At 34.6% G+C, this 72,089-nt stretch overlaps 5 protein-coding genes and 1 long non-coding RNA gene across 6 annotated transcripts in view; 2 read left to right on the top strand and 4 right to left on the bottom strand.

The window, feature by feature from the left end:
* The window catches only part of LOC116140130 (gibberellin 3-beta-dioxygenase 1-like), a 1,668-nt gene extending 905 nt beyond the window's left edge, over positions 1-763 (top strand). Inside the window, exon 2 of the mRNA XM_031425757.1 lies at positions 127-763. Within this exon, the coding sequence (XP_031281617.1) occupies positions 127-763 (637 nt within the window). The remainder of the gene's footprint in view (positions 1-126) is intronic.
* A 3,548-nt stretch (positions 764-4,311) lies between these two features.
* LOC116140129 (gibberellin 3-beta-dioxygenase 1-like) lies at positions 4,312-5,783 on the top strand. The gene is made up of 2 exons (XM_031425756.1): positions 4,312-4,823; positions 5,144-5,783. Exons 1-2 carry the CDS (start codon positions 4,312-4,314, stop codon positions 5,781-5,783), a joined length of 1,152 nt encoding a protein of 383 aa, XP_031281616.1.
* Positions 5,784-20,237: 14,454 nt separating this feature from the next.
* LOC116140085 (gibberellin 3-beta-dioxygenase 1-like) lies at positions 20,238-22,050 on the bottom strand. Its single transcript, XM_031425720.1, has 2 exons — positions 21,386-22,050; positions 20,238-21,033 (listed from the first exon to the last, which is right to left on the bottom strand). Exons 1-2 carry the CDS (start codon positions 21,874-21,876, stop codon positions 20,406-20,408), a joined length of 1,119 nt encoding a protein of 372 aa, XP_031281580.1. The 5' UTR covers positions 21,877-22,050; the 3' UTR covers positions 20,238-20,405.
* A 10,738-nt stretch (positions 22,051-32,788) lies between these two features.
* On the bottom strand, positions 32,789-36,007 carry LOC116140133. The gene is made up of 6 exons (XR_004129563.1): positions 35,778-36,007; positions 35,547-35,692; positions 34,388-34,448; positions 34,166-34,285; positions 33,133-33,228; positions 32,789-33,017 (listed from the first exon to the last, which is right to left on the bottom strand). It is a non-coding gene; the product is annotated as an uncharacterized LOC116140133 (long non-coding RNA).
* A 1,330-nt stretch (positions 36,008-37,337) lies between these two features.
* LOC116140110 (katanin p60 ATPase-containing subunit A1) lies at positions 37,338-41,867 on the bottom strand. The gene is made up of 7 exons (XM_031425745.1): positions 41,627-41,867; positions 40,610-41,081; positions 39,908-40,105; positions 39,193-39,437; positions 38,705-38,863; positions 38,473-38,560; positions 37,338-37,870 (listed from the first exon to the last, which is right to left on the bottom strand). Exons 1-7 carry the CDS (start codon positions 41,749-41,751, stop codon positions 37,589-37,591), a joined length of 1,569 nt encoding a protein of 522 aa, XP_031281605.1. The 5' UTR covers positions 41,752-41,867; the 3' UTR covers positions 37,338-37,588.
* Positions 41,868-45,021: 3,154 nt separating this feature from the next.
* LOC116140107 (aromatic aminotransferase ISS1-like) lies at positions 45,022-50,329 on the bottom strand. Its single transcript, XM_031425744.1, has 9 exons — positions 50,025-50,329; positions 49,666-49,713; positions 48,818-48,946; positions 48,370-48,429; positions 47,387-47,543; positions 46,829-46,935; positions 46,582-46,640; positions 46,004-46,112; positions 45,022-45,652 (listed from the first exon to the last, which is right to left on the bottom strand). Exons 1-9 carry the CDS (start codon positions 50,085-50,087, stop codon positions 45,200-45,202), a joined length of 1,185 nt encoding a protein of 394 aa, XP_031281604.1. The 5' UTR covers positions 50,088-50,329; the 3' UTR covers positions 45,022-45,199.
* Positions 50,330-72,089: the final 21,760 nt, after the last annotated feature.

Here is a 72,089-nt window from a genome sequence, read left to right as displayed (position 1 = left end):
TAGTACTAACAAAATTTTCAACTATACATAAAAAAATTAAAATAAAATAAAAAAGAAACCAATGGTAGCTACTGTTACTTTCTCTTAAATTCATGAATATAATAGCATTTGTTTCTGTTTTCTCAGTGAAGTCATTGAAGAATACGAGAAAAAGATGAAAAGGTTAGCAGAAAAACTAATGTGGCTTATGCTAGGTTCACTGGGCATAACCAAGGAAGACATTGATTGGGCTAACCTGAATAGTTATATCCCGGATGCTTCCTCAGCATCACAAATGAATCATTATCCGGCTTGTCCGGATCCAGACCGAGCCATGGGTATGGCTGCTCATACCGACTCCAGCTTCCTCACTATTGTCTATCAGAACAACGTCACTGGATTGCAAGTCTTGAAAGAAGGAACCGGGTGGGTCACTGTCCCGATGATTTCGGGTGGGCTTGTGGTTAATATAGGGGATCTGCTTCACATATTATCAAACGGGTTGTACCCAAGTGTACTCCACCGAGCAGTGGTGAACCGGTCCAAAGCTAGGTTTTCTGTTGCCTATTTTTATGGGCCACCAGCCACAGTCCAAGTCTCACCGTTTCCGAAGCTAATTGGGCCAGGTCATCCTTCTCTCTATCGGCCCATTACTTGGAGTGAATTCCTTGGCATCAAAGCTAAATGTTTCAATGAAGCACTATCATCAATCAGAGTTACAGAGACTCCTCCAATTGAATGTGTTGATGCAAATGATGATAGTAATAATGTAGAAGTTGCTTAGTTAGGTACAATGTTCAGGATGGGATCCTCATTTAGGTATATTTATGTTGTAAGTATATCAAAAAACTATCGGGTTAAGTTTTCATTTTTAGACTTAAAAATAAATAGATAATACAATAATGTTATAAATACAATATTGGGATCCCAACTTTATATTTTATTCATGTGACAGTTGGTTTAAAAACATCTCTTTGATTAAAAATAATGAGATAAGTGACTGTAGATGCAAAAAATCTACCGTTATAAAAATAGGGTTTGATCTCGTGAGGTTGAGGTCACTGACAATCCGCTAGACCTGCACACATGAAAGGGCAAGCGTGAAGCTTCCGGAAAACACCGAGGTGGTGTTTGCCGTAGGCACTCCAACGCTCAAGTCAGCAAGGCTGAAAGAGATTATTTGATAAGAATTAAGGAGATAAAGAATTACCAGGATTCTTGTCGGAAGCTAGGACTATGGCGGAGGTGTCGATTTCTTGAGAGTAAGAACTTTAGGAGCAAATAGATGGTTTTAAGTAGTGTAGATTGACTATGGGAGATTGCATGCCTAATGAGAGGGCAACCCTCTGTTTTTATAGTGAACCCAATGGGTTGGAATCCTAGTAGGACATTGAGTCCTCTTTTTTTGGGAGATAATCCCTATCAAGAAAGAAATATGATTTCTTGACCTTATCAGATTCAGTTTAATAGTTTAAATAAGATTTAGAATCTTAGTAGGACACTAAGTCCTATTTTGGGAGATAATTGCTATCATGAAAGAGATATGATTTCTTGATCTTATCAGGTTAAGTTTAATAGTTTAAATAAGATTTGAAATCTTAGTAGGACACTAAGTCCTATTTTGGGAGATAATCCCTATCATGAAATAGATATGATTTCTTGACCTTATTAGATCAAGTTTGATAGTTTGAGTATGATTTGGAATCTTAGTAGAAGAGGAAATGGAATGAGATTCCGATTTCCTATTTATAGACTATTGCAGGCTAATGAGCTGAAACTCAGTTTAGCTTAACTTATAGGATAGCCCAACTCATAGAGTGGGTAGTTCACATGGTGATTTTAAACATAGGCCCAGTCGGGATTGGGTTGAGGCCTTGGGCCGTGACATGTTTATTTCGTTATTGAGCCTCATCAAGCCCAAGACGATTTTTGGTCCTAACAGTGACTTATCAAGTTAATCGCAACATAGAATATGATACAAAATTAGGAACTCATTTTTATATGTGTAGTCCTAAGTAATAATATCAAATATCATATTTAAATTTGTTTTTATTTTATTAATGTTATTTTATAACATACAGTAAAACTTCTCTATAGTCATAATGGTGGGATTAATTAATTTTATTAGTATGAGGAGGTTATAACTTAATAGAGGTGTGGTAACAAAAATTTCTTTATAATTCATGTTTTAGTAGTACAGTATTAGGATTCCAATTGATGTCTTAATACTATTAGAATTTCAATTCAACGCTTCAATTGCCTATTTTTTAAACGGATAAAAGTTCGTGTCTTGAAATCAGCAAAGGTAAGTGTTCTTGATAGAATTATAAATGCAGTTGTTGCATGGTCAAATTGATGTGAAGCCACAAACTATTGTCAATTGTTTTAATCATTACAAAATTATGCAGCAAATTGATGTGAAGCCACATACTATTGCCAATTGTTTTAATCATTACAAAATTAGGATCCCTGATGTTGATGAATTGCAAGTTACAAATGAAGTGGATGAGGAGAATCAAAGAGTCATTGTAGAATTGAGTGATCAAATTCAACAACTTCATTGCACTAATTGAATGGATATTATTAATGTATTTCTCAATTATCCAAATGAGCAATAAGTCATATATATTTTAACTAAAGAATAAATCATTGTTACAATTAGACAAGAAGATAAAGAAAATAATCATGAGGATAATAGTATAGAAATATAAAAGTTTTGTGCCAAGAAGCTCTAAACATACTTGAGAAGCTATAAATATTTGATTTCAACAAGAAGATGTTCATGTTAGAGAGTAATCTACCCGCAAATTAAAAAATGTAGTAACAACTCTGAAGCATAAATCATTATCTCAAACAATTTTAGATAAATATTTTATTTCATCTTAAACCTTTAATGTAACATAACATATTTTTTTTACAATATACAAACAAATATTACTATGTAGAGGCAACTTTTCTTAAGACTAGAATTAGAAAAATTATAATTTATTATAATATAGAGTTTATTCTTATTTATAACTATCACAAATTGGGAATATAATTTTTTATGAATATGTAGAGTTTATTCATATATAGAGTATCACTATAGAGAGTTTTTACTGTAATTGTTAATCAACACAAATTCATAACAAAATTAAAATAAACAAGAATCCCTAAGAATTTGTTTCATCATCTTATTACTTATGAAGTATTGATATATCATTTTACACATCACCTGATGTATCTATGACCATAATCCAGTACCATTTTTTTTTTTTTTTTTTTTATGATTGAGGGTGTTCGGTGTTCGAACTAGCTTGCGCACACCTCAATTAATCTCCCTACTATGCACATAGTTATTCACCTTTGTATCTATGTCTTTTAAGAACAATACTACATACAAGTTTGTATATGTAAAAAATTTTAAGTGTCCCGGGGTACTTCATCAATTATACCATAATCTAATACTTTTTTTAATGACTGAAAGTGTTCGGGCTAGCTTGCGCGCACCTCAACTAATCCCTCGAGACCTTAAAACTACTGTCCAGATAAAAGTTCTAGCGGCCACCCTTAATAGGGGCTATGGAGACTCAAACTCGGGAAACTATGTAAAATTAGATCCTCATTTGCTTTTTTACCATCAAGTCACCCAGTGGTGGTTCATAATCTAGTACTTTTATTTTTAAATTTTTTTCTCTCATCAATTTTTTCAATTAATTTAATTAGAAATTATTTAAATTGAATATATATGTTGCGTGTATAAAATTGTTTATAGTGTTATTAGTGTAGTATGTTCTACCATGAAATTAAGCATAAACTATCTCTTGTATATATGCCAACTTTGTATTATATTTTAAGCTATTATAAGATATTAGGTCGACAGATAATGGCTTCATTTAGCAGTTATTACACAAATTAAATCATAAATAATTTATATAGTGCTACTAAATCAAAGCAATTATGAGACACTTTTTAATAAGACATTATTAATCTTCCAAATAATTTATTTTTACTTATTGTTTCATACAATTGTTTGTATTGAAAGTTAGGAAATTGAATCATATACAAGATCACACATTATTAAACGCTAAATCTGATTCATTTTCTTCATAAGATCACGTTCTTAAATACTAAATCTGATTAATTTTGTTTATAATTCTCTTTCTATATTAATTTTGTTTATAATTCTCTTTCTATATTAATTTTGTTTATAATTTTCTTTCTATATTAATTTTGTTTATGATTCTCTTTCTATAATCATCTCGATCTATATATATAGTCTTCAAATCATCATCTCTCTCATCTCATTTTCCCTAAAGCTTAGGTTCTAATTGTCATCCTAAAATTTTCATTATGCCTTCGATTCCTGAAATTTCAACTGTGCCTCCAAAACTCTCCGATGCTTTTCGAAGCCACCCTGTCCACCTCCGCCATGAATGCCCTGACTTGACTTCACTCAAAGAATTACCAGACTCGTACGATTGGACTGATCAGCACTACGTGATCCCTGCCACCAACGGTGACTCTGCCATCTCCGAACCCGTTCCGGTTATCGATCTCAATGACCCTAATGCTTTACAACTCATCGGCCATGCATGCAAAACGTGGGGAGCTTTTCAAGTCATAAATCATGGCATCCCCACTTCCCTTCTTGATCAAGCTGAGTGTACAACTAGAGATCTTTTCTCTTTACCTGTTGAACAAAAGCTCAAAGCTTCTCGTTCGCCTGATGCTCTTACAGGCTATGGCTTGTCAAGAAGTAATTCATTTTTCTCTAAGATTATGTGGTCTGAAGTATTCACCATCATTGGATCACCACTCGATCATTTTCGTCACCTTTGGCCCGAAGATTACACCAAACACTGGTAATTAATAAAAAATAAATAATGTCCATGATCATGCATACATGCACACGTTAGGTTTGCTGTTTGAATTCATTGATATATAATAGCATCTTTCTTTGTACGGAGGGGGAGGAAGGGACAAAAAGGGGCAATTGCCCCTCTTGGTTTCCAAAATCTTATCAAAAAGTACTAGAAAACTAGGCCTGGTTCTTTAAAAAAATTAAAATTTCAAACAAATTCTCATTATTTAAGTTTTTAATTTCTCTTAAAAATTCTCATCCTTTCTTTTATATGGACAAAAAATTTAGTAGAAAAACTAATGTTTCTTTATGATTTCTTAGTGAGGTCATGGAAGAATATGAAAAGGAGATGACAAAGTCAGCAGAAAAACTAATGTGGCTGATGCTGGGTTCATTGAACATTACAAGGGAAGACATTGAATGGGCTGACCCGAAAGGCAATATCCCAGACGAGTTTGCAGTCTTACATATGAATTATTACCCGGCTTGTCCGGACCCGGACCGCGCCATGGGTATGGCCGCCCATTCAGACTCCACCATTCTTACTATTCTTTACCAGAACAACACTGCTGGATTGCAAGTCCTAAAAAAAGGAACCGGGTGGGTCACTGTACCCACAAATCCAGGTGGGCTTGTGGTTGTTGTAGGGGACTTGCTTCAGATATTATCCAATGGGTCGTATATAAGTTCACTCCACCGGGCTGTGGTGAACCGGGACAAGCCCAGGTTTTCTCTTCCGTATTTTTATGGGCCACCTGCCTGGGCCCAAGTCTCACCCTTGCCCAAGCTTGTAGGCCCAAGTGATCCTCCTCTGTACCGGCCCATTACTTGGAGTGAATTCCTTGGAATCAAAGCCAAGCATTTCAACAATGCATTGTCTTCTATCAGAATTTGTACTCCTCCAAACGAAGTGGTTGGTGCGAATGGTGATAACAATACTAATAGTGCAGAAGTGGCTTGATTTTATGTTTCAACCGTGCAGAAAAATGTTATGTTAAGTTTTCATTTTGAGAGTCAAAATATGTATTTCTATATAAGGAATAATATCAAATCGTGCGACGATCTCAGTTTCTTTCCTTTCTTTTGTTGAGTCTGTATGCTCTTTTAGGTATATGTGTCTTTTCTAAGCCTTGGGTTTGAGTCTTTGGGCGTTTATGTCTGGTTGCTTTTGTTTTCGAGTGAGTCTTTGCGCTCCTTCGAGCAAATGTGCCTCGTTTGAGCCTATGTGCTCTTGTGTTTGGGTCTTTATGCCTATGTTGTCTTTGTTGTGTCTTCTAGCCTTTAGGCTAATCATGTTACTTGTAACCTTTTTCTTTTTAGAATAATATACTTATTTACCAAAATATATATATCGAATCATATTTAAACTGTCCTATTGTAAGTTTTCTTTTTATTTTCAGAATTGACTTTGTGATTCTCCTTAAGCTTTGGCCCAAGGAGCTGGTCAAAAAATTGGGCTATCATTTTACATTGTGTATTAGTATGAATTCTGTAACAATAACATCGTACGAATTCTTTAACATTATTGGAAATTTTCTTTCTGGAATAATATACTGATTTACCAAAATATATATATCGAATCGTATTTAAACTATCCTATTGTAAGTTTTCTTTTTATTTTCATAATTGACTTGGTGATTCTCCTTAAGCTTTGGCCCAATGAGCTAGTCAAAAAATTGAGCTATCATTTTACATTGTGTATTAGTATGAATTCTGTACCAATGAGCTAGTCAAAAAATTGAGCTATCATTTTGCATTGTGTATTAGTATGAATTCTGTAACAATAACATCATACGAATTCTTTAACATTACTGGAAATTTTCCTATACAGTAGATGCATTTGCAATGTGAACAGGAACGGGGCCAAGATTTATATCATTAGTTATAAATTTAAAGTGCATTAAGGAATTTCTTGAATAGAACTCTATTAATGATGGAATTAAAATCAACAATTTATGGGTATTAAAAATATCGGGGTGGCCAATTTACTACATTCATAATAATGTTGATATTAGGAACAAGTAACGAAAGTGGGGATATCTAATTGTGTAGTATCAACTTATAGGCTCCAACTAAAATTTAAGAGTATTTCAATATATATTTTTGGCATCCATATATAAAAACCTATTAAATATCATGTTCATATACATAAGCCGTCACTAAATGACATTTTATGACTCAAAGTTTGACGGATGTACATTTTCCCACCCATAAACTTTGATAAAAACAATTTCCCACCCATCAGCAATCTTCATCAATGGAATTTGTTGTCTAATAGGGCCGAAAATAAAGACAATTATTAAAATAAAAAATTTGAAAAATTTGAAAAAAATGAAAAAAAAAAAAAAACAATTGGCCGAAATCGCACCAAACTGGATGCAATTCAAGCTGAATCAGACCTAGCCAAGTGTGACTCAGGCGAATCACTCCGGGCCAATTGCAATTTAGGCTGAATCGCACATGGCTAGGTGTGAATCAACCGGAATCGCCCCTAGCTAGGTGCGATTCTTGCCAACTGATTTTTTTCAGTTTTTAAATTTATTTTTCAAATTTTCATAATTTTTTTTCAGATTTTTTCTTCTTTTTCACAATTTTCTGGTTTTTTTTTTTTTAAGAAATTTTTTTTTATATAATTTCATAAAATATATACAATTTTAATATTTTGTAGTTTTATAAATATTTAATTGACAGATATTATTATAATTTTTAAAAAAATATATACAATTTTAAATTTTTTTAGAAACACACTTACTTAAAAAGTAAAACCTCTATTGCAATTATATAAATTGAAGATATGGGGTTTATATGACTAATTCCCAATTTGGTGAAGGTAATTATTATATGTTTGTAATTTAGGGGGTGTAAGTAACATTAAACCTATAATATATATTGTGCGAACTAATGCCCTTTAATCGTTAAAACTAAGGTCTGAATTTTAACAATAGGTGAAAAAATATTTTTTTCCAAAGTTTATGGGTGGACTTTGGGTGGGAAAATGTCATTCAGCCTATTACAAAACATTCATTTCATATCTGAGAAATTTTCGTGTCGGCTCCGGATTGCTTCATTATGCGGACAAATTTATTCGTTATTGTTCTTGTTGTTAGTATTTTATGATTTCTACATGCACATTAATTAAGTGAATCAATTCTATCATCGTTTAGCTCGTATTGTCAACAATTCTTGGGAAATAAATGATATAAGAAATCGATTCTATAATTTTTAGCTTGTTTTGTGTGCCTCTTCCGATCCTTAAAAATAAATGATTGTGGATTTTGACTGGTATGCATGAATATGTTGAAAAGAGTATCAATTAGGGATAACATATAATTGCAAACTGATTATTCCTCTTTTGACTTGAAGATATCTTGCGATATAGACTCCACAATTAAAGTTGAAGGCTTCGTTATTTTCTATTTGAGTTTATTTCCAATTCAATATGATAACGGATGCTATATAAACTCAATTGTAATCCATTTTGGGGGATCCAAGAGAAAAGATAGGAGATAGAAACTAAGAAAAGAGAGGACTCAAAAAGATTAATTCATTGAGATAACTATTTGTAACTCCGAACAACTCTTTGCAACTCAACTCGTCAATACATTTAATAATATAGCAGTGGATGTAGGTTTTGCATTATAAGCAACCGAACCACTTTAAAGAGCCTTTCTTGTTCCTTGATGTTTTAAGATTATTACTACACATTCATCATCACATTGCCTTCATCGTTGATCCATCGAGATCATGCACATATCCTACGTGGTTCAAGCATTGTCAATCACGTATCTCTGGTTGTTATAGATTTTCGCATCAACATTTTCCTATGTGGTTCAAGCATTGTCAATCACGTACCTCTGGTTGTTGCAGATTTTCACCTCAACACTAATAAACTGGAAAATACTTCGAATCCTTGCATGAGCTTAAAAAGAAACACAGAATTGTATTCATAGAAGAAGATTATTATTACTGTTATACGTTAAATGTTGTTCCAATCTAATACTGAAATGATTTTAGTATCACACTATTCATTGTAATAAAAAGAATATACCCTAGATCATATGAGTTGCAATTTCACTAGTTTTGTTTGACATATGTATCAAATGCTCGTAAAGCAAGAGCCTTGTAATGGAAACATGCCATGCAATAATATATTGTTAGAGTTGGTGAACTCTAGATAGCACTTAGGTACCCATTTTAAAATGCAGTGGAAGTTTTTACCAAGTTGATTAATGATTATCAAGTTAAGCATGAATCAACATCCATAAACAATAAATGTAAAGCATACCAACATATACATGGTTCGGCTAAAACCACTCTTAGCCTACATCCATGCGACCTCGTCCAAATCAAAGCAAATCCACTAAACAATAAACATTACAAGATATAGTTCAAAGTTGATTTTAGCTACAACAATGAGAACTCTATGTTCTAGTTACACCAAATACCACCCTTTGAATCTCTAACGTCTTGTTGCTCCAAGGACTTCTTCACGCAAGGAACACACCCGAAGAAACTTGAGCTCCACCCAAGCTTCACACATCAAAGCCACGTTCCAGCATCAACAATGGAACCAAGTTCCAACAACCATTCAATCAAGAATAAGAGATGGTAACAGTTTTGTAGAGGATTCCAGTAAATCAATTCTCGATTTACGGAATCCTCCTTGATTGTAGGAGATATTGTTTAGGAGATACGGTTTCCATTTGTTTGTTATACGATTTCCATTTATAGTTATCCTTCCTATTTTATCTCTGTATTCAAACTCTACTATGTTTTGTATACGTCTATATAAATGGAAAACTCAACCCCACAGAAGCAATGGTGGTTTTACAAACATTGTTATGGTATCAGCCTTCTTTTGATTAACCTCCTCGATCCCCTCATGACCGATTCTTCCTTCTCCTTCAACACCATGATCCACATGGTTACTATTAAACTCTCCTCCACAAATTATCTTCTTTGGTAAAATCAACTTCTTCCTCTTCTTCAATGTCAGAAACTCCTTAGCCATGTTGATGGTTCCGTTGCAGCGCCTCCAATCACTATCGCCTCTGATTCTTCTTCTTCTCAACCGAATCCTAGATATGTGGAATGGCAACTTCAAGATCACCGCCTTCTCAGTCTCCTCTTCTCCTTGTTGACTGAAGAAGCCATGACCGAAGTCCTTGGTCTCACCACTGCTCGTGCTGTCTGGCTTGCCTTGGAAAATTCCTTTAGCCATATTTCCAAGACTCGTGAGCTTCGTATCAAAGATGATTTGCAACTCATCAAACGTGGCACCCGAAGTGTCACTGAATATTCTCATTCATTTAAGGCTTTATGCGATCAACTCACTGCAATGGGCCACTCGGTTGATGATACAAACAAAGTTCACTGCTATCTCAGAGGATTGGGCACTGACTTTGCTAATTTTTCTACTGCCCATATGTCTCTCACCCCATTACCTGCTTTCAAAGACTTGGTTCCCAAAGCTGAAAGCTTTGAGATTTTCCAGAAGTCACTCGGGTCTCCTCCCTTGTTTCCTTTACTACTTTTACTGCCACCAACGGGTCTTTTCCTTCATCTTAGGGTGGTAGTTCCTCCAAGTCCCGTCGTTCTCGCAGCGGCCATAATGGAGGCCATGGCCATGGATGTGGCAAACAGGGCTTCTATACCCCTCGGTGTCAAATCTGTAAGACTGAAGGTCACACTGCTAATCGTTGCAGGAACAGTTATGATCATATCGAACCTACAACACAGCTTGCTGAAGCCTTTACCTCAACTTTTTCCCTCTCAAATGGCTCAGAGTCTGATTGGTTCACTGATACCGACGCTTCCGCTCACATGACCCCTGACCCTTCTCAGTTGGACAAGGTTGAGCCCTATCATGGTAAGGACTATGTAGTAGTAGGAAATGGTGCTTCTCTTCCTATTACACACACTGGCACGCTCTCTCCCTCTTCTAATTTTCAACTTTTGGATGTTCTTGTTGTTCCTCACCAAAAACTTGTTGTCCATTAGCAAACTGACCTCTAACTTTCCTCTCTCTCTCACTTTTTCTCATGATAATTTTGTTGTATAGAATCAAGTAACAGGAACGACAGTGGCAAAAGGTAAACGAGAAGGTGGTCTGTATGTGCTGGAACGTGGCAACTCTGCATTTGTCTCTGTCCTTAGAAATAAGAATTTACATGCTTCCTTTGAATTATGGCATGCTCGCCTTGGTCATGTAAATCACTCAATTTTATCTCTTTTGAATAAAAAAGGACAATTTTTTCTTACTTCTTTGTTACCTAATCCATCTCTTTGCTCTACTTGTCAACTCGCTAAGAGTCATCGCTTGTCTTTTTCCCTGAATACTACTCGATCTAATGTTGTTTTAGGTCTCATCCATTGCGATATTTGGGGTCTCGCTCCCGTCAAATCTAATTTGGGATTTATCTATCATGTGTTATTTATCGATGATTATTTTCGATTTACTTGGCTTTATCCAATGAAATTAAAATCCGATTTTTTTGATATTTTCCTCCAATTTCAAAAATTTGTTGAAAATCAATACTCCACCAAAATCAAAATTTTTCAAAGCGATGGTGGCACCGAATTTATAAGCAATCGTTTTCAATCTCATCTTCGACAATTTGGCATCCACCACCAAATGTCTTGCCCATACACTCCTTCTCAAAATGGTAGAGTTGAGCGCAAACATCGTCATGTGACGGAAACTGGCCTTGCTCTCCTCTTTCACTCTCACGTTCCTCCTCGGCATTGGGTTGACGCTTTCAGCACAGCGACCTACATTACCAACCGGTTGCCTATGCCTGTTCTTGGTGGTCTTTCACCTTTTGAAGTTTTATTTGGTAAGTCTCCTAATTATGAGAATTTCCATCCTTTTGGCTGTAGAGTTTACCCTTGCTTACATGATTACGCCCCTCACAAATTTTCTCCTCATAGCTTACCGTGTATTTTTCTTGGTTATAGTTCCTCACATAAAGGCTTTCGTTGTTTTGACACTATAACTTCTCGCACATATATTACACGACATGCTCGCTTTGATGAGAATTTTTTCCCTTTTTCAAATACTTCCAGTGCCGCTTCTCTTGCTGACATTGGTTTTTCAAATTTTTTTTTAACCTTACACCCTTGCACCATCTCCTAGCACATCTTCTCCTACTACTACGCAGGTCCCTCCTCCTCCTTGTCATTTTTGTGCAGATGACCCTGCTGTTGAGCCCTTGCAAGTTTCTTCCTCCGCTACGGAGTCACCATCTCCTTCAGCTGCAGTCTCACCTACCCCTGCATCTGCTACGGACTTGGTTCCTCCTGCAGCTCCCATGGACCCGATTCATGCCACTACTTGATTAGCTCCTTCTGTTTCTCATCCCATGATTACACGTGCCAAATCAAGAATTTTCAAGACACGGCATCCTGCTCATCTCAGCTTTGTGCAGTCTTCTCAATTGATCCATGCACTGTTTGCCACCTCTGAACCTAAGGGATTTAAATCAGCTGCCAAAAACCCAGCTTGGCTTGCTGCCATCATGGATGACGAGATGAAGGCAATTCAAACAAATCATACTTGGGATCTTGTTCCTCGACCCTCCAATGCTAATATTGTCGGTTCCAAATGGGTTTTCGGACTGAATTTCTTTCTGATGGATCCATTGAGCGCTTCAAAGCGCGTCTCGTTACAAAGGGTTACACTCAACTTCCTGGTCTTGATTACATGGACACCTTCAGCCCTGTGGTCAAAGCCTCCACAGTTCGTGTTGTCCTCTCTCTTGCCGTGTCTCACAAGTGGCCCCTACGTCAACTTGACGTTAAAAATGCCTTTCTCAATGGCATTCTTCATGAAATTGTCTATATGGAGCAGCCCCCATGCTATGTTGATCCTCGCCATCCCCTTCATGTTTGCAAATTAAAGAAGGCCCTCTACGGCTTGAAACAAGCACCTCGTGCTTGATTTCAACGTTTTAGTTCATTTCTTCTAAAACTTGGTTTTTTTTGCAACCGCGCGGACACTTCTTTATTTGTCTTTAATAGGCAGGATGATCTTATTTATCTCCTCCTTTACGTTGACGACATCATACTTACTGGGAGTGACCCTGCTCTCATCAACCGATTTATCTCCCAGCTGCACTCTAAATTTGTTGTCAAGGACTTAGGCCCGCTGAATTATTTTCTTGGACTTGAGGCTTCTTACATCCCAGACAGTCTTTTCCCGAGCCGAGTTAAATATGCTACTGATGTATTGGCCCGTGCTCAACTGCTGGACAGCAAACCTGTTACTACTCCCATGATTGTCTCTCAATGACTCTCCTATGAAGGAACTCCATTTGCGGATCCAACTCTCTATCGCTCCTTAGTAGGTGCCTTGCAGTATTTAACAATCACGCGTCCTGATCTTGCCCATTCATTCAACTCTGTAAGTCGGTTTCTTCATGCGCCTACTGATGTTCACTTTCAGGCAATCAAGCGAATCCTTCGCTATGTTAAAGGAACACTTCATTTTGGTCTCAAGTTCACTTTATCCTCTTCAATGGGCCTAGTTGCATACTCGGATGCCGATTGGGATGGCTGCCCGGACACTAGACGCTCCACCTCTAGCTACTCAATTTTTCTTGGCAATAATCTTGTCTCTTGGAGTGCCAAGAAACAGCCAACAGTTTCTCGTTCAAGCTGCGAATCCGAGTACCACGCTCTTGCCCTAACTGCTACTGAAGTTTTATGGCTCACTCATCTCCTACAAGATCTTCGGGTTACTTTAATTCACCGGCCTCTCCTTCTTTGTGACAACAAGAGTGCAATTTTTTTGAGCTCCAATCCCATGTCCCACAAGCGCACCAAGCACATCGACCTTGATTACCATTTTCTCCGTGAGCTCGTTGTTGTTGGCACTCTTCGTCTTCAGCATGTTCCGTCTCACTTACAACTGGCTAACGTCTTCACCAAGAGTGTCTCCCGGGATCTTTATGTCTTCTTTCGATCCAAGCTATGAGTTTGTGTTAATCCCACTCTTAGCTTGCGGGGGGCTGTAGAGGATTCCAGTAAATCAGTTCTCAATTTACGGAATCCCCCTTGATTGTAGGAGATATAGTTTAGGAGATACGGTTTCCATTTGTTTGTTATACGATTTCCATTTGTAGTTATCCTTCCTATTTTATCTCTATATTCAAACTCTACTCTGTTTTGTATACGTCTATATAAATGGAAAACTCAACCGCATAGAAGCAATGGTGGTTTTACAAACATTGTTAGGTTTAGCACATAAACATAAGTTAAACCTTTGAGGAAAAACTCCTGAAAATTTCAGAGCACAAGTAAAATAAAATATCAAATGTTAGCTTTACAAATGAGCAAGAATGAAGATGATATAAACCAATTTTGTGCTCCCCAATTCTTGCCAAGTCAGCAAACAAGGGCTAACATATGTTGGTCCAAAAATGGAAAAAAATTCATCTATTTTTTGGGACTACAACCAAAAAAAGGAAAATGCTTATTTTCTGGACCACAAGAGGATGTTGGGACACTTGTAGGTGGTCCTCATGACAGCACAACAGATGCAAAGAAAATATCTCAACTGATAAAGATAAAAACACAACTTTTGCAAAGTGAGTCAAACATGCGATGTTAGCACAACAGAAAAGTGTGTGTACACACGATGTAAAATGCGAAATGAAATGCAACATGCATTTGTCTGACATAAGTGTGCAAGTACACATCCACTGTGAACACACATGAAATGAAAATGCAAAAGGCATAAAAACACAATTCTAACTTTTTGTTGAACCACAAACATATTTTTTCTCTTTCTTGCGGGATCACAGACAAAGCCTTACAACCTTTTAGGACCACATAAAGAAATTGTGACTTATGTAAATTTAGCTGTCACAAGAATGTTATGAATCAAAATAAACTTGATGGGCAAGACAATCAAAGAGAAAATACCACTTAGTAAAATATGTCTCGATAACATAAGTTTGACGAAAAAATCAACATATATATTAAATGTTGTCAAATTTATATTAAAAGCGCTCCATATATATACTCAAATTGAATGCCAAAATTTTTGTTTTCAAGGTTGACACATGATTGTTGTTATATGTGATTTGTAAAAATGTGTAATATTTTTTTATCTATACTATCATTCACAATTGAAAATGTTAATTTATTTTATATCAATCCAAACTGTTACAGATGCAAGCTGGTAGTGCAAGCTGCAGCAACTTTGTTCTAAGCTGGTAATGCAAGCTGCAGCAACTCCGTTCTCTCATGTTCTTATTCAAAGTATTTGAAAGACTACTCAACGGCTAGATTAACGGCAAAGTGTTTGTTTTTTAAAATCTGCACTGTTCAACGGCGAGATTAACGACACAAATTACATATTCCGTTAAGTGGCGTTAACTCTCATTAGTGGAACGGCACTGTTTTCTTTATAAAGTGGAAGTAGAAAAAAAATCAACAAATTTATATCAAGTTACAACGTTTTAACTCTTTCTGCTAACTCTTCTTACCTAGAAAAGCACAAATCTTACGGTCTGAAAATTGTTGTTCTGTGTTTGTTGTGTAAATGTTGAATGCTCGAGATTTCTTATTGTGGTAAAACACATGGATTACCACCTCAGATCATTTTGTAACTGTATAAGTATTCTATAAAATGGAAAACAAAAGTTCAATTCTCTCTATCTCAAATTTTCTGTTTGTTTCTTTGGAAAGTTTTACACTTTCTGGTTTTTCTTCATTCGGTCCCAGGATTCTCACACAAACATATACAATTTAGCATATCTAATATGAGGATAAATGGTATCAAGCATGACTGTGCTGAGAGACGTATTAAATGTTTGTAAGGAATACATACCATTAAACTATGATCTTTAAACAGATTCTGATCAATAAATGCAATTTTTAAGATTTTATGTATCCTTGTATCAAAAACATAAAACCTTTGTATAATAATCGAGTTTTTATGTAAGCATTATTATGCTTTTGAGATTAATTAAAGTCACATTATTCCTATCGCATCCATTATTGTAAACAAAATCATTGCAGGATATATGAGTGTATTTTCATTTGACTTCCAAAACGATAATGTTTTTGATGTAAGACAGCTATTATGATGTGAAATTTAAGGCCAGTTCAGGACAATTGATGAAATCCTTTCATAATCATATAATAACTACCATAATTTGGAAGATTTTGAGTTAGAATGTCTAGATTACTTACACATCTCTTTCCTTTTATCTGAATAAGAGTGATTAGGGCCGGGAATTATGAAAGATTAATTTAATTTAACGGAAACTGATTGAAAGAGATTAAGATCGACTGACGCATTTGGTTTGATTGATAGGAGATTGAAAGAAACTGGAGTGACTGATTTTCTTCTCCAATCGTGTGCTTGAACTTACTATCAAATAGCTTTGCAGCTGTTTTGGCATTTTGTCTCTTAATTGTCAACGAAATTGTACTCTAACTCTAAGATCGTTATCTCTATCTCCCAATTGTGGTTCCAAAGAATCACTCATAGATTTTAGGGTCCCCAATTAGATTCTATATTTAATTATTATTGAGTCAGTTGATGTGTTCTACATCTTAATCCCACTTGTCTTTTAAATAAGAGGAAACGACATATTCCCACTCAAGACTTAGCAAAATCTCAAGTTGATACATTTGGTTCTATTTATTTCAAATTTCCATGATTAAAGTAACATCATTTCCTTTTTTTTTTTTTTTTTTTTTTTGATAGATTTTTAATTTTTCACTATAGCGAGACACACATTAGCATGCTAAAATGCGTCAGTGCTTTCTTTGACCAAGAAGGGCTCACATTAGCAAAAAGAGGCTTACGTTAACAGTGTCCAAACCGACAGTTTTTAGCTTTTTCTGACCGATTCTAAAGTCTAAAATCACTTTCAAAACCACTGTTGGACTTCCCATAACATCCTCTACAAAATTGACACCTTCACTTGCCGATCTCATTCACCATTTTCGACCACCTTCGACAGTCATTAACTGTGTTAGTTCTTGAATAATTACAATTAGGGGTATCAACTTGGGATTTCGCTAAACCTCATTTTGAATATGTCGTTTACTCTTTAAATAAAATAAACAAGTTAATTAACTTTGGGTGCATGCACGGATGTGTTAGTTTAAATAGGGTTTTATCTTATTATAGTTGTTAATTATATAAAGATATATCAATATCGTGGCCAACACAATCTGACGGAAATTACATTTTTTTTTTTTTTAAATGCAAAGAAAAAGAAGTTAATCTATCTTTTTTCTGCTGTTCTACACAATCAAGGCCTTCATGAATTTAAAATTTGGTGATAATAAAGAAGGCCACATCCGTCTCATATATCTTTTGCTTAGATTGTGGTTATCAATGAAGAATATTGTCAATTAATTTCTCCATCTCTTGTTCTTGGAGATCTCTGTTCCCCAAACCCTATCATTGGTGCTCTCGTTCCCTAGTTATGGTTGAAGGCACTCGCTTGCGTCTTTTGGATGAGCAGCTTGCTAAAATTATGATCCTACAATCTGTCCAAGTAGAGACTCTCACTTCTTTAACAGAGAAATTGGAGTGAAAGTTGTCGTGGACGTCGGCTCTTGAAGGGGGGTGCAATGTTAGGATCTCACATCAGGATCTCACACCTACCAAGAGTGGTACTTAAGTCTATGGGCTCTCCCACCTATCAGTCTGATCTTTTGCGTTGGGCTTGAGTTCTAACATTGTCAGTGTCCTTGTATAGCACGTTTAATTTTGAACCAAAATTTCTTTGGTAATTTAGGCAGCAAATGAGATGTGTTGTACAAAAACCGCGAAGCAGCTAAACTTTATGTTACCTTTTCTCCAACTGTTTCTACTTTCATTTCTTTCTTTTTCTAACAGATAATCCATTTCAACTTCCTTTTTGTTTGACACTTTATAAATTAGAATATATATTAGTGGACTGTAATGAATTTTCATTCTGGTTCTTTATCTTATATATGAAAGAGATTCACTTGATTTAATTATAATAACCGGTAGCAGGCTAAACCCTCATTGTCCTTTATAGACTGATCATATATATGGTAGATGATCAAATGAATTAACGAAACATGTTACCTACCGATCAAATCATTTTCATGAATTTGATCGAGATTTCCCTTCGTTGATCTCGTTTATACCTGAAATTACTAATAATTTTATGTGTGTTCTGGAAGTTTCTCAACAAAAAAATATTATTTGTCTGTGAAAAACAAGCGGCAAAAGTCTGTAGCAGAATATAAAATTAAAGTTCTGCATGACTAAATATTAACATTGATTCATGGAGGTCAGTATCAACATGAATTATGAACTCAATTTTCTGAATAATAGTTAAGCAAAGATAAATGATAAACTATATTAAAGTCTTGGAAAAAAAAGCATTTGATTCACAAACGTAAAAAATAAAAATTAAATATAATGAAATTGCAAGAAAAAAGATTTTATATAGATTGTTTGAGAGATCTATCTAACTGAACTAGTTATTTGTATATTTTGTATTGAAAAATAAAGAAATATATAAAAAAATACAATCCAAAGAGGATTAACTAAAGCTTTCCTCAGTAATGATAGTAGAACCTTTCTAACTCCGAAGAGCCAGTACCTATTCTTTTATTAGTACTGAAAGATTCTTGTGTCAATACTAATAAAATAATTGAGAATGAAACTTTCAAAATCATAATTAAAACAAAAAAAAAGATGTCTACAAAACAGTGTTTAATCTTTGAAGTCTCCCAGGCTGCAGCTAAGTGTAGTTTCTGAAGGCGGATGGGGAACCTAATAACACTTTATTAGTACTGAAAGATTCTTGTGTCAGTACTAATAAAATAATTGAGAATGAAACTTTCAAAATCATAATTAAAAAAAAAAAAGATGTCTACAAAACAGTGTTTAATCTTTGAAGTCTCCCAGGCTGCAGCTAAGTGTAGTTTCTGAAGGGGGATGGGGAACCTAATAACACTAATCAAAAAGTTTAATTAATCCATCTTCTAATTATATATAATTAGGGTTGAATAATTGTTAGTCTCTTATGCCTAAAAGTAAGCTTTATGTGTATTTTTGTCAAGCTGACGATGATGATTGAGAGGGCGACTCAAGAGTAAATTTAGGTTTATAAAAAGTAATTAATCATTTGAAAAGACATTGAAGTTGCAAAGAAATTCAGTACAATAAGACAAAATATATATGGGATTTACTTTGTTTAACTGTGGAAGGGGATCTGATTAAATTCTTTGAAAACGAAAGAGCAACTGCATGATGTGATAATCTAAATAGAGTTACTAATTAATTAATTAATTAATTAAAAGCAGCATCAGAGACACCAAAAAAGATTCCCATTTCTAAATTAATTTACTTTCGACATCGCTTTTATTCAAGTTGGGGATTTTAGTCTCAAAGGGATTGTGAAAGCTGAAGATGATCATCATATATTCATACTGATGGTATTGCAATTCATGTAAAACATCTTATTCATTAAATCATCTCCAACCAGCTTGATTAATTAACTCCAAAGCTTGATTGCGATATTTCCCACGAACAAACCAGCTTGATTAATTAACAGTTAGCCACAATTACAAGCTTTTATATAATAAAGTCTAAATACTCAACAGTGTCCACTCTCATTATTAGATCAATCAAGTAAAACCCATGTCCAAACTTCTTCAAAATGTCAATGTCTGTTAGATCAATCAAGTAAATGACCGTGCCAGAGCAACTGATCGAGACATCATTTGCGGAAACAATTTGTTCCAGTGTCGGGTTTAGCGTTAGCTTATCTCTCTTTTCCGGTGGTGATATTGTAGTTAAAACGCAAGCTAAATTACGTATTTGTAATTAAGGGTATATGTGCTTGGGCCATAAAAGTTAATCTAGCGAAAAAATATTGAGAAAAGAAGATGACAGAGTTTGAAATGGATGCGACTTATCAACAACGTTGAAAACGCAGAAAGAAACAAATGAAGAAACGGTAGAAACTGCATCGTCCCCATTGATAAGGTAGGGCAATGAGAATGGCAAAGCAATGTGGAGGTGCACGTGGTTACAGTCGTACAGAGGCAATATCATCTTCATTTTTCAGAACATTGTCTCCACAATAATAGCAATAATAATACAAAACCCTCTTTGATTATTGATCAATCTTTTTGAGACTAATCAAAGAGAGTGTAGCAATTAGAAAGAAACAATTGGCAAACGCTATAGTCTTGTTGAAAACCTTCATATTCAATGACTCATCCAATGATTTAACAACGTTTTTATCTTGATTACTTCGACTATTCTTCCTTCATATCCGGGGCAAAGAAGATTGTTGTTTCTTGTGTCCTTATTGTTAACATTCAAAATAGGTATTTTTCATTTTTTTCTCTCTATCTCTTTCAATACAAAGACAAAAGACACAATAGAGGCTTGTTTGTCTGCATTCAAATATTCTCATCAGGATTTATTGTAACTTATTAAATCCATATGGCCCTTTTCATGGGAACTAAATAAGATTCCATTTTCTTTTTTCTTTTTTTTTTTGAGTCCCCATAACATGGCAAACCAATCAAATTATTGAAAAGACAATCAAAGAATTTGATTATCTAGCTAGCCCACTTTTACGCTATTATTATGATCATTTACATCAGCCAAACCCTTTTGAGGACTGCTAATAATCGAGAGTGCTTTGTTGAAATGTTTTGCTTTAGTGCCAAGATATTCACTCCAAGTAATTGCCCGGTAGAGAGGAGGTTGACTTGGGCTTACAAGCTTTGGCAATGGCGAGATTTGGACATTGGCGGGCGGCCCATATAGGCATGCAATGGATATCCTATTCTTGGTTCGGTTCACCATAGCCCGGTGGAGAACACTCGGATATAAGCCGTTTGATAATATGTGAAGTAAATCTCCTACATTAACCACAAGCCCGCCTGGGATGGGCGGGACAGTGACCCATCCGACACCTTCTTTCATGACCTGTAACCCACTGATGCTGTTCTGGTAGAGGATAGTGAGAATGGTGGAATCGGTATGGGCAGCAAGACCCATGGCCTTGTCCGGATCGGGACACGCCGGGTAATAATTCAATTGGGAAGCCGAAGAAGCATCTGCAAAATCACCATTAGGCCCAGCCCAATCAACGTCCTCTTTGGTTATGCCCAGTGAACCCAGCATTAGCCACGCTAATTTTGCCGCTAGCTTTTTCATCTCTTTCTCATACTCTTCTATGACATCACTGATCAAAGAAAACAAAAAGAAAGAAAAGAAAAAAAACTCAGAAAAATCAAAACACTGTATGAAATAGTGAAGATGCTATTATTATGGATTTAAAACAAAGTAAACAGTACGACACTGGATTTTTTTTTCTTGAGACAATCTCTCCAAAATCTCCATAGTGGGTCCATTGCTTTCATTATAATCTTTGCTAATTGCATTAAGGAAAGCAAATGGGTTATGTGTTTTTTTTTAGTGTTGTGATAAATATACAGTTAAACTGCCATTATCAATTCATCACCAAATCAAAATGAAAAAAAATGAAATTAAGTTTACACGTGCATGAAAAACACAAGTGTGATTAATATTTTTACCAGTGTTTGGTATAATCTCGGGGCCAAAGTTGACGAAAATGATCGAGAGGTGACCCAAAGACAGTGAACCCCTCATACCACATGAGCTTAGAGAAGAATGGAGAAATTCTCGCTAAGCCGTAGCCGGAAACGGCATCAGGAGATCGAGAAGCTTTGAGTTTTTGTTCGAGAGGTAAAGAGAACAGAGTTTTAGCAGTGGACTCAGTTTGGTGAAGAATGGAAGTGGGGATGCCGTGATTAATGACTTGAAAAACACCCCAACTTCTGCATGCATGGCCAATGAGTTGAAGAGCATTAGGGTCATTGAGATCAATAACAGGGACGGGTTCGGAGACTCTAGAGGAATCAAAAACAGGAGTAGATGGAAAGTCTTCGAACTGATGAGTCCATTTGTAGGAGTCAGGCAATTCCTGAAGAGAGGTAAAGTCAGGGTGATTGGGATGAAGGTCGACCGGGTGGGCTCGAAAAGCGTCAGAGATTCTTGAAGGCATAATGAAAGGTTCTCAGCAGAAAAGAAGGAATCTATCAAAGCTATGCAAGAGAAAGAGAGAGAGAAAAGGGAAGAAAAGAATTGAGCTTTTTTGTGGTTTAAAGGGCTTAATTGAAAGGAAATTAAAAGTGGTGGGGAGTGCTTGAAGTTGTAGTTATATTGTTAACGTATGATCGATGACAAGTAGAAAGGCAAAATGAGATGAGAGACATGATGGTTTGTAGACTATATATAATATATATAGAGAGAGAGATGTAAAAGAGACAGAGAGAAAGAGAATATGGTAAGTAATAAATTTCTATTAACATTTTAGGTATGTAACCTTCTACTCTTATATTGCTTGCCATATTTGTTTTAATAATATAATCCTCTCTATTTCACAAATAGTAAAAACATAAATTATTCTTATATTAAAGGGAATATTTCAATTAATGCTTTATTTTTATTCATAAATTATTCTTATATTGATTTTTACTTACCATTTTGATATATACTGAAAATGGTAATTTTATTTTCTACTATTTAAAATTTTAAAAATCTTTTTTTATAATTTATGTATTTAATGAAACATATAATATATGATGTGTATATTACTATTTCAATCTTATTATCATTATTGTTAGTATTATATGAAGAAAGTTTGGTTATGATTTGGGCATTGAATGGCATATAAAGAAAGTTTGAATAATAATAATAAAAATTTGTTGAAATTAGAAAGTAATTAGAATTTTGAATGACACACAAATGAATACAAGGAAATAGAGGGTCCAGGGGGTCTGAAGAGGAGAAGATGATGGAGAAGATGGTGACAAAGTGGGTGAGACTAAGGAGAGAGTGGTGGGTTTTATTTAAGTGTTGAGTGGTGTTGGGAGAAGTGTGGATGGAAGGAGACAAGAAAAGAAAGGAGAGTGAGTGTTCGTATTAGACAAGAGAAAGAACAAAGAAAAGGAAAGGACCATCTTGTCCTCGCCAATTGAAGAGCTTAAGAAAGCAATAGAGTGAAAAGTCTTAATCCACCCTCATCTTTTTGGTCTACTAGAGTCAAGATCCTCCCCTTTTTCAAATACTAGAAGGTATCCCCCTTAAACCAACAGTCTTAATTAAATTCTAACTCTGAAACAATATATTTTAGGTGACTTAATCTAATTTTAGTGAACAATAATATATTATAAAATATACCTATTTTACCCTTATATAGTTTATCTTTTGTTAGGATCAAGGGAATCTATCCCAATAGTTTAAAAACTACAAGAGCAAAAGGAGGTTCCATGAACTCTTGAGTTCTAGTCCCCCTTAAGCACAAATAGAAGTGGCCACTAGGGCTCTTACCCAGCCGACAATTACAAGGCTCCGAGAGATTAATTGAGGTGTGCACAAATTGATCCGAACACCTCTAGTGATTATAAAAAAAATAAAAAAAAATAAAAAAATTGCAAGATCCAGACATAATAAACCTAAACCTAAGGGGGTAAACGCAATTATCTTGAAATAAAAGCATTTCAAGTCTCTAGCCAAAGAAGATAGTTGGAGTTGGAATTGGAGTTGAGATTGGGTAGGATTGGGGTTGGGGTGGGTTTTGGGTTCCATGAGTGCGTAGGGACCCTCCTCTCTCCATGTGCTTTTGTCTTGTCCTCAAGTAGAAAAACATCTATATCAGCTATCCTCATTCTTTAGCCTAATCCCTCTTCACTATAAGACAATAGCCACCTTCATTACCCTTACCCTTTCTAACATTTTAACTATATTGCCCCTTCCACTTGCCCTTTCGACAGTGAAACTTCTTTTTAATCTATAGTGTCACCCTCACACACATTTTTTGTTTTTTTATGACCAAGGGTGCCCTAACCAACTTACACATATCTCAACTAATCCTTCGGGACCTTAAAACTATCTGCCAGATAAGAGCCCCAGTGGCTATCCCTATTAATAACCGATGAGACACTCAAACTCAGGACCTCTTGAATAAGACACCCAAGAGTCCTTATCAAATCACTCGGAGGTAGTTTGTCACCCTTACTCCGATTCTCACTAGAATCTCCCTAATTATACTTTACTTAAATCTAGGCTCATTTGTGTTACCAAAAAGTAGATATTATTTCTTTTAAAAATGAGCAACAATGCATGCATGCATGCATGATGATGATAAAAGATGGTTTAATATAAGATTTCTTCAAGATAGATATATCACTACAGAAAATTTGTTGTTTTCCAATAACATCTCAATCGATACAGTCGATTTTTATCGATAAAAATACAATAATCCCCAAGATCAGCTCATATCGCTCAAATATCATCATCTTGTGATTAAATTTTGCATTGTTGATAAGGTAAATTTGAAGTATAGTATGAAGGGTGTGGTTTGTCGTTGAAGAAAAATAGAAGTAGAATGAGTGCTACTATGCTTTTCACTTGTATATATATATTTGGTCATTCCCTTGAAAAGTAATAAAGTTTCTTTTGGTATTTTGTGGTTAGATTTGTGTTTTATTTTATTTATTTGTCCAACATGACCCAAGTGGCCCTCTTCACTCTTTTAACATGCAATATATTTCATAGGTGTCCCCAACACCATTATCTCATGCTTCTCTTTTAAATCTATTATTCTAAATTCCAACAATACCCCCTTATGCTATCTTCATTTTTAGTCCATAAATTAACACACAAAAACAAAGTCCAATTTTTTTTCTTGTTAATTATTTTTGTGGTAGCTATGAACACAACATAATAGAAACAAGATTATGATGTCATATTAATGGTCATATCATGATGATGTGCTTGTTCTTATGACATACCATTCAATTAATGGTTGGATTAGATGGGTGGATGGATGATATTACATGGAAGGACATTCGCTCGTGAGCATGCATGCATTCTCATCCCATAGACTTATAGAGTTTTGCTGCATGCACATGCAGTTCACGTGGCTCAAACGTGGTGAGGTCGGCCCCGTCGTTACATAACGCCTCCAAAACAAGAAATGATTTGTATGGTGAAAATTTTATTGATTGGATATATTACTTTATATCTTCTTATATACTTTCACATCCATATATATAATATATATAATATATGGTCACATCATATTACAAATATATATATATACAAAATCATTTCTTGAATAATCTCAAACTCTAAAATGCCCCATAATATCTTCTAGATGACCTAATCCAAATTATTGATTGGTGTTTTCTTGTGACATTAAATTTCGCCAACATTGTAAATGCATCAAGGTTTGGCATCAGTGCATAAAACTTTTTAATAGTGATTTGCATTTTTAGGGTCTGTCCTAAGATAAGATGACTAGTTTTTTTATAATTTTTTTATACATTATATATATATATATTTTTTTTTAATGATATTATTTGGTTACCTAAAATATATATATATATATTCAATAATAAAATATTATTGTTGGATGATGTTGGACCAAATAAATATCATAAATAATTCATAATAATATAATTGATTATGAATACAATAATTATTTTTTATTTCTCGTATAATTCAATCCAATCTGATTGCGGCCGGAAGAGAGAAGACATGAGTGAAATTCACGAGGTTGATTGGTGTTTTCATGTGTCGAATGTGCATTGGTTATGGAAATGTATGGCTCAGTTTTCAAATTCTGTCAGATAATATTCAATTTGGTGATCATTGATTGTGACTTCTTCTATTTATTATTTTAATTTATATAAAATATCAAACATAAACTAAGTTTCCCTTATCAAAAATTGGAAAAGACATTTGAAAAAAAAAAAACAATAATAATAGAGAGAATTGTACTAATGAACAGAAGTTCAATTTACAATGTTTTTTTCTTTGATATTGGACACTGACCTTTTCCTTACTGTTTTCGTATTGTTATACCCGCGACCAGCAGAATGGTTTGTTTTGTTCCTCTACTAAGGAAATGACTCCTTTTACTTTCGGTAACTGTTCCAATCCCCGATCATTGAAACTTATAGCACATAGATATCCAAAACCTCAAGCTCCCATTCCCATTTTCTAAAACAACTAACCAACTTGTTCAATACTCACTTGCTAAAAATTAAGAGTAATACTACACTTACAAAGAAATTTTACAAAGATCTTCATACAAAGCGATGTGATAAAAAATAAATGAAAAAGTAAATTTAATGAGTTTGACTTTTCGTTTTACTCTTCCATTCATTTTTTGTCACCTCACTTTGTATGGAAATCTTTATAAGTATAGTATTTTTGAAAAATTAATACTTGCATATAAATTTTCATAAATATCTCATATTTGCTTTACCAATACAAATTTGAATCAAAGTTCTCACCAAACCTTACAATTTGATAATTCAACCCAACAAGATGGTTGCCATTTTAAAAAACAACTGACATGTTGCAGTTGTTGATCACTTTAACAATAAGAAATCACGCAGACGCATTTGGGGTCGAGGGGGCAACAGCCCCAAGCCCGTAGGCAATCTGAGTCTTTTTCATGAAGAGTCGCTGAATGATTTCTCTAAGTTATTAATTCATTATTGAGTTTGGACTTAAGAATAAGAATCTTTGTAATATTAGGTTTTAGTCTTTTAAACCTAGTATAGAAACATTATTTTCTCTTATTTGAGTGTGATAACAAATCATATGGCAAATTACTTTCATTATAACGAGAGAGATGGGACAGTATTGAAATAATATTAACTATGTTGGACGTAGCATTTAAAATAATATTAACTCTGTTGGACGTAGCATGTTGATTAGGTGAATTGGGATAAATCGTGCGTATATTTCTTTTTCTTCACTCAATTGATATTTGTGTGTGTTTTATGTTTTCATTTCGTATTACTCTAGATTGTTTCATGACTAACTTGTCTAATTCTAGAACTTGTTTGCTCAAAATCAAGACTTTAGGCTCTCAAACTTGCTTTGTGAATCCGAGTCCAGTAAAACCCTACAATATTTAGAAAACGGGAAACAAACATGAGTATGTCGATCTAGTTAACATTTTTGGTATACATGGTATAAATTCTTGACAAGATGATTTTTTTTTTTTTTTTTTTTTTTAACGTGGAAGCAACTAATTATATATGATAATGTTTAATGGGAATAATTTGAGTGTATAAGAAAAACACATATGGATGAATTTTTAAGTGCATTAATTTCATTTGTTTGTAGCTTGCATGCATGATTGAAGAGAACAAACTTTAGAATCAAATGCAGCCAACTGAAATACAAATATTTGGAAGCATCCATCTCTGTTTGATTATCTAATTAGACTTAATGATTCTAAGACTAGAATTTTTCATAAAGGAAAGATTCTTTCTGTTTGGACTTCATTAGATTGAATTGTTTTCTTCGGAAGCAGCACATGTTAGCCTTTTCCTTCTTTGGCTCCATGGATGGTGACATTCATTCTTTCTGCAACTTAATTTCCTAAATAATTTAATTTTTCCTCTATTTTAGAAAAAAAAAATATTTTACTATATATAGCACGTATGAATCAATTATTCGACAATTTGGAAAACAATGCTACCAGAAATTTATTATGAAGTTGAAGATTGGATGCTTAGGCAAGGGTCAGAACCATATATATATAATATATATATATATATATATAATATTATATATATATATCTATTTCTAGCTTTTCTCTATTAAGAAAATGACTTTACAAAAGGAAGTGGAGCCAAATTGAATTGTTGCGGTAAAACTTTATGCTAATTTTGTCATCTCTTCCAAAGATTATGTTGATGCTTGATTTTAGACGCCAACGACTCGCACGTGAGAAGCGCTAAGCGGACTTAGGAATCACACGTGATGGATCCATGAGATTTGAATATGGAGCTGAGATTATATATGTGTAGAAAACATAAATAATAGGCTGACAAGAAAGGTTTTTATAGTGGTTCAGATGTTCAACAAGGGACTCCTACATCCACTATTATTTTATTGATCTCTAACTATTTCTATGATATTGCCCAGAAGGCATACAAAGATGAAGAAATATAGTATTTACAGAGAGAAAGAATTGAGCTTTTATCTATGGTTAGCTCTCATATGCCCAGCCTCCCCTCTTCGGGAAGAGAAGTGCCAATTTATACACCTAAACACTCAATATAATTAGTATTTTACAAGTTGACTTGACACATGGAAGGCTCTCGTTCATTTATCTCTTGGAAGGAGATAAGGTTGGTAAGAATATCTTTGAGAATATATGGGTTTGGCAGCTAATACAGAAAGACATTTATTAGACTGACATAAGCATGACTTTTGAGGCATAACAGATTGTTTCCATCCATCTCCCAGATTTAGTCGTAAAAGCCAAATATAATTGTTTCCCCACCATGAATTCCAATTCAAAAACTGCATCAGTTTGAAAGCAGAAACAATTTCCATAAGTGGCGCAACAAGATAATGTTTTCATAAAACATAAAGCAAACCTATGAATACAACAAATTAGAGGTCCCAGCATAGGGTGAATATTATATTACAAGAAATCGATCAATTTCATCAACAATGAATCTAACAACAACAAAAGCCACCTGAAAATGTTTTCGTGCTTCTCGCTTTGTCTCTATGAGATAATTAGTTTAACCACAACACTAAACACATTAATTGAGCTTGACTTTTTGTTGCCCACTTGGCTAGACATTGATTATATTTCGTATATGATTATTATATAGTTTATATATAACTTATAGTTGGAGCAATATGCCATCAATATCACATCAGTACAACCAAAGTTTCAAACGTATAATACACATCCGATCATGGATACTCTTCAAAGAAATGATCTACAGGAAATTCTGTCGCTACCAACGAACTCTATCCTAACGCAAGGAGAAAACTTTAGAACATACAAGCAAGTCCAATGATTGCAGCCTGTTTGGGCATTGTCTTCTGACTTTCTTTTGTTTTGTTTCTAATCTAGGGTATGTCTTGAGGTAGGAAGAGTTTTTTTTTTTTTTTTCGTTGTCGTTTTTTTTGTATTTTCATAGCTTTGTATGGGCTATTGTTTTGGGTCCTAACCCAGGGGATTATCCTAAGATAGGTTGATTGCCATAGAGTACCGTATAGAATACTGTATGGGTTTGTGTTGTGATCATATCAATCCGACACACGTTCAAACCTGATATATAATCGAAATACAATCTAAAAAAAAAGTTTAGAAATTACTTTATGAAAACATGCGTTGAAAGTTATATATGTATAGATTTATGTAGCTAAATTATAAATCTAAACCCTTGATATGGAAAGTATGTGAACATGATAAGCAAACTTTTGGTACAAGTCGAGACATTTGATTAATTTCTATTTGAGTGGAGCCGGCGGGTGTCTTCATTAAATATTAGGGTATCACAGTTAAATTATTTGCTTTTGGACCCGAGAAAAAAAGATGAAGCATAAACTATTTAATAATCGAAAAGATAGGAAAGTGGCATAATGGAAGACGCATACAAGAACATATTTTATAATGTTATTATAAATCATTTCCTAAAATGGCAACAAGAATAGTGTTAGTGGTAACATACAGTGATTCTTTGACACTGAACTGGAAAATCCCACTTAATTAATTGGTCAAAATCTCAGACTTAACCCCCCAAAATGGACTGGTAGATATAAATTTATAACTAATGCTACCCCAGTGGAAGAATTAATAGATTTCGTTGAGCACTTAATGAGTCTCATGTCACTTTATGTTTCCTTACCGAATACTATATCACAATTCCAATTTTTTTATGTCTTGAAAGACAAGAACCAAGAGTGAGAAAACTAAGTAAGTCCATCTTTTTGTACTGATATGTAAAGATTTGATGAAGTTTTCGTATTCTATTGTGCTCTCTCTCAAATTATTAACCAATCACATGATGAACCAAACAAGCAGTGGAAACCCCTAGAACGAAGGAAAGATAGATTTGAATATTGAGACAATGTGTTCAGTTGGGCGGCCAATTTCTTATCTCTAGCTTATTTTATTATAAAAGTACTAACACTCTTAACAGTGTTCAATACATCAGAAATCTTCTTCTTCAGTTTTCACCACTACCAAGATTATTATTGTGATAGAATATTAATTTATTTATTCTTTATGTAGCATTGAGCCAATGTGTTCACTTCAGCTCATTACTAGTGTTTTTGTTTGATTTGATCTTTATTTATCTTTTCTGTGAGCATATAATATGAAGCGATGAAACGGACACTTAGCTTTTGCATTGCAATTTTTTATTTATTATAGATAAAAGTTTTGGTTACAGAAAGACGCGACTCCTGCTTTGACACATCAAATTACGATCATTTTTTTCTTCTTTTTTTAAAAAAAAAAACTTTTAAGATGCCTTAACCAAGAATCTTGTCTTTGGTATGTTATTGGTCGATCGATATGATGTTGAAGTCTGGGAAATAATGTCGTCAAGCTTGTTAATATGACACAATGTAAAGAATAATGAGTATTATAGTTCTCTAATTGAGGTTATATACAAATAAGATCTAGTTATGCACTTGAATTGAGATTCTTTCCTGAAAAATTAGAAAGACCTAATACTATTGTATACACACAGCACAGGTTAAGATTATAACATATCAAATTAATAAAGTATCCATATCCTAATATCCATTCTCAATTAGGAAATAGAGAATTTGATTGAAGTAACAAGCCATTATGATCGAACATTTATTTATATATATATACATGCCTGCATGAACAATGGCTTTCATATGTTGACAAATTTGAGGCGTCTTTAAGTTCTTGGAGAAACTTCATGCGTGAATATAATATAGTTTATTTGTGGATGAAGTTTTGTTAGATAGATTGTCGTAAGGTTCAGAACATTCCTATATACATGTATATATAAGCTTTGATAATTATAGGTGAAGTGGTTGATTTTTAAACTAAATAAAATAAATTAAATGGAATAACATTATCATAACCTAATTAATTAACTAAAACAATCTGCAAAAGAAGACATACTCCTCAGGACTATCTCCTCGATTTTTTCTTCTCGTTTTCCTTTAGAGCAGTTCAAAATTTTTGCACCATATGAAGGCTTTAGTAAAATCCGATCTTCAAACCCGTATAAAGTGAATAGCAAGACATTGGAGACTATATAATAAATAACATTGAATATTCTTGCTCAGAAACAATACCCATGTGAGTTTTGTACGTACAAAGGACTTAACAAATACATATACAAAATGGTTAAGGTTTTGTTTATATAATTAATATCATGGTATACGTACGTTGGATATAAATGTTTAACTGATAATCAATCAATTAGGTATATTCACAAGCAAAAGTGGCTGGATGTTCATCTACCTCTTTAGCTCGTAGACTTATTACTTGAATATAGTTCATTTAATTGTTTCCTATTTTTGTTATCAATTATGTTATGTGTCTCAGAAGAACATACATTGACAAAGATGTAAAAAAAATTATATTTTAGCTATTAATTTAAGCATGATTAGGGATATTGATTGGCTTCAGCAGGACCAGTAGTACAAATAGTAACATGGACTAATTATCGAAACAAACAAAAGGTCGGTATTTCATTTTCTTTTTAAAATGATAATTCTATTAGGATGCCTGGTTGTGCTAATCAATTCCAGTTCAGAAAGGAAAGGGATTTGTTCAAGCTAAGACAAGAGACAACATGAAGAAGAAAACAAACAAAAATCTAAGCCAAATCAAATATAACTTTCATAGGAATTATGACGTGTCCTCTTGTCTTTTGCCCAATTGGCCACTACTCTTGTATCTCCCTCCCAAATTTTTGATATCTTTCCTTATCGTTAAATCAATTCTTATTAATAATGTTTTTCAAATCCCAGCTGTTTAATTACTAACTTCCATGAACGAATGAATTAACTTGTGATAAACCATGTTACCCTAATAGAGTTATACTTGTATAAGCTAGACATCTAATACTTCCATTTAGAACACAGCCAAATAATTAATGAATTGTTCAGGAGTACTGAATGTGCATTGTTAAAAGCCAATTCCATCTCGCAACATGATTAAAAGCATATTCAGACCTACAGCGAAAGAGAGGTGGTTTATTCCAACGTCAACATTTGCATCGACAAAGAGCTCGTTGGAAAAATATATTTTTTCTTGTAGTGGAGGTATATTACACCAAACCTGTTCCTATTTTAAGATCATAAAAATAAAAACGAAAGCACTATATCTTTGGCTTTAACCACAAGAATTCATTGCAGGGCAAGTGGGTACGTACCTTAACTATTCCGATTTCTGCAGCAATCAAAGAGGCACTAAATAGAACAAAAAAAATGAAGAATAGCAGATCGAACGTGTTCTTGTTTTAGTTGAGCACACATGCCATGATTGCATGCACATACACAAAGAAAACTTTATAATATACATTAAACAAGTGCTAAAGAAGCAAGCTAGACAATAGAAACAACAAAGGAGAGATGAGATTGAGCTAGCGAACAATGTGAATAATAAAGAGAAGATCGATGGATCTTTTTTGGGCACATGCCTTGTCTTTTAGTAGGCAAAATGCTTCAGAAGAACATCATGATCTTCATTTAAATTGGTTTACTTTGCCAGCTGCTTTTTTACGTCCTCTTCCAGGTTTTAGATCTTCTGGGGTTTTATTAGGCCCATATCGGCCAAGCCCAATTCATCTATATAGCCCCTTTGACACCTCTAAGTATAACAAACCCCATTTTTTATTTATTTTTTTAATTTTTATTTTTGTGACTGGTGTATCTAAACCAATTTGCATGCACCTCGACTAGTTTTCGGAGTCTATTGAATACCCTATAAGTCCAATTGATCAAGTAAGTCATAAATATAGTAGATGATCAATTGATGGGACTTGAACATAAGTCATCTAACTAACATAAAGTTTTACCATCGGTTATGTACGACAATTATGACTGATAAAATGCCATATTTATTGTGCAAAGTTTGCAAGTTTATGAGCTTTAAATAAGAATGTGGCATTATTAATGAAGCTAATTTATCCTTATACACAATGTATATTATATTGTTCTCCATATAAATAAGTCATAATAATCAAGATTAGAAAAACAAAAATCATAATCAATCTGTTAACAAAGCTCTCTAAAACCATGCCAGGGTGACTGTTGCAAACAGCATCATTGTTAATGCACGAAGATTTCTTGCACAGTTACTTGCTGGAGCAGGTCCTATATCACATAAATAAAAGTATAAACATTGATCAAATATATTATAGTTTTGAGTGAGTTTGATATATTTATTTATCAACATTTATAAAATATCAAATATTGCATAAATATTTACCAGTTTCAGTTGTGGATCCCGATTTTACTGGAGGTGGTGGTGGATTAGGCGTTGGCAGGCCCAACCCGAGCCCGTCACAATCTGCTCCAAAAGAGCCTGGAAAAAAACAAGCAAGCCCACAAGATTACAGGCTCATACATCGGAACACCTTCAACTATTTAAATCATTTAAAAAAAAATCTCCAATACCATTCCAATAATATTTTAGTAACATCAAAATAACACAACCCATTATATTGAAACAGACAAAATACCATTTAACAAGATGATTATGTATTAGTGTCACAAATTAAATTGTTCAATAGTAATTTATCTATGACTATAAATTAATATCAAAATTTTAAGTTGATATTATTAACCTTATATGATAATATTTTTATCTGAATGTGTCTAAAACAAATTTTTTTTTTTTTTTTTTTTTTTTTTGGTGGTTGTTTTAAACAAAAGTATAATATAAAGTAATACTATTTATCTCGTCACACCATATATGGTAGTAGGGATGGGCGTGGACCAGAGACCCCATTTTCCGGGCCCAGCCCATTCCTGGGACAGTATATCGGGGAACCCCATCCCCGGCCCGGGAAGGTGTGACTTCCCTCCGTCCCAGCCTTGAAGAAAATTGAAAATTTTAATCTTGTATTGTTGGGCTTAAAAATAAAAGGTCCAGGCCCAGATTGGTAGTAAATAAGCTTAGAAGAAAAGGCTCAGGTCAAGTCAAGAGTTAAGGCCCATGGTCAAGAGATGTGAAAATCACAGCCTACTCCCTTCAGAATAAGGGAGTGGGGACGGGGAATTTCATTGGGTCCGGGCTGGTGGTCCCTGACTGTTTCGGGGAATCTCCACCCTGTTCACAGGTCGGCTTCCCGACAGAGTGAGCCAAAACCTCGTCCCTAGGTTGTGGTATTGGTATTGTTATTATATTAACCTATCACTACTTTATTTACTATCATATTACATACGACAACACATCAATTGATAGCAGATGAATAGAAAACCCAAGGATAAAATAGTTTCAAAAGGGGGAAGTGACTTACAGGTATCTAAACAAGCCAGGCTGCGTTGCCGACAAATTAGCAGCGCCCTGAGAGCACTGGCATTTGTATCCAGTTTCATTGGCAACACAAGTTCCTTTTCCGCACCATACAAGAGCACAACTGTGAAACAAAATTACATAATTTTAATTACACCATCTGAAAAACATAATCTTGATTAACTGAAAACTATTTATGCTTAATTAATGATGTCCATAAATGTACCGTTTAATTGAGGCAGAGAGAGTGCTGGTGAAGATGCATGTACATTGAAGATCTATCGAACCTGAAAATAACAATTCATCAACCAATTCATCCTTTTTTTTTTTTTTTTTTTTTTTAATGATCAAGGGTATTCGAATAGTCTGTGCACACCTCAACTAATCTCCCAGAATCCTAAAATACTAATTGGATAAGAACTCTAATGACACCTCTATTAGAGGCTGAAATGAAACGAACTCAAAATCTTTTGAATAATACATCTAAAAATCCTAATGACCACTTGATTACTCAATAGTAGTTACAATAAATTGTTTCACAATCTTTTGTGATCGGCTTGGCCTATTTTAAGGCGTAAAATATTGAAAATACCATGACATGATTTAATGTATATATATAATCTATATGTATGTACGTAATTATAAACTTTATTGAAGCAAATATTATTTGAAATTTCATGTCCATGACATAAACATTTTGAACATAATTTCATGAAAAAGTGTAAAATGAATGATCGGATAATCTGTATTTATTCATACAGTCGTCAATTAATAAAGGGCTTCATCGTACGCATGTGCAAGCATGGATAATCAAATAAACATAGTAATTATGATATATTAATGGGGGTTTTCTCAACCCTCCGACATTTAATCAAATAACAAAGTTTCCCCCAAGATTTCAGAAATACCCACCTTTAGAATTTAAAACATAATGAGTTAATAAATATTTTATTATATCACCCCTTTTCATTTATTTTAACACAAAAAACTTAACAATAAGAGATTTTACTATTACTTTAACTACGGGGGATTTCTGTAATGTGATTATACTTTAGGGGGATTATTAAAACACTGTATAACTCTTAAAACATTTTACATTTCAAAATCACATTCCTTCTTATCCTCGTTCTACTTCAAATTTCACAATAAAACGCCACGATTTCTTCTTCTTCCTGCCGAAAAATAATTACAGCATAATTTATTAGAGTAATGTATATTATAATAATATAATTAAGTGTTCGGTTATTTCATCATTTTAGGTTTCAGAAATTTATCTATCAGGGGTTCAGTTTCAGATTTGAACTTATGAAACAAGGGGAGATTTTGGATTTAAAAAAAAAAAAAACAAGATAAAAGTAAAAAAGAAATGGAAGAAGAAGACTCACAGTTAGGAAGAACACAAGAAGGGAAGGTCAAGGGACCAATCTGAATCTTCTTCCAGCCGGGATTGCATTCCATTCAAAACCGAGCACTGAGGAATTGGAATCCTTGCATGTTCCTTCCCCACAATTCACAAGTGCACAACCTAAACCTGTAACACAAATGCAATCGTCAATCATTAAAAAAACCCTTTGAAAAGTAGAGTGTCAAGCATATTTTTATATATAAAACACTACTTGTTGCTGCTGCCGGGACTGAGAGATTGAAGATGGAGAGAGAGAAGATAAGAAGATGGAGAGAAATTATGAGGATGGAATGATTCAAAGTGAAGCTTTCCATTGTATGATTGGAGAAAAGTTGATGAAAACGGTTGACCACAGCATTTATAATGGTTTGTACGAGGAGCTGTGAAAAATAAATACAGTCACCTTGAACCTGAAGTCATTTCGATTCTTTTTTTTTTTTTTAAATCCTCTTTCTCGTTTCAAAACAAATTCTTTAACGTTTAATATATAAAAGTGAGAGGGAGAATATTTAGTATACCCCTAAGGTTTATGAATTTGCATCCAAATGATAACCTTCACACTTCTATCAAAATAACCAAAATTTGAAAATTCTATTAGTAATATCCCTTTGCCCTAACTTCGTTATGTTGCCATTAGTGTTACATCGGTTAAATAGTAACTTTGATCTTATAAGAGAAGATTTTTAACCTAATAACAATACAACACATTTAAGGTAAAGGTCTAAAGGAGTGTCAATGATAAATTTTTTAAACTTTGAGGGTTCATTTGACAACGCAAAGAGGTATTTGATAAAAAAAAGTGCAAAAGTTGTTATCCAAATGTAAATTTAGAAACATTAAGGGTTGTCTGTAATATTCTCCACATAAAGAATTTTAAGCTATATATATGTAAGATCTTGATTTTATGTAAATTATTAATTAAGTGTTGGTGTGATGGTGGTATTACAATATTGTATTGATGAAAATCTTAACGGATGCATTAATTAATAACCTGTCCTGCTTTCAACTACTTAGATGAAACTAATAAATCAAAATAGATGGGGCGAGACAAGCGATGGAAAAGGTAGGAAATCACAATTGCTGGGGACAAATTTGGTGGTGGAAAACAAGAATGCATTAAACTAATAGCCGTCTTCATTAAATATTGCTCCAATGGCCTCTTTCACTACATGCTTCACGTTTCTGCTTTTACAGACTTTCCTCCCCAAGACTAAAGATCCCATCCCTCACGTTATAAAATTCCTTTTTTAATGGGCATACATTCCATATTTGCTGATCTGTCTACAAATAGATAATGTAAAGAACACAAGAATCAAAGTCGAGATCACTAACTCAAGGGGTTAGCCAGATGATCAAGAAGATTAGCTCTTATCCTTGAGTTTCTGGATTCAAACCTTAGATCTACGTATCACAATAACATTGTAATTTATTTAGTCTTTTAAGCTTATACGGTGTTTAATAGAAATCTCAAGGATTAGTTAAGATGCACAAAAACTAGCCCGAACATTACTAAAAACAAAAAACATTGTAACTTACTTGATCCTTTAAGCTTGTAAGGTATTCAATGGACCCCAAAGATTAGTTGAAATACACACAAACTAACTCGGACACCCCGGTTATCAAGAAAAAAAGTCGAGATCGCTATATCAATTGAGATACAAAGTTCATTACATAATTAATTCAACACAATAAAAAGTATACAAGATCATTAACTTTTCATTCATTTGGGTACACCAACAGTACCGTTTAGTCTGAGAGAAAAAGAGAGGGATTAAAATGGGAGTTTAGGTTTACTGATAGCAGACATCTCCATGTTACATTACATTAGGTGAGGTTACATATGAAAGATGAAGATAACACAAAAATATGAGACATTAGAAAAACACTTCATTTATATAACGAATCAATCAATCATCACACGAGTGAAAGCAGCCGGAAAACATCAGAAGAAACAAGAACCCAGCAAATAGATACCGGGACAACAAAAAATGAATCCACTTCGACAATCCTTTTTTATCTTCCTTATGCTGATCCAAATTCTTGAAACCACTTCTCATGCTTTTCAATATCAGATTGAGAGACACTTCGTTGTACCTTTGTTAACGCTTCTTCAAAGTCACACATGGCAACAGGGTCCTTTGAAATCTCATCCTTAGGCATGCTCTTAATCTCATCACGAGTCTTTCCTGCTATTTTGCGTCTCATGCCATTCAAGGATGCATCACGGCAAACATTTGTCAAATCATCTCCACTGTATCCCTCTGTTCGACGAGCCACTTCATCAATGTCTACATCTTGGGCCACCTGATATGTATACATATCTTTAGTTAAGTGGTGCCTAATTTAAGGATGTAGATAACATGTCATTGTATATATTAATGACAAAACAGATCATAATGGATATAAACATACTTTCAATAAGAAAATAACAAGTCACTTGGTTCCTAATGCAAAACATAAGTTCAAATAACAGATTGGATAAAACTTGAGATGTACAGGGATTTCAGAATCATAAGCCTAAAACATTAGACACAGAATCCAAAATTGTTGTGGTAGCATATTACGGTGGATTTCATCTATAAATTTGCAGCATATAAGCATCAAAGATCCTTCAATAAATGATCCCCCAAAAGTAAGCGTCTGATCTTAGTAATTTCCTACTGGTACATCCTTCATTTCATCGAGGTTTTAGTAAAGTGTGTCATAAAGCCAAACAAACAGCTGAACACTTAACATGCTTATATGCTGCAAATTTATGCCACCATCAATTGTTTCGTAAAATATAAAGGGCTTGCATCTTAAGAAGAACCACAAATTTTAAAAAACAAAAAACAAGTTGAATAAGGTAAACTAATCCTACAATATGTCCACGTAAGAATATTTACGGCTTATCAAAATTAATTTACCTCAACAGTTTTCAAATTAATCCGAATAAGCTCCTTACGACTCTCAAAACTAGGAAGAGGAATATATATACGCTTTTCCAGCCTCCTCCTGCATTGAATTATGAACAAATTAGCTATTGCAGGTCAAACACCCAAAAGACAAAATCTCAGGTAATAGCCTAGTAGAAAAGGCATAAGCAAGTCAAAGAGCAAATTGAATTCCAAATTTAGACAAATTATGGAAAAGGCAAACCTCAGAGCCTCATCTATGTCCCATGGGAAATTAGTTGCTGCCAAAACCATCACAATTTTACGGCTGCCATCCTCATTAGTGCCTGAATTACTTACACCATCCACCTGAACTAGAAGTTCAGATTTCACCCGTCTGGATGATTCATGCTCACCTGACGCACTAAACAAAATAGTCCATTTTTACTGTCAGCATTACCAAATATTACATGAGGCAACACCACATTTTAAAGTAAAGAGAATATCTCCTTGGAGATGATTCCAAGGGCATACAGAGACCAATACCATAATGACGCAGAGATAAAGCGAGTTAAAAAAATTACAAGGTAAAAGGTTAAAGAACTACATGTTTCTGCCATTTATTCAAAATAAAATAAAAAAATGCAGAAATATATGAACACCAAACATGATCATGATGGAGGACTTACAAAAATATTCGTCTAATTAAAAAATATAATTATATTGAAAACTCTAGAAGAACAATAAGCTTACCCTCGAGCATTACAAAGAGAATCAATCTCATCAATAAATATTGTGCTTGGTGCATAAGCTCTTGCCAGATCAAACAAGCACCGCACCATGCGTTCACTCTCTCCACGCCATTTTGAGGCTAATGTAGCAGAAGATACATTGAAAAAAGTGGTGCCACACTCAGTAGCAACTGCTTTAGCCAGAAGCGTCTTTCCTGTTCCAGGTGGACCAAACATAAGCACACCTTTCCACGGTCTCCTAATTCCCTGCAAGTAAAATCAATCAGCTCTTTTTTCACAAATGGTCTATTTTGACACTAATGCAATCTAGCATGAGGCAAGTGATTTTTTAATGCAAGGAAATTTAGCAATTATAACAAATTTTCAGGAATGAAAGGCAATAACATCATCCGCTTCCAATTTTGGACCCTCCACCATGTCTTATTATAAAGCTTCTGTGACCAAAGAAATGTATTCTAATCAAACTTCTCCATTTCCACAAGAAATATAAAACGGAAATAGACCTTAGAATATCGATGATTTGGTTAGACTCAACGAAGGATCATATTCCATTCATCTTTTAAGCTGCTTCTACTCTTTCCAACAAATGCAAAATCAACTCAATAAAGTGATTTTTCCATTGACAAACGAGCACATAAATGTTGAAAAAGATAACAAAAGTGGGAAAAACAAAATTGCAACATGGTAAATAATTCATCTTTATTCTTCAAAAATACCTGAAAATATTCAGGCATCCACAAAGGAAGCACAACAGCTTCCTCTAGAAGTCTCTTTGCTTCAGTCAGACCAGCAACATCATCCCACCGCACTCCAGGAGTGGTTTCCAAGACATCCCTTTCAAGCATTGCAGCCAGATCTGGATCAGGTCCCTCATACTGAAGCTTCTTTGGTTTTCCATCTTCAGAGTCACCATTCTGACAATCGCACAAGCAAATTAGTTACCAGAATATGGATAATTTAAGATAGAATAACAACAAATTCAAATGATATAGTTTCAGGCACCACTTAAAATATCTTCATAACTAGGAGATACCATTAAAGTGTTTCACAGGCCAAAGCTATCCAATCAAGAATCAAACAGAATTTGTTGGCAATCTAGCCAGATAAAAAACAAAAACGGCAACCGAACCATCAAGAACAACATCCATATTGATTATGATATGCAAAAACCAAAAATAAAACTACAGTAACTTCAATCACAAACTAAATGACTTGAGAATAGTCATTACAATGAACTCCAAAAAAGTTTAACCAGACTTTTTCCTTTTGCAATCTTTTAACTAGATGCATCACTAGCACTAAATTCACTGCACAATCAAACCATCTAGTCTTATATCCGAAACCCAAACTTCACTAACAACTCAAAACCAGTACATAAATTTTCAATTATAGAAAGTGCATTAGAAGTTAGAACTTACTGCTGAATCTGTCTTGCTAGATTTTCCTGTAGTAGTGCTTTTCTTTCCAGTGGTTGATGCTCGAACTCCTGAGTTACCCCGACTAGAACCAGCTGTCTTTCCACCACGACCAGTTGTACCAGTTCTGTTAGTAGCACCACGAGCCCAAGCCCCATCCTGGGGTGATTTCCTCATACCAACTTGACCAGCCCTTGCAGGTCTCCTACTTGTAGTGTCCCGACTAGGTGGCCTCCACACATCAGGATCATCAATTGGGCCACCTGAGGAAGTAGGGTACTCGTCTAATGGTTGGAAAACAAACGATGATTTAGCATGAATAGGTGGCGAAGAAGGGCGTCTGCCCCCAGGAATTTCCTTGAACGACCTTCTCTCAGCATCCAACTGCTTCACAACCTCTGTTTCCTCAGAAAGGGCCTTCTTCACATTCATCCATTTTGCACGTACTAATGGGTCATCAAGCGTGTTTAAGTGCCTAAGATTAAAACAATGGTTTACACTTTCATTAAAAGAACTCTAACTTTAATGAAGAAATATATTTTCCCCCAATTTCAAATAATCTAATTTTCAATAAAATAAATCAGAAACAAAAATAATAATAATAATAATTTTTTAACCGGACTTACTAAGGGTAAAGAACATTTCATGGTAATAATTAATAATTAAAAATAAATTAATCGTTAGTTTAAAATTTTTTAAGCAAATGTAATTCTTCACCAAAACATTACTATTTTTAACTAGCCTCCTCATGTTCAGTTTTAAAAAAATAAAATTCCAAAAATAGAATAAAACTAACAAGCTTAAATTTCAGAGTAACAAAAACAAATATTAACCATATATTGCTAAAACACCCAGCTCAATGTCCACAATTACCCCCCAAAAAAATGAAAAATAACCAAAAACCTAAATGTAGAGAAAATTTTCAAAACAACAGTAGCAACTAGCTAACACAATGAAACAGAGAGTGAGTTTTCAGTGTTTGTATTGACGACAAAGGACAGAAAGATGCAGCAAAATTACTTGTTGATCTGAGCAATGGCGCCATCGAAGAAGATAATTGAAGTGTCGTAGAGTCCTTCGAGAGCGTACTCTCTCGCTAGCTTCAAGTGATCTTGCAAACCCACCAGTGAATTTGTCCCTACCATTGTCTCTGAAAATTCCCTAAAAATCTAGGTTTTCATTTCCCGTAAAATAATAGATCAGACTTGAAGAAGCTGTGAAGGGCGTGACGGCGACGTTTTAAGTGGTTGAGACTTGAGAGAGGGAAGAAGGAGAAAGTGAAATGACTGGACTAGTCTTGGATTATTGAGTTTTAAATGGGTGGAAAGGATGGGTCCGGGTCGGGTTGTAACAAAAAGTGTTGAATAAAATTTGAAATTGCAACTTTGGCATTTAGAAACATCATTATTAAAGATCTCATCTCTTTATAATTTTTATCTTTTAATCCTAACTATTTATATCATAAATTAGGATTTTTATTTCAGAGAATCAAAACATAAAATACCAAATATAATTATTTAAGAGTTGGATCAAGATCCCACATGAATAGCAACATTTATTAAATAAATAAATAAATAAAGATTATTTTAAACTTACAATTATATGAATCTAATGAAAAATAATATTAAATTTACTAACATTTATATTTTTAGGTTTTGAAATCCAACTTAAATGATTATTTTTTATATATATTTTACTCTTGCCTTTTTTATTTTGATTAATGAATAAAAAATTTCCCTTTTGAATATACAAATTGGCACAATCTGAAATAATAATTAAAAATTCAAAGAATGTGCATTCAAATCTAATATTCTGACCAAAAAAAAAAAGTAGGAGTTTGTTAAGTAAACCCACTTTTTTTTTAGGATGTAGGCACCTTTTATTTTCTATTTTTTATTACATATTTACCCTTCAAATGGGTCTAATTAAACACACTTATTGGAGAAATATTGGAGTTTTAAGGTTTAGTAACAGAAATAAGAAGATCAACAGCTTTAGAATGGAATATTTACACTCTTGTAATTGACAAACATTTTCTGAAAAGTTAATTTGGATACAGAGTCTGGGTACAATGACTAATCTATCCTTATTTTATTTTATTTTCTTACAACAAAAAGAAACTAATATTTAACATATGTTATGTGATCAAATTTATAAAAATATTAAACGTTGCCAATTTGATGAGATATTTGGGAAACAAAAAAACTAGTTTTTTATTGTGTCGTATATTTTACTCTTATGATAATTTCTTTTCACAAATACTATTTAACTACAAGGGTGTAAGTGTTCTATTCTAAAACCTATTAATCTCTTTGTTTTCGTCACTAAACCTTAGTGTGTCATGTAAAGAAAATAGGTTACCCAAAACCCCAGAGGTTGGCCTGGTGGTCGAGATGTGCTCCCTTCTTTGACTTCCTAAATTTAAACATTGGAGTCATCTACCTTAATGCATAATTGTGTCTTATCTGGTTCATTAGATTTGTAGGGTATTTAATGAATTCCGATGATTAATTAAGATGCGAGTAAGCTGGGCTGGACACCCCGCTTACCAAAAACAAAAAAAAAATTATATATATAGAGGTTACCAAATAAGAAGTCCAGCATGTTCATCAAACACGGTCAGGCTAGTCCAACAACATCAAGCCCAACCCAAAAAGCTTGACTAAAGCCCATCTGTGAGAAACCTATAATGGGCTCTCATCCTTCCCAGGGCCAAATAAAACAGTAACTAAGACAAATCCAAATCAAATGATAACACACTAACTAGTCAACGATTTTGTTTCCTGCCTTGAATTTATGAGTTTAAACTTTTAGAGTCACTTTTCTAATAACATTGTAACTTATTTAGTCTTTTAGACTTATAGAGTGTTTAATAAACCCCACGGGTCACCTTGGTTACCCCCAAAAAATCTACAATTTATTTATGTATAATTGAAAAGATTTAATATATACTAGTAATAAAATTGTATTGACTTCAGAAAAATTTTCGCATAACAAAATTGGCTGAAAATACCGTAAGATAAGGTCAATAGCGTCCTGATTTAAAGTAAATTTCCAAGTAATTACACTCACATACAACATCTATATAAAGAATCAATAACAACATAAACAAAACCAAAAAACAAAAAAAATCAAATTAAGAGTAAGAATGAACATGGCAGCCTCCAGCATGAAAACATGGGTCTTGTGCATGGCACTGATCAGCCTGCTGTTGATCAACCATGCCGTTGAAGCTGCAGACCCAAAGTTCAACCTTGCCAAGTCAAAGGGAGGCAAGCACAAGCGCGGCAAGAAACACCAGCCTCCCCCAGTTTACGGCAAAGAGTTTGTCGGGGTCGAGACGCTGTCTGGAGGCGGAAAGAAGAAGTTATAAATATTTGAATGTGATGAGGAAACAATGGAGAAATGATCAGTATTAGATGACGGCTTTTACAATTTGTTCTCATCAGAGATAAATCTTAACTGTAAAACTAAAAATATTCAGTAACTGTACTTGTAATTTGATTGAATATAGAAATGGTAAAATCCATAACCACTTCTCAGTTTGTGTAAAACTTCTAACAACTGGTGCATTTGAATAATTGGAGGGGTGACTGCCCCTACTGGAATATTATTGTCTGAAATTAGAAAGGTAGTCTCAATTATATATAGTATATTGGAAAGATGCTTCTCAGAAATGCATACATAAGTTTATACAGAGGCATATTGATTTAATAAATGCAAATTTTTGGAGGTGTTCTATTGCCTGTGTTGATTTATGGTGCTTAATTAATTAGTTTATGTTTCACAATTCATTACCATTCCTATACACATCTATCACAAATATTATATTATTTTTTTCACAATTACGAAGCATTCTTTTTTATCTATAGCTAATATAACGAATCTCACATTAGAAACGTATTGGGAAGGTCTTGGACATATAAAGGAAGAAATCACTCCACCTAATAGGTTAGCCTTTTTAGGTGTGAAACTCTTAACTCGTGATAAATGATATCAGAACAGACCCAATCCATCTTTCGATGTCCCGCCAAGTGCTCTCATAGGTCCACATGAGAGTAAGATGAACGGATAGGCATGAGACCCCACCTATGACGAGAGCATCATAGGATTGGATGGGGAGAATATAACAAATCCCACCTTCGAAACGTATTCGGAAAGAGTCCCTCCACCTAATAGGTTAACCTTTTGGGTGTGAAACTCACAGTTCGTGACACTAAGCTATAATGTGATGTATGTTAATTTGAAATGCAATTCTTCTTAGATACTGCAATTTGCTGTAAAATTACATGGCATTGGAAAAAACAAAACAGAATCTTTCTAATTTTTTGGAAAAGTAGGAAGTTTTTCAGCAACACAATCTTACTAGTGGGAGTATTTCTCCAATATGTGGCTGTGTATAACTTATGCAGGCATTTGTGAGAAGCATTTTCCAATATATATATATATAACTGAGACTACCTTTCTAATTTCAGACAATATTCCAGTAGGGGCATTCACCCTCCAATTATTCAAATGCACCAGTTGTGAAGTTAACACAAACTGGCAAATGGTTATGGATTTTACCATTTCTATATTCAATCAAATTACCAGTTACTGAACCATGCCGTCTTTCACCAGTTCTTCTAACCCTGTCCTCAGCCTATTGGCAGCTGATTTACAATCAGCTTCTACCAACCCACCAAAGGAGATTCTCAAATGCCCTGGACAACCGCATGCGCCTCCTGGGATCACAACCACCCCATGCTTATGAGCAAGCCAACGAACAACTGCATAGTCATCAACGTATTTCTCTGGAAGCCTTGCCCACAAGTAAATCGCACCTTCTCCTCCTCTCACAGCATCTTCTCCCAACGGTGACAGGGCTTCTAAGATGATTTCTTTGTTCTTCACAAGATCTTTCACCTGTTCTGTGACCCACTCTGGGCCTGTTTCTAAGGAGTGTAGGGCAAGATGCTGTGAAATTATCGACGCACAGATTGGTATATTGTCCTGAACCTTGAGAAGTTGAGTTCCAAAGCCCTCCACTTCCGAGGGGTACGCTATCTGCATGTATTCAGAATTGAACTCAGAGTTGATACACAAACTTTTGTATCCCAAATAAAAACATAGAAAATCATGGAGTTTGTGAAAGAATATTTCTAGTTTTACAGGTAAGATTTGTCTTTGATGAGAAAATAAAGTAAAAGCAGCTATCTAATACTGATTGTTTTGAATCTTTCATGATCAATAATGTCTAAATATTAAGCATCACTGTCACATGAGTCACTGTTTATACATAATTTTAGAAAATCGCTGTTAATACCATTCAAAAAGTTAGAAAAGAAATGCATTCGATTCCTAAAACAATCTGCTTTCCCTATATCAACAAACATAAGATGCTGAATTGCCACTTACGTATCCAACTCGCCATCCCATCATTCCGTAGGCTTTGGAGAAGGAAAAGATGTTGACTATGTGATTCCCTTCAATACACGAGTGTTTTAGACCATCATACATAAAATACCTGCATACAATGTTGTTCAGACTCAAATATAATAATCAAAAGTTTTTTGTATGCCTTTAATGGTGTATATCTTTTATGATAGTCGATGGACTTGCATAGTCGCCTGTATCATCCATCCAATTTATACAATTCGTCCAATACCAGGGTTTAAAGAGATTTGTTCAAGTAAATATGTGCATGAACAGAAGATTAATTCCGTCACACTACCTCTAAACTGTATTTTATAAGTTTCAGATTTAAATTATGATGAGTTTCGCAACATGCAACCATGCCAGAACAACTTCAATTTGTAATAACGAAACACACATCCTTGATAGTAAACCAACTACACAGCTCTATCAGCATTTTGCAGGCACCCTTTTTTATTATAAACAAACAAGCCACTTTTTACTGAACACAGCACAAAGATTATAACATGAGAGAATACCGTTATTTCAAATCATCTGCAACAAAAACAGAAGACACTTACTCGTATGTGTTATCTACTACAAGCCAAGCTCCAGCGTCTCTGCATAGATCAGAAATCCTCTGCTCAAAAAGAAAGAAACCATAAAAAGAAAATTGGATTAATCTCTCTCAAGGAATGTCATGTTAGCAGCTACTCATTTCACTAATTTCAGAAGATGGTGCAAAATATTGCAGGTTAACTGCAAACAGAAAATTTCCTTTCATTCTTTCATGCGTGAGCATGCTTAAAGAGAGAGACAGGAAAAAACCTTTAGTAGAGGCTCTGGAATGTAGGTACCAGATGGGTTGCCAGGATTAACAACAGTAACAAGCTTTGGGGTTGGTTTAGTTTCCATCAACGTCTTCTCTAACCAGTCTGAAAAATGAAGGCCACACCAATAAATGATCTGAACAGAGGCACTTTACGCAGGAAGAAAATGATTAGAGATAAGGCTTTTGTTAAATACACATCAATCCGGCACTGCCATTTCAATCAATAATATTTTATGTGTAGTATTATGCATGCACTGAAAACAAAACCTTTTGATAAGTTTAACATTTCATAATTCAAGAAACAAAATATCGGTTGGTAGTTTGCCACCCATTTTAGAAAAAACTAAAGGCTCCACAAAGTCCAACTCCAACATGCTATAATTTCACTATAATCAACAGCATGAGGACAATAGAAGATTGAAGGAGACCAGAAATGAGGTTATCTGACAAAATAACAAAAATTTAGATCTAAGATACCACATTGTCACTTCCAAAAACAAATGCAGCTGCAGATTTACATAGTATAAAATGAACAACTTTCTGAAGCTTCTCACCTGCATCAGGATGAAGTGTCTTCGGATTACCAGGACCAACCAGAATATTAGTGATGCCAGTCATCTGGAACGACATGTAGGCATTGAAATAGTATGGAGCAAACATAACTACAGAATCCCCCGCATCACATAACGTAAGAACAATGTTCACAAATGCCTGCCATTAGATGGGTTAAATTACATCATATACTTCAAAAACATCAAGGAATTCATGCATTTAGCCATGAAAGAGAAACATAAATATGATTATTGTTTTTAGTGAAACTTATAATTCATCTCAGTGTGCGCCAAAAATGAGGAACTGAAGTTCAAGAAGTTAAAACAATAATTCAACACAGGCAATAGAATCATCATCTTTGCTATATCTAAAATTCAGTATTTGATCTAGAAAATTGCTTCAGAGGATGTAATGTAACCAGATGATTTGCACAGTGAGGGAGGACAGGAGATCAATGAACAAAATTTACTGAGTAGAAATCTTAAGTAAATCGCAGAAGACGTGCTGTATTCATTTTATAATTCAGTCTCCACAGCATTTGGAACTATCCCTACCAATTAATCATAGAATTTAATTATTAGCTTCAATAGCAGCATATAGTCATTTCAAGAGGTTATATTGCTCTGCTTGGGGGCAGGGATAATAGTATACTTTAATCTACAAGATGTTAAAAAGATTCTGAATGAAAAAAGAACACCCAGAATACAGAAGAATTAAGCACATTAAGCTGGTAGCAGAAGGGCATCAAGAGAAGGTGAAATATAACAACTCTGACACTAAGTTGCACAAATGACCCTTATCCTCCTTATTGCTGCAGTTAAGAGATGAAAAGAGTTGACCAGAGCATATATTTTACTGACTAAATTAAAATATAGTATCCTTCTAAACTTGAAGTATTTATCAATTGATTCAATTCTCATATTCAATTCTTGCACTCCCTCAATGAGAATGATCAACATGAATTCTAGACTCTGATTTCAGTCACCTGATTTGCACCTGCAGTAACCATCACCGAAGATTTCTGCAAGTTATTTTCCATTTGCAACTGCAACACAAAGGAAAAATAATTAGTTTACAAGAATTTTATTGATTTCCAGTCACATGAGCATAGAGAAAAATGCAGATTTCAAATTAAGACATGACAAACCACCCTTGAGAATTGGATCGGATTGGCATTCAAAACAAACCAGATCCATCATAATTACAGCCCTTAGTAGAACAGAATTAGATCAGTATGATCTACCAGAAGTTACCATCATACTAACACATGAAAACCACTATGACATAATTGTAAATTTTCCAAAGCAGCAGCAAATAAGGACCCCAGTGTCTCAGTCTTCCATGTCTTCCAAAGCTTCACCTTATCGGATACCGACAATCAGACCACTTGGATTATCAATGGGAAAATTTTACTATATACTTCGAAGGTATACCTTTTTAGTCAATGCTGCCCTTAGTTCAGGAAGACCTTCATCAGGACCATATTTACTAACCGAAGGCTCCCATACAAGTTCTTTCACCTTCTCTAATGCCTTTTTGGGCGGCTGCCAGTAAACGACCCCCTACAGAACATTTAGATAAAAGGGTAAGATGTTTGATATCTTACAATAGAAAATATTATAGGTCAAAAGAAAACAGGGATCACAAACCACCTTCAACAGGCTTGACAGATATTAAACCAACAAAATAGCTAAGAACTCTGATAAATAAACATGCATATCAGAAACCAGATATTCTAGTTTTATGTCATACTATAACCAAGATTTTAATCCTCAAGCACAGTTGCAGAAAAACTTGACACTCCTACAAAAATCCCAAAATCTGGTGAATTTGGGCTTGATGCCTCGATGAATAAATAGTAAAAGTTACAGTCTCAAGTTAAGCAAGTTGGACAACTTGACTAAGTTTTGATACTTGGACAAAGTTCCCTAAAACACTAGTCATATTTTCACTGCCGCTTTATAAGTACATTTTGGAAACACATATTCAATTAGGATTTCAAAATTACATACTCATCTCGTGCAAATGCCATTTCTCTCCTTATGTACTTCCTAAGCAAAATTATAAGGAAAGCACATCAGTTAACTTCTAAAGCTTCAACATCTGAAGTTTCACAAAAGCCAGCATTAAACCCATTAGAAGATAAAGAAAACCATTTTTCTCATTTCTCAATACATTAATGGCCAAACAATCAAAGTAATATAACAATTAGACTTTGGAGAAAGGAAAGAGACCATTTACTCCCCATTTCTCAATACAAATACAAAATAATACAGCATACCTGAGCCAAAGATACAGCATTTTTCGCTCCTCGGATCAGTTCCTGTATCTGAGAAAACAAAAAAAGAACCCCACTTTCACTTTAAAAAACAACACTCTCTTTCTTCTATGCACCATGAAAGCTTTCTCCACCCACTATACAATATGATAAATATACACACATATTCATGTAAATATTGAATCCATAAACAAACCGAGTAAAAACATTAACAATCCAAAACGGTTATCAAATCAATAAACACTTTCTTGTATACACCATCAAAGCTCTTCATCCCATACGATAAATGCATACATATAGAAGTTGAAATTTCATAAATTGACAAAAACAAAGACAACCCAGATTAAGTCATGAATAAAAACCTGAACCATGATCGGCATCTCCGTCTCCACAGCCCTCCTCGCAAGCTTTCCATAGGAACCCATCTCCTTCTTCACAATAACTCACCAACCCCAGCAAGAACAAACCTCAAATCCAGCTATTAAAAAAAAAAGCAACCCACCAAACCAAAACTCGACAAGTTTGAAACTTTGTAAGAAATAGATAATTTAAACAGAAAAAGCGGAGTCCTTTATGTTCAAGATTACAAGTTTCTTTGACTATTTTGACGAGATGTTAATATAACGCTAAAGCGAGTGACTTTTTAAGGTACAAGATTACGAATTAGGCACGCCTCAACAACCCCACCAAAGTTAATCAGTTATCTAACCAAAATATACTGTCATTTCAATAATTCTTGCTTAACCACTCCATAAACAAACAAAAGTTATTTAGAAAGTAGAGAAGTGCTTTTACCATATAAAGTTATAAACTTCTTGACTTTGGCTTTGTCTGATCCCCCCCGTCTCAGTTTCCGGGAAAAAAAAAAAACTAAAATACTTAAATAAAATTTAATTATCATTGTTAAAATTTTAACCTCAGATAATACATTTATTTGTCCATGTCACATGCATATCCAATATATATTATTATCTCTAATACCCAATTTATAAGGAAAGATACAGTTCTTGACCACTCTTTTTTCAATAGAATATTTTCCCATGAATTGAAAGTGCTGAGAAGAAAAGACGAGTAGCAAACAGGGGAATCTTAAACGTGCATTGCATGACTATACAACTGAAAGCTTTCTCGGGAATTCAACTTTAGAAAATAATTGATTGGCACATTCTTGGAAAGTGAGGAAACTAATCTTCAACTTTAATGAAATTAATGTCTAAACTTAGAGTTTGATTCTCTTGTTTGTACTCAATTTTAACCATATCTAGTAGAAGATATCAAGTACCAAACAAGAAAAAGATAGAAAGACATGGTAAATGGACAACTTTTTATATCTCACTAACGATTGTGACAGGCAGGAAACAAAAACCAAATGGGTTTGTCGAATTTGAGGTGGAAGCATGAAAAATGTTTTCATTTTGCAATAGAATAGAGCCATACAAAATGAGAGCAAAGAGGTTTTAGGACTTCCGGATAAGGCAAAAAAGATGCCTTTATCATCACACTCTTGCACGTTGAATCAATGCTCATATCACATTAAAATTCTCTGTGGATAAGTATTACAAAGCACACAAATAATAAAATTTATATGCTTGATTCCAGATTTTGAATATCGTAAAGGCCAATCTAATTATTTGACAAAATATCATTATCCAATGTACTTTTAGTTCACTCTTTCACTTTTCATTGATAATCTTTGAGGATTAGGGGGTCTCTGATATTTTATGTATTGTGAAGATTTTGGGTGTTTTTGCTAAATTTTGAAAGTTCTGTAGTTGACTTTTTTTGCAAATATCTCAGGGGCAAAATGTTTTTAGCCCGTTTCTAAAGGTCAACATACAACCTGAGGTTAAGAAATTGAAATTGTTGGCAAGGTAACGCATCTAGCTAGTGGACTGTGGAGGCGTGAAAGTCAAATCACCCTCTTGAACCGCGCATGGCTAATAATTTTAGGTTGCTATTGGAAGACAATAAGATTGGATTGGATAGGATTATACTGGATTATAATGTACCGATTGAGAGACCAGATTGGATTGGTATGATTAGATTGGATATATAGTACTGATTGCAGACCAGATTGGACTGGATGGATAGAATTAGAAGATTTAATAGTATTGTCTTGTGTTTGACGTATAGAACTAGATAAAATATTTATTTTTTATTTTTTTATAATCGAGTGTTTGGATCAGTTATGCACATCTTAACTAATTTTTGAGTTATTGACCTCCTATAAAGCTCAATATTTCAGGTAAACCACAAATGTGGTAGGTGGTTTAAACCTAAAAAGTCAATAAAGGAAACAAATTTTCTAACCACCAGATTAACCCCTAAGGTGAAATAAAAATATTATATTAGAAAAAATATTTAAAAACTTTTCAAACTAATTAACATTATTTTTAAAGTATAAATACTATATAACATTTTCATCATCTTAATTTTATAATAATTCTTAAATTATTTTTATCAAGCTTATGATATTTGAATACTAATTAATTAAAAGAAACTTGAACGGCAGATATATTAATTATTAATAAATAATTGTAATTATGATTTAATATTTTAAATAAACGATAAAAGGTAGTATACTATGACTTAAATTTGTAAGTCTCTTATGAAGCGTTCGTCTTTTTTAATCTAACATTGATGAGAGAGAAGTTAATGAAATTACATTTAGGGTTGGATCGAGGTAATAAGATAACGGGGATAATATTCATTATTTTGCAAGAGCTAGTTGGTTTGCAAGTAATAAAATAGTACAGTAATCTTTTATGGGGTAATCTTATACCTTGCTATGGGGTGTTATTAAAACATTACCGGAGTAATATGATTTTTCTTTCCATTTTCCCTAATTAAAAACCATTCGAACACAATTACCCCAAATGTCTATCAAATAACAATTACCAGACCCCATACATTTGAGAAATTACTAAAACACCCCAACCATAAAAAGTTAAAAAATACCCCCAGCCACCCAAGACCACCGTTGGCTGTAACCACCATAGTGGCCATGGGGTCAGTTAGGGGTGTTCAAAAAATATAAAAACCGAACCGAAAAAACGGTTCGGTACGGTCAAAAATTCAAAAAATCGATTTCCGATTTGGGAAAAAATAAAAAAGGGTTAACCAAACGGTTTTTTTAACCGGTTTTACAAATATATAAATATAAATTAAATAAAAAAATAATATATTATATATTAAATAAAAAAATAATTTCATTTTAGACTTTATTTGTATCAATTTTTAATATATTGTTATAGTGGTCAATGGATATGTATAAATGTTTAATTTTTATTTGGATATGTATTATTATATTTACAATTTAATTTAGGAGAAAATTAAAAAAAAAAAAGGGAAAACTAGTTAACCGAAAAACGGTTTTCCTTCAAAACCGGGTCGATTTCGGTCGGAATTTTCCTGAACCGAAAAAATCAGTTCGGTTCAGAAAAGTGGTTAACCGTTCGGTTAACTCTTTGAACACCCCTAGCCATTGTTGTGTAATGGTGCACGAACGCGGGATCTGGTCGGTCGTGCGCGGTAGGCTTTTCCTAAGATCTTGGGTTTTAGGTTGTTTCACGGCCAAAGATGTGGCCGTGAAAGTGCCCAAATCTATGGCTGTTTCACAACCACATCTTTGGTCTGAAATGGCCATGGATCTGGCATTTTCGGTCATGGATTTGTGATCCATGACCATTTCCAGCTTTGTCGGCGCATGATTGGCCATATACGGCCAGTCATGCGCCATTCCGTCGACTGTCGGCAGTATCCGGCGGTGGTGGCTGGCTGCCGTAGTGGCTTAGGGTGGGTGAGGGTGATTTTGCTACAAATTAAAGTTTTATATGGCTAGAGTGTTTTAGCAAAATTTCAAATATAGGGGGTTAAAAGAAATGATTCAAAAATAATAATAAAAAATACTATATATAATATTTAAAAAGAGGGCAATTTAGTAATCTATATAACATACCCATCTATTTATCCTCTCAACCAAACATATTATTCACTAATTATTCGAACAACCAAACCATTTTCTAAACATTCACAGTAATCTTTAAGGGGATTTTTTTCCGTTATATATATAACCCCATATTAAAACATTATAGATTTAAACGCCCCCTTAATGTCAACTAAACATCTCTTGTCACCGTTAGATCAATAATGATAATGGTTCATAAGAGGTTGTAACAAAATTAAGTAAAAAATGTAAGACATGGTATCCTAACTCAATAGATAATTATTTTCATACTATGAACAAAAATATTTTGTTATCATTCAATATAATATTTATTGTTTTAAATATACAATTAAATTGAATATACAAAAATTAAAATATTTTAATAATATTAATTTTTATGGTAGCTAAAGCAGACAATATAGGCATTTTTTCCCTTTTTTTTTTTTTTTTTTTTTGCAATATCTTCAAAAACTGCATGATCTCTATATTCTTTAAAAGCAAAACTAATATCCATTATATTATATAAGACTAAACAAGTTGTAGGATAATTAATAGTTAAATACCAAAACATTGTTCAGTAGCATTATTTAAAGGTTCTAAAACATTCATTAAGGAAAAACCAAGTTTTCAATGATTTTTAGTCAATTGATGATCATATTGTTTTATATTAAAAAAAATTGTGTAATAGCATTTTCATATGATTCACAAGATTTTAACATTAAATATGTGGACTTCTAACAAGTCATAACATTAGTTTTCATTTTTTTCTTTTTAACCCCATTTGCTTACACAAACTATGGTATTGTTGTAAACATGAAGGAGATGATGAAATAAATGTAATTGCATTCCTAATTAAAGATATTTCATTTTCAATTGATCTTAATATATCTTGGGCAATTAAATTTATCATGTGACAAACACATCTAATATGAAATAATTGACCTTCATAAGGTGGATTTAATTGTTTTGACAAAAAAATCAATAACTCTATCATTTGATGATGCATTATCAAATGTGATAGAAAAAAATTTATCAATTATTTCATATTTACTAAAAATTTTAGCTAATTCTTTATAAAGGAAAATAATACAACCACCAACGGTCGTGCACCAAATTTGTGCACCGAATGACGTGATAAAATCCTGACCGTTGATTAATTTTAACTTAATATTAATCAACGGTCAAGATTTTGTCACGTCATTCGGTGCACTACCGTCGGTGGTTGTAACATTACTCATTTATAAATAGTTACGCCAATATGTGGATATTCTTATACACGAAATGCAAGAATTTTCTTTTCTCATTATCAATCTAAATTAATAAAATGACCCGTTGCACAAATATATCCTAAATCTTGATTAGTGGCCGTCCATAAATCAGAAGTAAACAAAATAACTCCATTAAATTTACTATTTTTAATATCTATTTTCATTTCATTATAAATTCTAAAAATATCAGCTTTAAAGTATTTATAGGAACTCTCCTAAAAACAAGTTGTACACTACTTCGCATATACCTTTCTAAATTGAATCATCACCATGTGAAAAAGGTTGATCGGTTGCGACAACGTACTTGGCCATATAATCTCTTATGTTTTGTTGACTATATGTGAAACTGGAATTCTCGCCCATTATAGTATTTGATTGACTACAGGTTGAATCACACACCGATGCAAGTGCCTTTGTAAATGAAATTTGTTGTTGCCCTTTTAAATGTTGTGGCATTTTCTTGCAATGCTCGTTTATATGCCTCCGGAGATGTCTAGTGCCACCTGTACTTAAACCGACCAAACTAGAACCATAATATTTGCACACTGCGCATCGCACGTTTTCACCACGACTTGTTTCTTGTATTTGAGTAAAATGCTCCCAAACCATTGATTTTTGCTTTCTTTTCTCTTTTGGGGGTGGTGGGTGTGACTGTGATAGATTATGTGGTTGTTGTAGTGGTGACTCATTATCAAAATAATCAAAAAGATTAAATTCATTTGAATTTGGATCTATTTTGAAATTTGACTAAAAATTAAAATAAATTCGATGAAAAAAAATAATTGAGAATTTGAGAGAGATTATAAGAGCTTGAGAGTTGAGAGAGAAAGGAGAATGAAGATTGAAATTGGAGTATGAAAAAATAAGAGAAATAACAGGGTATTTATAGGAAAAAAAATAAAAAAAATGTGAAATAGTCGTTACCCGCTTACGTAGGAGGGTAACGACTATTTTTTTTTTTAATTTTTAATTTTTTTTCATGCTATGTCATGCTAACCCACGTGCCTTTTTTAAGGGCCATGGCACGACCTGCATGATCATGGGTCATGTCGTGCCATGGGCTGGCACGGCCCACTGCCGGTTCTATTGGCCCGCTCATAGTCATAGGTGGCACTTCACTCTCTCAACTTACTCTATATATTAAAAACGTCACTCTTTCTCTTTCTAAAGCTTGCTTTTTGAATCTTAGAACTCGAAAATCAGGTTAATTTCAATCCATACATATGTCTAGGTACATACATTTTCATATATGAACATACCCATTTGTGTTTATGTCTCTATATTTTCTTGAATTACTGTTTTTGAAGCTTATTTGCTACCACACATTGATTAGGGTTTGCTGTGATTTGTGAAAATGTGAGACTAAATTTTTAATCTAACAGTGATGAAAGAGAAGTTAAAGATAATTACATTTAGGGCCCGTTTGGATGGGGGGAATATTAGATCATTGGGGTAATATTTTTTAAATTGAGCAGATGACGATGTTTGGTTGATTTGTAAAAAACTATTCTTGAAATCTTTTATGACAAACTGTAGCATTTAGGGGGTAAGTTTCTGTCCCACGTTGGCCTTAAATAATTGACCATTTGGTCTAAATTACCCTTATATTTGTTAAGATTCACAAAACACTCAATTCACTCATGCAGACCCTTTTGTCCTTACTCTTTAAGTTTTCCAGATGAAATTGCCCTTGTTATTGTCATTATTTACATAAATGTCATTGTACTCAAAACTGGCCACCACTGCCGACTGCCGTTGACCGCCGCCGGAGGCTACCGAAAGTCGCCATAATGGCATAAGATCGGCTGTTTATAGCCAGCTATGTGCCAGTGAGGCCTTTTTCGGCCATGGATCTGTCCTAGCCATGGATGACATATTTTATGTCCCATGTTGCCCTTAAATAATTGAGCATTTGGTCCAAATTACCCTTATATTGTTAAGATTTACAAAACACCCAATTCACTCATGCAGACCCTTTTGTCCTCACTCTTTAAATTTTTCGGATGACATTGCCCTTGTTATTGTCATTATTTACATAAATGCCATTGTACCCAAAACTGGCCACCACCGTTAGCCGCCGTTGACCTCCGCCGGAGGCTACCGAAAGTTGCCATGATGGCATAAGACCGGCCGTATATAGCCAGCTATGTGCCAATGAGGCATTTTCCTACCATGGATGACATATTTTCAATCCCATGTTGCCCTTAAATAATTGAGCATTTGGTCCAAATTACCCTTATATTTGTTAAGATTTACAAAACACCTAATTCACTCATGCATACCCTTTTGTCCTCACTCTTTAAATTATACGGATGACATTGCCCTTGTTATTGTCATTATTTACATAAATGTCATTGTACCCAAAACTAGCCACCACCGTCGGCCGTCGTTGACCACCGCCGGAGGCTACCGAAAGTTGCCATGATGGCATAAGACCGGTTGTATATAGCCCGCTATGTGCCAGTTAGGCCTTTTCTGGCCATGGATCTGGTGATCCTGGCCATGGATGACATATTTTCTATCCCATGTTGCCCTTAAATAATTGAGCATTTGGTCCAAATTACTTTTATATTTGTTAAGATTTACAAAACACCCAATTCACTCATGCAGACCCTTTTGTCCTCACTCTTTAAATTTTCTGAATGACATTGCCCTTGTTATTGTCATTATTTACATAAATGCCATTGTACCCAAAACTGGCCACCACCGACGGCCGCCGTTAACCGCCGCCGGAGGTTTCCGAAAGTCACCATGATGGCATAAGATCGGCCGTATATAACCGGCTATGTGCCAGTGAGGCATTTTCTGGCCATGGATCACAGATCCATGGTCCTGGCCGTTTCATGACCAGATCTGTGGCACTGTCAATGGCTGCCAGCAATGGCTTGGGGTGGGTAGGGGTGTTTTTGTTAAGTTTAAAACTTTTTGGTTGCTAGGGTATTTTTGCTAAATCTGAAAAGTTAGGGGTTAAAAAATTATTTAAAAAATAATAATAAAAAATATTATTATATTAATATTGAAAAAGGAGAACAATTTAGTAATATATATAATACACCCACCCATTTATCCTCCCAACCAAACATATTATTCACCAATTTATTCGAACCAACCAAACACATTTTCTAAACATTCACAGTAATCTTCAAGGTGATCTTTCTTTCCGTTAATATAATATACCTCTATATTAAAACATTATATGATCCAAACACCCCCTTAATGTCAACTAAATATCTCTTGTCACCGATAGATCAATAATGATAAATGGTTCATAAGGAGTATAAAAAAAAAATTAAGTAAAAAATGTAAGACNAAGGTTTTCCTAGTTAGAACGACTAACATTAATTTTGTCAAGACTATACTTAATTACAGTTAAACTTATTTATTTGATTGAAATGATATTTTTACACGTAACACTCTAATGGTGATGATATCTTAATTAGAGAATTACTTAATATAAAAATACATATTTTATAAGTTCAATAAAAGATATAAAGTTTACATTAATAAAGTGTGTTTGGTTAGATTCATGTACATGTTGAAAGAGTTTTCTTTATGTAAAACTATATATGTGTGTGTGTGTGTGTGTGTGTGTGTGTGTGTGTGTGTGTGTGTGTTTACCAAGTTTGCAAGTGTATTCGTCTAAATATCTTATTGAAATAAAAAAGTAGAGGCGGAAATGTTTGCTTCAAATTGGGTGTATCAAAAAGATATTTATACTTTGGATTGGGGGTTAGTTAAGGGATATTCTCTTAGCTTTTGGCTTCAACTCTAATTTTAGGGAGATGGATTTGGAAGTTATTCTTCATTATGCTTGGTTACTCATATATTCTCATTAGTGGTTCCATCTAGAGAGTCTATCTAAGGGTTTTCCTTTCTCAAATAGGACATTTCTCTGTCAAAATAAATTGGCAAGACTAAATTGACCCCTTCTCATATTGTAATTGGTTTTTGGACCGAGTTTCAGTGAACTTAGAAATTGTAAAGCCGAGGGAATAAGCTCATTCAACAAGGCCCGAGCCTCAACGATAAGAATCATTGAACGAAAATAGAACAAAGGAATTCATATTAGCACCTAGGTAATGTATAATATGAATATCCCCACCCAATTTATTGTTTAAAATATCTTTTTGTACTCCACTCAGTAAATACCCTTATGGGCCATTTGGTTAGGGGTAATAGAAGATGATGCCGGTTATCTATCTCAAAAAGGGATATTATCGTGTTTGGTTTTTAGATAATCAAATATTCTGGTAATCTTTTAATGTAAATAGGGTGTGTTTGGTTTGGGGTGAAATATGATTAATCTTGTAGGCTCCGTTTGGTTCACTTTTTTACACTTTTTTGAAAAAAGTTAAAAAAAGTTGAATTGGGCGGGTATTACGATGTAGGATTTAGAAATTAATAAAAATATCCCCTATGTTTGTTTTCTACTAAACACCCCTATAATAAAACATTAAAAGTTAACAAAAACACCCCCAACCCACCCATTAAATATGGACAGCCGGCCACCACCGCCGGAGGGTGGTCGAAGTCGTCGTATCGGTGCATGACAGGCTGGATCTTGCCGGTCGTGCGCCGATATGTCATTTTTCGGCCAGATCCACGGTAGATCTGGCCGTATTTACTAGTCAACGACGGCCAAAGACACAATCGTCATTGATGGTCAACGACGACCGTCTGTTGGCCATCGTTGACGACTGGCTACGGCCAAAGATCTGGCCGTCAATGGCCAGATCTGGCCTTTTCCTAGATCGACACACTACCTGCCAGATTCAACCGGTAGTGCGCCATTATACCAGATTCCGGCCATTTTCCGACGATGGTGGCCGGAATCTGATAAATATGGGTTGTTGGGGTTTTTTGCAATTTTTAAAAAAATATTTAGGTGTATTTAATTAAATTAACAAATTTAGGGGGTTTAAAAAAATTGAATAACATTGTGAGTTTTTGCAATTTTACTGTTTAACTTTATTGGGAATACTAATAATAGTATTCCCAAATGTGAGCCAAACGAAGCCGTAATCTTTGTTTAATTTTCAAGATTTCCTCGTTTGATTGTCAAGAAATATAATATTACAATAACATTTTATTGCAAATAGTGTTTACTATTGATAATATTGGGGGTAATCAGATTACCTTCCCAAGGGTGTTAATGTTAGATTATCGGGGTAATCATAATTTTTACCCTATATTGCCCTTAATATTTTATCATTCCGAACACATTTGCCCTTATATATCTTTTAAATTACAAGTTTCCCAAATTGAGTTAGGATGACTTTTCTGCCCCCCATATTCAATTTATAGAGACAAAAAAGCCCCTGATATTTGAAAAAACTACAAATACATATTATATGTTCAATTAAACCCTAATCCACCATCGTTTTTTCTNATATATAAGGCATGATTTCAGTTAGTTCCTTTTAATTTCTTTAATTTGATCCCTGGACCAACCAGAGCATAAAATTTATTATTTCCAAAAGTTCTAAGGGTGCGTTTGGTTCAGGGTGAAATAAGTTAATCTTGTAATCTTTGTTTAATTTTCAAGATTCTCTCGTTTGGTTGTCAAGTAATATAAAATTACAGTAATATTTTATTGCAAATAGTGGTTACTATTGGTAATATTGTGGGTAATCAGATTACCTTCCCCGGGGGTGTTAATGTTAGATTATCGGGGTAATCATAATTTTTACCCTATTTTGCCCTTAATATTTTATCATTCCGGACACATTTGCCCTTATATATCTTTTAAATTACAAGTTTCCCACATTGAGTTAGGATGACTTTTCTGCCCCCCATATTCAATTTATAGAGACAAAAAAGCCCTGATATTTGAAAAAACTACAATACATAATAAAAGTTCAATTAAACCCTAATCCACCATCGTTTTTTCTTTTCCTCCACAATGAAAACCAGCGGTGCTATTAGGGTTCTCTTTCTTCTCCAATCGACGTGAAGCACACTAGGTTGGTTCCTTTCACCGAACATTTGTGTTGCTGTTTATTAAATCGTACACTGAAGCATTGATTTTTGTTCGTCGTCGAGTAGTTCCAGTCCCGAAGTGCAGCAATTTGTCTCTGTCAATCTCCGTCATTTTAATTGAGTTAGGTGAGTTGTGTAATACTGTATTTTGTGTGATTCAATTCACCATTTTCAGTAATCAAACAACTTCGACGAAAAGGGTCAATTTTTTTTGTCCATTCATACACGGAACTACTCCCAAATATATTGATGTTGTGTTCGAATGAAAAGGGGACTGTTGTTGGCATTATTATCTTGGTTTGAAGTGCCAATGGTTGGGCATGGTTTGATGGTCTTTAGTTTTTAATATGATATGGTCGTTGTAGAGAATGGAGCATGTTGGTTTAAATTCTAGATTATGCTTCCCTGTTTTGTTTCAAATTGTGTTGTTTGAATTTGGGTTTGTTAAGGCAGTATGCATGTGTGATACAGTGATTGTGTGGATGTTCTTTTTCTGTGATGTGCTGTTTGAAATGGCTGGCTGTATCTTCCTAAACTGTATGCATTCGTAGCCTTTGGGTTTGGGTGGTTGCCATTCCACAGTTTGTCTTGACTGTCTAGTGTAGTGGTTTTGGTGCTGATGTACTTTAAATTGTGAAGTGAAATGGTATAGGTGTTTGTGAGTAATATTATGCTTGTTGGTACATGGAGTAGGTGAAACAATCATGGCTCGTTTACCCCTAAGGCAGAAGATGCGTTTGGTCACAATCTTTTGCAATTGCACATGATGGAAAGCATGTTCGCCATGCTTCTAATTGTTGGGCTTGCTATGATGCATAGGAATAGGAATAGGAATAGAAATAGGAATAGGAATACTAGGGGTTTTATAACTTACACGGGTAGGCGTTATTTGAGAGCAATGGGTAGGCGTCCTATAAGATATACGATCGAGTGAATTGATAGACATAATGTTAGGTCACTCAATTTACAGAACATGGTTTTCGATAGTGATACACAGTGTCTTGAGAATTGTAGAATGGATGTCAAATCTTTTGATAAGTTATATCATTTACTAAAAAGTATTGGCGGGTTAGCATCAACTAGAAATACAACTATAGAAGAGATGGTGGCTAGTTTTCTTCACATAATTGCGCACCATGTGAAGAATAGAGTTCTTAAAAGACAAGCAAAAAGATCTGGTGAGACAGTTTCATGAAATTTCCATTGAGTACAGCAAGCTATGTTGAGACTACATAGAATTCTGCTGAAAAAACCAGATTCCATCTTGGAGAATTCAACTGATGACAGATGGAAATGGTTCAAGGTACACATTGTATCCATTCGGTTTATCATTTTCATATTTGTTTGCTTATGACATTATCCAGAAATTAATGTTTCCCTGTTTTTGCTGTCCTGTTAGAATTGTTTGGGTGCTTTAGATGGAACATATATACAGGTTCACGTAGACTCAATTGAAAAACCCAGGTATCGCACCCGAAAGAATGAAATTGCAACAAATGTGTTTGGTGTTTGCACACTTGACATGCAATTTATTTATGTCCTCCCGGGGTGGGAAGGTTCAACTGCAGATGGTAGGGTGCTGAGGGATGCCATCAATAGGAGACATGGGTTAAAGGTCCCCCAAGGTAAATCCTTGATCAATTTCTGTTTTCTACAGCTATATACAATAATACAGTCGATTGTTTTTTTTATTCTAACATGTTTAATTTCATGGTAGGGTTTTATTACTTATGTGATGCCGGACACACCAATGTGGAAAGGTTCCTGGCACCATATAGAGGGCAACAATGTCATTTGAATGAGTGGAGGCAAGGTCGTCAACTAGCGACACTGCAACAATAGTTCAACATGAAACACTCTTAAGCAAGAAATTGCATTGAGAGGTGTTTCGATATACTAAAGAAAAGATGGGGTATTTTGCGAGAAACATCTTTCAACTCGGTGAGAACCCAATGTCGCATTATTTCGGCATGCTGCCTTTTACATAACTTCATTAGAAATGATCTGACAAGGGACCCGATCGAGAGTGAGGTCGGTGAAGTGTGCAATGTCGAGGACGAGGAGGAGGACAGTGGTGAAGTTATAAGGCATGTGGAGACGAGTGCTGTGTGTACTGCGTGGAGAGATAATTTAGCTCAAGAAATGTTCAACAGTTGGATGTCTTCGCGAAATACGTAGTGTCAGGTTATTAGGGTTTCTGTTGAATGTGTATGTCCGTGTTGATGTCTTCTATTGCAAACAATTTGATCGGTCTACTTTGTTTCTGTTGTGACTGTACTGTAAACACTTGTAGCACCTGGTTTTTCTTTTCTATTATGTTTTAGTTGTTGATGCTTTGTTGTATGTTAAATTGGAGTTGTTTAGTTATTATCTTTCATTTTGTGGCGTGCATATATTTTGTCAGTGCAACAAGTTATACAATTTCTCTATTATTTTGTTCCATTTCTTGTAGTATAAATCATTTAAAATTTGGGGCTACTTTGCTATGTTTTTGTCTAATGTGCTGCTGAAGTTTCTTTACAGAATGGACAACTCAGATCCAAAAAACGAAAGTGGCGACAAGAGTTTGAGTTTGGACATACAAAACATTAATAGAAAAGAAAAGGGTAAAGCCAACAGTACAGAGACAAAAAGACAGTGGACGAAGGATGAAGATGCTCATCTAGTTGACTGTCTTGCAATACTGAAGCAAAGCAATCAGTGGGGTGCAGATAATGGCACATTTAAAGTTGGGTTTCTGTCCCAACCGGAAAAAATGTTGTAGGAGAGGCTTCTTGGACATGGCCTTAAGACAATTCCTCACATTGATTCGAGGTATAAGTTACTGAAGCGCCAGTACCATGCGATCAATGAGATGATAGAAAATGGCAGTGGATTCGGATGGAATGATGTGGAGAAGTGTGTTACTGCAACCAAAGATGTATTCGATGAATAGGTTAAAGTAAATGCTTTTTATTGGTGAAATTGTTTACATGTTTAATTTTTTAAAAACTTTCATTTCTCTGTCTTTTTATTTTTTTGGTAGAGTCATTCTACCGTGAAAGGCCTGGTACACAGACCATTCCACCACTATGACTCGTTAGTCACAGTGTTTGGTAGAGATCGAGCAATCAGAAGGGTTGTAGAGACCCCTGCTGATGTGGTGGAGGCTTTTGAGACAGAGTAGGAAGCGATTAATGAGACAGATATGGATGTCGATGTCGATCTTGACGTGGAGGGCCAAAACACTATTCCAGTGAAGGAAGAGATGGTTGGTTCTACATGTCAGACAGCCACAGGTGGCCCTAGTAGGAGGGCTATTAGTAGCGGCAAGAGGAAGGTTAGGGATGAAGGTTTTTCTGACTTCATGGATCAGATGTGCAGGTTTAGCAAAGCATTTGAAGGAACCTGCGAAGAAATTAAAGACATTGCATCGCTTTTCAAAAGAGAGTTTGAAGAGAAGGACAAGAGGAATTCGCTGTTCAATGCAATAGCTGAGTTGGATGGGTTCACAATTAATGAGCTGCTGGAGGCAGGGGAGGTGATATACAAGGAACCTCACAAAATTGAGTTCTTCGCGTTACCGCTTCATTTTATGCGGGATTTTGTGAGGAAGCAGCTCACAAGTAATGTGTATCGTCTAGTATTTGATGATTAGTAATATATTTATGATAGCATATAACTTTTTTGTGCACTGATGTGTTTATTTGGATGAATGTGTTGCCTCAGTAGAAGTCTGTCAGTTGCATGGGTATGGCGTATTTTTTACTATGAAACACCATGGTGTAGTATCTGCATTGTATAGACCGTGGATGTTGTGTACTTTTTGATTATGTGTGATAGTACATTATGTTAGCACTTAACCATATCCCACCACATATATCTTTTGCTATATAAGACCCTGGTTTTCGTTAAGGATTGTAAATGTTGTTAATTAAATGGTAATCACAATATGAAATGATGTTGTGTATTGTTATATATGTTGTTGTTGCTATTATGATATCCAATTATCATGTCCTGCAATAGTTATCTTAAGTGCAAGGTATAACATAATTACCTTTGTTTTTTACTTCCTCATCCTTTTTTTATATGTTTTTCAATTTGATTGTCATCTGTATTTTTTACACATGTTCAGAGGGAATGACATCTACACAAAGGCAGAGAGGGGTAAGTGCCGAGATTGGGTGCCATGGACAGTCACATGCCACACGACCACTATGCAGAGAGGACAAAGATGAAGGTCAGTAATGTGATTTCATAAATTCTTACATTGTTCGTGGAGGACTAATCAGTATTTGATGAAGTCGATTTGCACATATTATGCATTTTTAAGGGGAATGAAACCCGTACAAAGGGCCAAACCAACTAATGCAGACCATGGCTATCATAGTGATTCAAACGTTGTATGGACGGTCTGTAGCCAGAGCAAATTTGACGGTAAGGAATATGGTTTCATATATTTGTTTTTTAGGGAACATAACAACGTTTCACAACATAATGAGGTCAATTTCCTTTATAGGTAAGAAACTTCCACAACAGGCAAACAACCGCATTGCCACCAGTAGACAACATGGAATGTTGACCAGCAATATGTTTAACGACACTTGGGGTATGCTTCTCACTTGCGTCCTTGTAATTTTTAAATAGAAATTTTTTTTGGTAGTGTTGATAATTTCGGTTATGATAGGAAACCGTGGACAAGATCTACGCATGTTGACATGTCGGATTTCAAGTGTCTCGATTCCATGTGGTTTTTCTTGTATTCCCTATGAGCTAGTAGACAGAAGGTTTTGAAATGGATTAAAAAAGAGGACATATTCTCTACGAAATAAGTGTTCATTCCCATTGTATTATGGTTAGTTAATGTTTGTTGATTTTTATAAATGCAAGGTAATTTTCAATTCTATTGATGGGGGTGCTAATATTCTACATTTATGTATATGCAAGGGTCACTGGAGTTTGCTGATCTTATGTAACTTTGAAGAAGTAGCGCGATCAGAACCCAACATAAGCTGCATGTTATTGTTGGACTCACTTCGGTCGGCTAACCCAAGGAGGTTTGAGCCTCTGATAAGAAAGTAAGGTCTTCCAACAATTTTCAAGATCCTGCTCCACATTTTTCACTTGTGCTGGAGTTTGTGGCCAATAATGCGGCTAATTTTAATTCCATAACTTGTTCCAGGTTTGCCTTCGATATCACTGCTGCTGAAACAACGACGGAAAAGACTAACCGAGTGGCTGATATACCTCTCATGGTGCCTAATGTGTGTAAGTTTACACCCCACAGGGGTCACATTTTGGATTTTTGTTGTCATTTGTGCGTATGCTCATTGACTTACTGAATGTTAAGTGTGTCCAGGTGTCCCAACAAAGGAACCAAACTGATTGCGGCTATTTTTTGATTTATTATATATATAAGTTCCTCGAACGTGCACCAGTGAAATTTTCCCTAACCGAAGGGTACCCGTACTTTGTAAGTGCTGCATTGTTTTATTGCTAGTCATAATTTTTTACATCATTTTCCATCAAGATACAACTAGTTATTTATTATGTCGTTGTGTGACTTGTGTCTCACCACAGATGAAAGAGGATTGGTTTGAGGAGGATGATGTCAAATCTTTCCGTGACAAACTGTTGTGGATGTCGAGTAGAGTGAGGCAGTGGTAAACATTTGTTGTTGTAATTGTGGATTTAATATAATATGGACTATGTCACCATTGATCATGACCTACCATATCATGGTCATGAATTGTATTTGCATCACTAACAAGTATGATTTCCTGACTTGTACAGGACTTTGAAAACATCACAAAAGGTTAAAGCTACGAGTAACGTGCATTCGGCTGCATTGTTTTATTGTAAATTATGTGTTTCCATAACTATTGTACAAAAAGTTGTTCATGTGTTACAAAATATAGTTTGAAAACAATCCAACATTATGATAAGGCACAATTGAAAAATCAATGTTACAACTTTTCTATTGAAATATCTATTATATACAAATGTTTGTTTCAAACTGCTAAATTGCAATAGTTTCATCAGATGTATGGATGGTGGGATGTGTTTCGGTATGGGCTGAAGGAGGGTGTGGATTATGGATTTTGCTTCTATGTGCGGAGATTTTTGGTGGGGTTGGGTGCATTTCAATGTCTAGTATGCTGTTATGAGAGGAATGGGTTTTCTATTGTTTTTGGGTTGTTTTGTGTTTTCTCTTTGGTTGTAGTTTTTAGTTGTGCAACAGGTTTTTTACTGTAGGATATGGTTTGCATGTTTGATGCATTGGGTGACGATGTTATGGAGGAACGGCACATGATAGTATGACGACAGGGTAGGGGTGTTGAGAGGCTACACTGCATGTTTGAGCTGCAAGTTGTGTATGTTGGTTTAGCAGTTGGTGGGTGTTGCTATTAGGCTTGAGGTGGATGTCTGTGCAGGTTTATAATGGTGTGTTTAAGGTGATGAATGCTAGTATTGCAGTGTACATTGTTGCTGTTGTGTTTGTTATTTTATGTTTCAAACTTCTTTGTGCGGCTTAGGAAAAAAGGCTCATTGGTCATTTCCCACAAGACGATATTACTTTGTAACCAGAATAAAAAATGAAAATTATTTGCAATGGTTATATTTTGTTACATAATTCAGGCAAAAACTTTGAAAGGACAAGTATAGAAACTAATTGCAAATGGGAAAAATTATACCTCTTCAACCAAACAAAGCTATAATTGATTCCTAGACATCAGATATTAAATTACTGTCAACCAAACACTATTATCAATTATAAATTCCCTGCAAACCAAACACAAAAATATTTTATACCCCGTAATCTTCAAGGTAATCTTCCTTTCCATTAATATAATATTCCCGAGTAATAAAATATTCCCTGAATCAAATGCTACCTAAGTAACATGCATGATAGTGAATCCACTGTTACAAACTTATATAGAATAAAGTTAATAAATTGTTTTACTTCTTACGTCATAATTTATTTACTTCAACAACTTTCTTGATTTGATCTGCAGAGTCAGTTTATGATCAACTTTTCAACATAAAGACTATGAACAAACTAAGTCAAAGTATAAATACTTATTATTGTGCGTGAATCATTGAGTCGTAACACTCGTGCCACCTGTCCTTTAACCAAACTAAATCCAAGCGACTACGATCGTCCCATGTGTCACTCAAGTGAAAAATGACTTAACCAATGAGCTCATCAATTTACGACATGATTATTTTGGCTTAATAATTACCCTGGAATAATGATTCTTCTAGTTTAAGTATGAGCAAAAAGCTTACTCATCAAATCTAAATTAGAAGGAATTATGGAAAATCTTCCTCATAATCATCAACTCCTAGCCACTTACAGATGTGAATGTAGAGAAGAAGCTACTTCCATTTTAAAAGAAGGGGAACAACCTGAGGGGTCACCTCGCTGTGCATTCGCTTGCAAGTTAAATGCTACTCTCAAGTTAAACATTGCCCATAAGTAAAAGGCTGACAATAAGCCAAATTTCCTTGACAAGTTTGCTACTGTTACGACCTATATAACCTATTCTTTCACCCTAAACAAGGGGACCCAAAGGTGACTCTCTCTCTCTCATTGTCTCTTTCTCATCAATGTTAGCCCTCTGGGCAGGGACATCTTCTTCATTTTAACACGCTTGGCTTATCAAGAGACGAGAGCATCGCTTTGTAATCTGTAATAGAAGGGAGACATCATTTCCATTAGAGAGGATACGCAAGTAGAAATGGATTACCCCATAAAAACTCTAGAAGGGTTATAGTTAGTGGGAACCCACTTAGGAGGGCATTTGAGCTCACCATCATCCTTTCTTGTAATCACTCTGTGTATAATTATATGGGCTAAAAATCGTATTGGGCTTGAAGAGGTCCAATAACGAAATAAACATATTATAACCCAGTGCCTTGACTCAATTCCGGTTAGGCCTACACTTTAATTAACCTTGTGGATTGATCACTCTATGAGTTGAGTTTTCCTACAAGTTAAGATAAATTGGGCTCCAGCCCATTAGCCCACATTCGTTCTAAAATAGGAATCGAAACATATTTACTTTCCACTTAAGTCAAGATCCAAGTTCTTGAATTGGTAATGCTAATTCGACAAAGACAAGCAATATGACTTCCTTCCTAATTCGAACTCCTCTACCAAGTAAGACTCAGAGTCCTACTAAGACTCCAACCTCTTAGGTTCACTATATAAACAAAGGTCAACCCTCTCATAATGGATTGAATCTCAAGACCACACCTACTTGCTCCTAAAAGTTCTTGCTCTCAAGAACCACCGTCACCTTTGCCGCAGTTCTAGTTTTCGACAAGATTCTGGTAAACGTTCCTCCCTTGGCCCTCACTAAATAACCTCTTAAGCCTCACTGACTTGAGCGTTAGAGTGTTTACGACATACACTACATCGGTGTCTCCCATGAGCTTCGCGTTTGCTTCTTTGTGCGCATGTTTAGCAGATCATCAGTAGCCTCAACCTCATAGGATCCGTCTATTCCGTAACCATAGATTTTTACCATCTACAATAATCTAGACATAACCAAAAATACAACAGAGGACGTAGGTTTGGGAACAACCTGCCAAATCTCTTTAAAAATTCCCTTTTGTTTCCCATTCACTTTTTGGTTTGTTTATCCATAATTTTCGACCTATTCATATCCCATTGTTGGTCGAACGTGACCATGCACCCATTTGAATCTATCCCAGCAAGGTACTGGTTGTTGTGAATTTTCGTAACAACACTTATCTATTATTTGTTTGTGACAAAATTCTCTCAATTTCCACCGTAATTTCACATAATTTATATTGGTTATAAAGTAGATTGCCATCAAAATTTGAGATTAGTTCGATGGATATTCAGGAACCTGATTTATTTATTGCATTAAACAGGTAGAGCTTCGGCAGAGATTCTTGTATCATCATAACACAATTGAAAATTGAAAGGATTCAGTTTTCTTTTGTGATTTGAGAGGCGGTATAAGAATCATACTTATGAATGCATGGAAAATGTGGCAATGTGGCCAGGATCTGAGTTTGCTGTTGATTGACTATAACGATAGGACCTGGCAGGATTTGATGATATTCCTTCAGCTTTTCCTTTTTTCTTTCTTTTGATCATTGGAAATTCCTTGGGGTACGTCTATCTACAAACTATGAGTTATACTATAGGATCGAGCTTTTCAGTTTTCTCTTCCCTCCTTTATTAAGAGAAAAAATCCATTAATATTTAATTCCTAATCAATTGTAAGTGCGTATTATTGATTGGTGAGAATGGTTCATGCATGAGTAGAACGTTAGCTTAAATATTACTACGGTTATATTTCCATGTTTCAGGGTGTAGAAAGAGTTTTGGGGCAGTGAGAAAATTGCAATTATTATGAAATCTAGCCAGCTTGCACTTGTAGATGATGATTAGTCGACTAACTAATTAATTAGCCTAATTAAGCATTCTGAGCATCTGTTATGCTTCGATCTCAACTCGATGCCTTAATTTTAGGTTATCCATGTATACTTTAAAATTGATCTAAAAAATATTCGAAGTGCGGGAACGAAGAAACCCTAATATTGTGTAGGACGATGGAGTGGGAACAATTATTATGAAATTCTCGAAAGAGCAAGAATGAATCCAACATGCATATATGCTTAGTAATGATGAGAAGAATTTTGATGAAATCTTGTGGGGCATCGACTCATTAACGTTCTAATCAAAGCTGGATCATAGTACATGCCCCCCCAAAAGGTCAAAGTATGAGTTTTTATACCATATTAAAGTACCATTTACAAGTCAACTGTTAAATTAACTACTATTTTTTTCACCTTTATCTATAATATTGCGATCGACCTTATCAATAATGTAATAGTATACTCTAATCAAATCGTTGTTTAAATTTGTTCTTTGTGCCTAAGTTTGATGTAGATTTTTTTTTTTCCATGGGTTTCATAATTGGAATTTGGACATTGAAACTGTTTCTCCACCGCAGGCCTGGCAATATGCCCACAGATATAATTAAAGATTGTCGGTTGCGCATGGCTTTTTCGACGACCAGCTTCGTGCCATATGTCTTCACTTAAAACTAGGATCTAATGGTTGAGCCTGTCTCACGTGTCATTCCCACAACAAATAACTTCCTTAACAAGTCCATCATTATTAAGTATGGGCATCCAGACTTAAGTACGGGGGGATTATGCGTATGAAAAATGTTATCCTTACAAAGACTCATACAAAGTGACATCAGTAAGAAGAAAAAAAACAAAGGAAAAATAGAAAAACAGAGAGAGAGAGAGAAATCATAAAAATCAAGGGTGGGGATTATCTTTGTATGCCCCCTTTGTATGTGTCTTTGTAAAACTAGCATTGCTCTTATGCGTATAATCTAGCATGTAACAACTACTTCCAATCACTATCAGTGGGTGTATAAAAGGGAGGCTCCATCTTATTTTGGGTGGGGGGTGTTGATTCACATATAGAGCAAGAAACACACTTAGGGAGAGCTTAACTTCGCTTTTACGTGTTTTCCTTTTTAATCCCTCTATAAGTAAAGCAAATACAAATCAATAATATAGCAATGGATGTAGACTTGATTCATACTTGCTAAACCACTTTAAAAATCGTTTCCTATCATCCCATTATCGTTTCTTAACTCATTCTAAACTGATTATTTTTAAATACGCACACATCCTACTTAGTCCTATTGAAGGTCGACTGGGTATCTTTAGTTGTTGCGAATTTTCGTAACAATAGTGTCCAGAATTGTTTTTATGTTATGCTTGAACAGTTATTTCAAAGGCCAGCTCTAGAGAAAAAAATAAAAGAATAAAAATTTCAATGGCAGTACTCATGAAACACATTACTATGTCTGCAAAAACCCCGACTGTAAGTTTGTTTTTATACTTGTCTATCCACCTTTTCAATTTGTTCTTTACTCCCTTATCTAACATATCTTATTAACAAAGAGAAGACTTCCACTCACCTCATGAATAACTAAATTAAATTTATATCTAACCACCTTCTCTCTTGTGGTTGAGAATTTCCTAGAGTTATAGCCACCAAGCAACAATCGAAACCCTAAAAGCTCATGCAAACTGCCAAAACTCTTTATACTGCTGATATAAATACTTTTTGTCAATTCTTGCTGAAACTTCCATGTCAAAATCATCAACAATACCCCAATTCTAATTATTACATTAATATAAGTTTAGTCTGATTCTGTGCCAATTTCCTTCATGATTTAATTTACTGA

Source organism: Pistacia vera, unplaced genomic scaffold (assembly GCF_008641045.1).
Source record: "Pistacia vera cultivar Batoury unplaced genomic scaffold, PisVer_v2 Contig363, whole genome shotgun sequence".
Taxonomy (NCBI): Eukaryota; Viridiplantae; Streptophyta; class Magnoliopsida; order Sapindales; family Anacardiaceae; genus Pistacia; species Pistacia vera.
This window is presented reverse-complemented; position numbering and strand designations above follow the sequence as displayed.

Coding starts and splice junctions, on each gene's coding strand:
- LOC116140085 (XM_031425720.1), bottom strand. CDS start 21,876: ATGCCTTCAAGAATCTCTGACGCTTTTCGAGCCCACCCGGTCGACCTT. Junction 21,034..21,385: donor CGAGATTATACCAAACACTG/GTAAAAATATTA, acceptor TTCTTTGATCAG/TGATGTCATAGAAGAGTATG.
- LOC116140110 (XM_031425745.1), bottom strand. CDS start 41,751: ATGGTAGGGACAAATTCACTGGTGGGTTTGCAAGATCACTTGAAGCTA. Junction 40,106..40,609: donor CTAGCAAGACAGATTCAGCA/GTAAGTTCTAAC, acceptor TGCGATTGTCAG/AATGGTGACTCTGAAGATGG. Junction 37,871..38,472: donor TTAATTTGAAAACTGTTGAG/GTAAATTAATTT, acceptor TATACATATCAG/GTGGCCCAAGATGTAGACAT.
- LOC116140107 (XM_031425744.1), bottom strand. CDS start 50,087: ATGGGTTCCTATGGAAAGCTTGCGAGGAGGGCTGTGGAGACGGAGATG. Junction 48,947..49,665: donor ATGCTGTATCTTTGGCTCAG/GTATGCTGTATT, acceptor AATGTTCTGTAG/GGGGTCGTTTACTGGCAGCC. Junction 47,544..48,369: donor TTACTGCAGGTGCAAATCAG/GTGACTGAAATC, acceptor ATCTAATGGCAG/GCATTTGTGAACATTGTTCT.
- LOC116140129 (XM_031425756.1), top strand. CDS start 4,312: ATGCCTTCGATTCCTGAAATTTCAACTGTGCCTCCAAAACTCTCCGAT. Junction 4,824..5,143: donor GAAGATTACACCAAACACTG/GTAATTAATAAA, acceptor ATGATTTCTTAG/TGAGGTCATGGAAGAATATG.